Source organism: Peromyscus eremicus, chromosome 9 (genome assembly GCF_949786415.1).
Source record: "Peromyscus eremicus chromosome 9, PerEre_H2_v1, whole genome shotgun sequence".
In the NCBI taxonomy this organism is placed as follows: Eukaryota; Metazoa; Chordata; class Mammalia; order Rodentia; family Cricetidae; genus Peromyscus; species Peromyscus eremicus.
Window position 1 is genome coordinate 58,443,498 of NC_081425.1, and position 71,487 is coordinate 58,514,984.

Here is a 71,487-nt window from a genome sequence, read left to right on the forward strand (position 1 = left end):
AGCTCACAAATAATGACACTGAGACTTCTTATTAATTATAAAAGGCTTGTTCTTAACTAGCTCTGATAACTTACTAACCCATTTATATTAATCTATGTTCTGTCATGTGACATTACCTCTCTTTCATCTTGCGCCTCCTGATTCCGCTCCATGTCTCCTGGCTTTTCCTGCTCACCTAGATTCCTCCTCCTCTTCCTTTTCTTTCCCAGAAATCCCACCTGTACCTCCTGCCTAGCTATTGGCTGTTCAGCTTTTTTTTTTTTGAATTTCATCATATGAAGAGGTATAAATTTCCCAGTCTTTATTAATTTTCAATTTTATTTATAAAGTAGCTAGCTATTTTTTCCTTTTGAAGGCTAGGTGACCCCTATGTCACAGTCCCGACTCCACCTCCCAAGTGCTGGTCTCTTGACACTTTTTCTTCCTATTTATTTTTAAATGACATTTGGGATTAAACTAAGAGTTCACACACCCATGACGAACAAATGCTTTGCCCTAGGGTCACATCTCCAGGCTGTTGTTGTTGTTTACTTTTTAAAGTTGGGATTTATCTCACATTCCATAAAATCCACCCTTTCAGGGATATAATTTATAGCTTCAGTACATCTGAATGGCTATGAAATTGTCACTTCTGTCTAGTTCCAGAACATTCTATCTGCCCTTAAAGGGATCTGCTCTTAAAGGGACTCTGTAGCTAAGAGTCTTTGGGAATTTTCCCCACAGCCAGGCTAAAGGATGCCAGATCTTTCAGGATCAAGAAGAGACTGTTCAGCTTTTTATTACAACAATCACAGCAATACACATAGTGTACAAATATCCCACAACACTGCCACTCTTTTTTTTGAGACAGAATAGCCCTGGCTGGCCTGGACTGTACTCTGTAGACCAGGCTGGCCTCTAACTCACAGAGCTCCACCTTTCTCTGCCTCCCAAGTGCTAGAATTAAAGGTGTGTGCCACCACGCCAGAATTTACACTCTTTGGACCACTTTGCTTGTGGGGGCTCTTTGCAGATGTCACAGCCAGCAGGGTGACAATTTGCGTGAAGCAAGAAGGAAGTCTGGTTCAACATTACTCAGTAGTTGGTGTTGGTTCAAACTTCTGAAGTCTGACACTGGGCAGTTTATCTTAGGCATATTTAAGTATTTAAGTACAGTACAGTTTGGGGAAATGTTTCCTTGTGTAACACAATCCTGTGTGCACAATAAAGCTTAAGGTGTGATTACATTGAAACTCTTCCCAAAGTACATGTCACCTCTTCCAACAAGATGGGTTCTGTAGATAAACTACAAGTGTCATCTTAAGGGCCTATGAGAGGATCTGGTGTGGTCATACAGCTTAGGTCATATAATGTAGAGGTCAACTAGACTATTAACTATCTCCAGTCCTGCTTAGGGGAGCTTGGGGGAGCCAGGTGTGGTCTTGCTCTACAGATAGCACAGAGATCACCTAGGATTAGTCACCTCCATTCCCAGTCTTCTGGGTAGAAAACAGGTTGTACATCTCTCCCACTAAAGAAACAACCCTGCATGTCTAGCCTTCGTGGTCTCCCTAGTGCTTATCCATGACTGCAAGGATGTTTGTGCTCCCAACGTTTTCTGATTCAAGTAAGGGTGATGGCCTGCTTCCTGCTAGCACCGAGGATTGCATCCATGTAGGAATTCAATGGAGAAACAGCGAGAGAGTGGTCTGTGATAGAGGGGAACTTTTAAAGGACTTTTGGCAACTGGTGTTGATGTAGACAGCTGGAGCTTAGTTGCTGAAGGCAGGCTGCAGGAGTGCCTGATTTTTAAAAATAAATTAAAAAGAGCCTCATCAACACACACACACACACACACACACACACACACACACACACACACAGGAATGTGTAGCTTAATGAAGATGAACCCATGTTTGTGTTTCTGTATCCTTGGGTTCTGCCAATGAAGTTGAGAAATATTCAAGGCGGAAAATCCTGTGTCTGAACTGTACATTTAGACATTTTTCTTTGTCATCCCCTATGACAACTGAGTTACGTATTTGAATTCATCTAGACGTGATTTAAATGATGCACAGATTACATAGTAATGTGTTCTACTTTATATATTGGCCATGAACTTCACAGATTTTGGTATCTGTGGGTGTCCTGGAACCAAGACACAACCCCCCCCCCCACAGATGGAAGGAACAGCTGTGCTTACTATGAAAGTCTAAAGCTCTGAGTAGGTCAGAGATGGGTGTACCTGCTTCCTGTGCAGGCCAGCACCCTTGTAGGAGCCAGCACACATGCACTATCTGCCCTAATCTGCACTCATCCTGTGAGGAGGGTGTTCTTATTTATATATGAGCACATTGAGAAGGAGGTGGATTAACTCGTCCCTTGGACCATAAAGCTAGTGAGCACAGAGAAAGGCCTCCAACCCAGTGCCTACCTTTCTGTCATTCATCTATCCTCTATCAATACATCCAATTATTATCTATCTATACATCCGACTATTATCTGTTTGTCTGTCTGTCTATCATCTATCTACCTACCCATCCATCATCTATCTATCTATGCACATGTGCACACAGAATGACATGAGAAGCGAAGGAAGATTATTTGAGAAGAGGAAGGGAGGGAGCAGGAGGCAGGGTGGGGGAGCAGGAGAGAGAAACGGGAAGTGAGGATGGTCGAAATCCATGATGTAGTTGAGCAAACATGCCACTGTACCGGTGGATTCAGGGAGCAGGGCATTGCTTTTGGTTGTGTAACTACTAGTGATCTCACCAGGCCCACTACGGAGTTCTAATCCAAAATGAACTAAATGACCCTGGTTAAGCTAAAAGAGTCAGGAAAGCTAACCCCAAAATCATGGATCTGGGAAATGGACTGGTAGGGATGTAGGGCATTTTGATAGGAATGGGAATGGGAAGGAGACAAGAGAAGGTGCTGAGGATAGAGCAACTGGGAATTATCATACATACATACATACATACACACATACATGAAATTATCAAAAGACAAAATTAATCAATAAAATGTCACTGTACAACAAATATACATGATTACAAAATTAAGGTAAGCAAACGAACAAAACCCTCTGTGTACCTGAGGGCAGGCATTGTCTGGGCAGGACAGTCCTAAGTTGACAGTTGGGGGTGTGTGGGGGGGTGTGAGCACAGGGTGATCCTATCCAGTGGGGAAGGGACAAGAGAAACAGAACAGCCGCTTTGTAGTGAAAACTGTCTCCCTGTGGCTGTCACACCTCTCTCCGTTAGCGCTGGGAGCAGTTGTGGGGGCAGGGAGAGGCTTGAGGGAGGTGCCTTGACCTCTTCCTGATAGATAAGGAGCTGGGCGGACGGTCACCCAGGAGGTAATGTCTCAAGTATGACTGCATCCAAGAGGGAATCACTCCAGGGGAGGAATCCCTGGGAGCCAGCTTGGTGGGAAGAACTGCTTGTTTCGTTTGCCTGGTGGTTCATGCTGCCCAATGACTGAACAGGGCAAACCCATTCAGAAAAAGAGGTTCCCATGGCTATTATGTAACCTTTGAATGGGGTCATCTCTGCTTTTCCATAAGCAGCTTGGAATTTCTGGGAAATATTTATATAGAAATAAACCACCAACTAAAGGACGCTGTGACAAGTCACACATGCCTTGGCCTTCCATCTGCCCAGTTCCCACACCTCCCTAGGTAAACTGTAGTCTTAGTCTTTTAGGTACCTTTCCAGAATTTTAAAAATACACATCTGGACTGGAGAGATGGCTCAGAGTGTGTACGCACCTCCTGCAGAGCCTGATGACGCAAGTTCAATCCCCAGGACCCACACGTTGGGAGGAGAGAACCCCACAAATTGTCCTCTAACCTCCACATGTGTGCCATGGTACACACCCCAGTAAGAAATAAAATATTTTTAAAATAAAATAAAAATGCATACCCAAGCAAGTCAAACCTGAGATTCATATTTCTCCTCTCCCTGTGGGTTTGAACATTTCGTGTCGTCTTGTACCACAGAAGTCACACCACAAACTCATTAACTCGGTGTGGAGGGAAGGTGGCTCTTACTGGGCCGTGTTTTGTTATCTTCACAACATCCTTTCTTTTGAGGAGACAGAGCGTCGGTGTGTGTGTCCGCACGCAAAGGAGCACATGTGGGAATCAGAGACAATGTATAGCAACTGGTTCTCTCCATCCACCATTTGAGTTCCAGGGCTCAAACTCAGGGTATAGCTCTTGACATCAGTCACTTTTACCCATGAACCACCTCCTCAGCCTCCACCTCTCTCTCTCTCTCTCTCTCTCTCTCTCTCTCTCTCTCTCTCTCTCTCTCTCTCTCTCTCTCTCTCTCTTTCTCTGTCTCTCACACACACACAAAGTAAATAAATGAAATTAAATTTAAAAAAGAAGCTAGGAGGCTGGAGTGATGGCCACTGGTTAAGAGCACTCACTGCTTTTGCAGAGGACCAGTTCTCTGTACCCACATGGAAGCTCACAATCATCCACAGCGCCAGTTCCAGGTAATCTGAAGTCCCCTTCTGACCCCCAAGGGCACCAGATATACACATGGTGCACATGCATATATACAGGCAAAACACTTACACACATAAAATTAGGGGCTGGAGAAATGGCTTAGTGGTTAAGAGCACTAGTTGCTCTTCCATGGGACCTGGATTTAATTTCTAGCACCCACACAGTGACTCACAACCATTTGTAATTCCAATTCCAGGGGAATAGATACCCTCTCCTGGTCTTCATGGACACCAGGTGCACAGAGACATGCAAGGGTAGGCAAAACCTTCATACACATAAAAATTAATTAGTTAAATTAAAATTATATATTGTATTTTTAAAATTTTTTAATTAATTAGTTAATTTTTTGCTAGCCCAATCACAGTTTCCCCTCCCTCCTCTCCTCTCCTCCTTGTCTCTCCCCCCATAAAATGGTATGTCTTAAAAGTCCAAACCAAAAAGAGAATTCCTCTTGGTGTATTTGTTTCGAGGCAGACCACGGTTTCCCTTAGTGGCTGGACTGTACTTCAGTCTGGCTGGGAGTCGTTTTTCTTCATTTATACTGTTTTGACTGTTGAAACTGAAGGAACCACTGCTAAATGAGCTGCCAAAGATGTCACCAAACTTGCTACAAACAAATGTTAGAGCTTCCAAGTCCTTGAGGCAGTTCATCCCTCTCCAAGTCTGTCTGTCTGGCCGGAGACAAGATCCCCACCAGGATCACCACCACTAGGCTGATGTGTGCTGCCAGAGCTGGGTTTACAGGACATTGAGCAAGTGCTGGCAGCCAGGACAGGCGTGAGTTCTGGAAGTATAGGTCACTAAGGCACAGAAAGATCTTTCCAGTTTTGTGAACGGCTCCATGAAAGTAGTCCCAGTGACCCTGAGTGGTGTCATCTGGGGGACAGGAGGGGAGCATAAAGAACAACTAAACAGAGTGACAAGTTGGCTTGGATCAGCACACCAGGCACTATTGGCGCACTGTCACCATGGGCAGAGTGGGACCTGTGCCCAAAGTTGAACACAGGTTTGCAGTGCATCAGTGCACACTCCAGGTAGCCACATATCTCTACCGTGAGCTGGGAGATGATCAGCATCACTTTCTCCAGCCTCATCCAGCTGTCTGGCTCATCTCAAGGTTGCCTGGGAACTTGGACTTTGGGTACCAGAGCCAATCTTCCTACTTAACAGTTTGAGGTAGATGTCAAGGATTTGTCCGAACACCTCACTCAGGTGACTTACATGGAGTTTCTGCTGTTTAGTGTGCGTGCGTGCGTGTGTGTGTGTGTGTGTGTGTGTGTGTGTGTGTGTGTGTGTGTGCCTTAGAATCCTTCAGGACATTTGTGTGTCAGGGTGCTAGGTATTAGAGCTCAGGTCCTCAGAGGAACTTGTGGTGTAAGAAACTTCCAACAAAGTGCTGGGTTGCTGGAGAGAGGCAATCAGGTGGACAGCAGACCAAAAGGTCTGCATCCCTCCATCCTTTCAAGGTGGACACCCACTTCTACACACACACACACACACACACACACACACACACACACACACACAAGCTGGAGTCTCCTGGTTTCTTCCCCGAGCCCTTCACTCTGGCTTTTGTAGATTTTTTAATCTCGACAGATTACTTCAGCTGGAGATTTCACACTTGGTCCATGGAGAAAAGCATCAAGATGTGGGTTATTCCAACAAACCGTAAATTCTGACAGTCAAAGATGCCGAGGAAACCAGTAAACCTATCGGCTTTGCCAAACGGACGGAATGGCCATACAAATATATTCCTTGTTTCCCCAGCAGAGGGCACCTTAGGATTGCCTAACTGCGATGGGTGGCAGGTCGGCAGCCTGAAAGCCGTTTGTTGCCAGATTTGTTTCCTCAGACCTTCTCTGCTGTTATTTGAGCAAGAAACATGAGGAGGTGGGAAGCCAGAGTGAAGGGCTCGGGGAAGAAGCCAGGAGACTCCAGCTCATTGCTGGCTCCACACTGGTTGACTGTTAACAGGCCAATAGTATTGGTTCTCAATCCGGTAATGATTATGAGTTATGCCCCAACTGCCACTTTAGAGCCCGCTCTGGTGCTGACAGCATCCATTACCATGATGGCTATGTCCCAGAAAACCGGTGGAATCAATGTAAGGCCGTGGTTTTACATGCTGTAACTCCAAGCCCCAGAGAAACTCACTGTCTTCTAGAAATAAAAGTAGTCATCATCTTTTAAACAGAAACTTCGTTTGCTTAAAAGAAATCCATTTGTGTCCCCTAGATGCCCTGGCACCTTTTTATGGTAGTGGCTTCAGCTTCTTCTCCCGGAGACCAGCAGGTGTGGAGATCAGGGTAGTTGTGATCAGGGAGGCCAGGGAACAGGAAGAGATACTGTGAGTCCCACTGAGCCCCCTGAAGAGCAAGGTGGGAGGAGACGACCTGCTGTGGGCTGGGTTAAAGGGATGGGTAGTGGCTGAGGGCATTTCTGACTGAAGCTGGGGTGTGGCCTCACAGGGACAATGGGAGACAGAGAAGCCCCTCTAATTGGTGGAGCCTGTAGGTCTGGGGGTCTCCTGCTACAGCGGGGTCTGCTATCTACTACCCCTCCCCTTGAGCCACAAACTCAGAAGCTATGATTTCTAGGCCCTGTTCTTAGGATTGACCAGACCGTTGTTTACAGGAGGGAGGGGAGATGAGGAGGTAGGAAAGCCTAGTTCATGGTCTGAGATTTGGGGCCAATTTGCATCGTCAGAAGGCTCCCTCCCCACTGCCTTTTGCGTTTTCTTGCTCCTGTTCTTCGCCCCCCGCTCTCCCCCACATATGTCCCTTCTCACCTCTCCCTATCGTGTGTTTTCTGGGGCTTAGCTCTGAGTAGAAGAGCAGGGACTGTGCCTTTTCCTGGGAGACCAGACAGGCATGCAGGCACCTCCCGCTGTGGCCAAACAGAATGTGCCCGAGCCATCTCCCAGAACAGTGTTGGCTCCTGTACCATCTCCCAGAAGAACACAGTCTTGGCTCCCGCCCCATCAAGCACAGCCAAGGACCACGGCAGGCACAACCCAGCACCATGTCTGCAGACAAAGGTTGGCTGCATGCTTGTTTGATTTTGTGTCTTTCAGCCAAACGGTTTGTGTGCCCTCCCGGATTCAGGTACCAAGTGACGAGCAGCTGTGCTGACGCCATGCACATTTAAATTTTGTGGAAGAAGTTAACACCAGCTGGAGCTGCGATCTTTTCTTCCCACACTCAACCACACTGTCCTGCTGCCTGCCAGGGGCTGACATGGCACATCCTCTCACTAAAGAGTCTTTTGTGGCTGCAGCGGATGGAAGATGCTGGGTCTGATCCCGGGCTGAGGGCCCATCTGTAACTACTTGGATGCTCATGGCTGTGGCTTGGTTACCTATGTACTTCACCAACCCTCTGAGGTCATGTTTGGCCCTAGGTCTTGTTTTGGCCAAATACGTGTGAGAAGTGGACAGCTAAGGGGCCAGGGGTGGGAGCGAGGAAGAAAGGCCAGAGAGGGAAAGCAGACGTACTGTGTTGGGTGATCTGATGTTCTAGTTTCTTTCTGTTGCTCTGATAAAAACACCCCGACCACAAGCAATTCTGAGGAGAAAGGGTTCATCTGGCTTATAATTCCGGACCACAATCTATCATTTTGTGGAAGCCAAGGCAGGAACTCAAGCAACTGACCACATCGTATCACAGTCAAGAGCAGAGAGGAGAATGTGCCCATGCTATCTGCTTTCCATGTTAACTTTTTACTGGCCATGTGGCTAGAGCCAGAATAGTACCTCTCACAATGAGCTGTGTCTTCCTACATCAACATACAGTCAAGACACCCTTCCTATAGACATGGCCATAGACCAACCAGATAAAAACAATGACTCAATCGAGGTGCCCAGCTGAGTCCAGGTTGTGTCAGGTTGAGAGTTACAACTAACCACTACAGCGGTTAGCACAAATACCTCACAGTGGGTGGCTCACACAGTAACTTCTGTTGCCATGATTCCGAAAGCCGGAAGTCCAAGTGTGAGCAGGGCCCTCCCGAGACCTCCCTCCTGTGCTTGTAATGGCCATCTTATCCCCATGTCCTCACATGGCCTCCCTCTGCGTGTCTGTGTCCAAATCACCTTTTTAAAAATAAAGACACCTACACCTATGACTTCATTTTAATCTATTACCCCCATAAAGGCCTCATATCCAGATACATCTATTCTGAGGTCCTCAGTTTCAGCATCTGAACTTGAGAGACTGAAGTCCAGTTTGTGACACCTAGTACAAGCCATTGTTTCCCTGTGGCCACAGCAGGCCCAGGACAGACACAAGGTGGAGTCTAGCAATGGCTCCCAAGGAACTAATGGAATGAATCCAGACCCAGCTACCCAGTAGGAGACCCCCAAGCCAATGAGCTTCATCAGGCAGAAAGGCCTGCTTATCACCTGTTGTCCTGGTGAGGCCACACCCAAGTGAAGGGAGCTCTGGGAATCACTTCTGCTGGCAATCTTCCCTGACTCCCCTGCCCAGCTCTTCTTATGGTTCCAGAAGCTCCCAGTTTCCCCCTCCCCTCCCCTTTCCCTTCCTAGAAGTCTCGGAGTAGCTTCCATTTTCCCAACCAAGGGCTTGATCCCATCTAGGTAGGCAGGTGGAGAAGTATGTATCCCACCACGATGTAACCTTTCCCAGCAAGGCTTGGGAGTGTAGGCCTGACGAGGTGGTGACTTCATGAGACACTCTCGGGCTTAGCTGGGGTCCAGCTGGAGAGAGCAGGGGCCTGGCTTGGCAGTTCCCCTCATTTTCTCTGGATGTTCGTCACCTTCCTTGGTGAGTGTCCCTTCCCGAGTACCTCTCCATCCCTGTAAGGAGAAGTGGATGTGAAGCAGGCAGCATGGGACCTTCTGTCTAACACATGGCTTCTCGAGAGGCCGAGACCCTGGAGTCTTGCTGCTATCCTGATAGAAACCACTTGTGGGCAAGTGGGATGACTACTTCCGGTGCCTTTATACTCCTTGGAGGCTTCCCTTCCTCTGGGAAATCCGTGTAGGCTGGGCTCTGTGGTTGTTTGCCTTGTGCTTAGGAACAGGCTATTTAAATAATAGCCATATCTGTAGCCCTCTAACTGAGCAGCTCCCATCAGATAGGGTCTGGGGACCAGGTCTGTCTGCACGGCCGTTCTCCTCAGGGTCGTGCAGCTCAGCCTTTCCTCCCAGCCAGCACCACCACAGACAACAGGGTTCTGAGGTGGAGAAAGGACAAAAGCAGAATCCTCTGTATTCACCGAGAAGCAGGAGAGGCTGTAGAGTCAATCCACATTCCCCAGTATCCAGATGGCCAGTGAGACTCAGGGTCTGGGGTGTGGAGGCTGCAGGCTGGGCTGGCCACAAAGCCCCCAGACAGAGCACACGCAGGCAGTTGGCTCAGCATAATGCAGCCACCACTGGGCTTCTGAACAAAGGGCTACATCACTTCTGGGAGATCACATTCATGTCCCTTATTCTGGTTAGTACCTGCAAGCATCTCTCTTCCTCCACTGCCCTGTGTAGTTCAGCTGGCTTGATCTCCAAAATCCACATGAGGGATTATGCCCAACCTCCCACATGTGACCTTCCACAGGACGGCTCTGTCCAGGTTGCCATCTCCTCATCGCTCTTTTGAGCTTCATTTCTGTGCCGCATCCCTTCTACTTTCTTGTGTGTGCATGCACATGTATGCAGGTGTGCATGCGTGTATGCATGTCCAGGGTGGGGGCTTCTGCATAGTTCCCAAGGTGCCACCCACCTTGCTTTTTGAGACTGGGACCTAGACCTTGCCCATTAGTCTAGGCTGGCTGGCCAGTGAGCCCCAGGGCTGGACCTGTCTCTGCCTCCCCAGTGCTGGAGTGATAGGCACATACTACCATGCTTGCCTTTTTTTGTTGGGTCCTGGGGGGTCAGACTCAGGTTCTCACTCTTGCAAAGAAGGCACTTGGCCGACTAAGCCATTCCCACCCCTTGACTCTACTTTCTACCAGTTAAGTACCTTCTAAGACTTTGCTAAGGCTTACTTCGGATCATCTGTCACTCAAAAACCTCGAAACACTTCCTATACAACCCAAACCTGGACTCCTGAGGCCCAAGAGGCTGGTGAGAGCTGCCCCAGCTCCTGTAGCCCACTAGGCATTCTAGCCTCACTATCCCATATCTCTCTGAGAACACATCCTTCCTTCAGTCTGTGACCTTGCCTCTCTGTCTCCAGCCTTTTGCCCTGCTCTGTTCATGGCCATTACGCCATTGTAATACCAACTGCTCTGGGAATCATACACGTGGAGATTTTACCAGTTAGAGCTATCTCTCTACACAGGACACATGGCCTGGGGTGTGTGTGTGTGTGTGTGTGTGTGTGTGTGTGTGTGTGTGTGTGTCTTGCACATGGACTTACATGTACATGTGAAGGCTAAAGGTCAACAGCTGGTGTCTTCCACCTTTTTTATTTATTTATTGAAGCAGGGTCCCTCACTGAACCTGGAGTTTACCAATTCAGTAGACTAGCCAACAAACCCCCAAGATCCTCGTGGCTCTACCTCTCCACCTCACCTGGCTTTTTTTTTTTTTTTTTGAGACAGTATTTCTCTGTGTAGCTTTCATGACTGTCCTGGATCTCACTCTGTAGGCCAGGCTGGCCTTGAACTCACAGAGATCTGCCTGCCTCTGCCTCCTGAGTGCTGGAATTAAAGGTGTGCACCACCACCACCCGGCTCACCCGGCTTCTTATATGGGTGCTGGGATCTAAACTCAGGTCCTAAGCTTACACAACAAGCACCTTATCAGCAACAAGCAGTCTCCCTGTCCCCACCTTCTGTCTCCTCTGTGGCCCTCACAGCCACCCACATCAGACTTCTTTGGACTATGGACTTAACACCAGCAGATCTCCAAGGAGCTTCCAGGCTTTCTGAGTTTGATTGGGACTGCAGAGGCAACCAGCTATGAGACTTGAGTAGCTACCAGGTTCCAACATGAAGGTGATTGTTGGACCACCCACTGCCTATCACCTTCTGCCCTTATATTTACTGTAGTCATTTAAAGCCCATGTCAGCTTTCCTTTGTGTTGAAGAAGTGGACATGCATCCTGGGCATTGAGTGAAAGAGTCTATGGCCTCTCTGTGTCCTTTGAGTCACATGGCCATTATGGTGGTAGGTTTTTCTTTTTTCTTTCTTTCTTTTTTTTATTTGAGGCAGGGTCTCACTCTGAAGCACTAGCTGCTCTGGAATTCACTAAATAGACCCGACTGGCCTCAAACTTATGGAGATACACCTGACTCTGCTCTGGGATTAAATGCATGTACCAACATGCCCAATTTTAGGGATAGATGTCTGAGTGCTGCCCTGTACTCCCTCATAGCCACAGGTTATATTATCTGTTCTCAACCTTTGGGGGTGGGGGCAAATGATCCTTTCACAAGGGTTGCCCAAGACCATCAGAAAACACAGGTATTTACGTTATGATTCATAACAGTAGCAAAATTACAATTATGAAGTAGCAACAAAAATAATTTTATAGTTGGGGGTCACCACAACATGAAGAACTGTATTAAAGGGTCGGAGCATTAGGAAGGTTGAGAACCACTGGGCTGCATGCTATATGTGCTTTTTGAGAGAGCCTAGTCACACCTGCTCAATCTTCTGGAGTTGCCAATAGGTGTTTCACATAATGGAATTCCTGACCCACCTTGACCTCTGATATGGCCTTCCTAAGGTTACGAAGTCAGGACTATTTCAAGACCCTGCCTGCTCTGGTACTCTTGACCCTCCAGGGATTGTGGAAGAGCAGATCTGAGGAACTGCACAGCCAGAATCTACGTCTCCAGGGTGTGCTTTCAGGGACATCTCTGTAGCTCTCCTGTATACTGACTTCAGGTTTAAGAGTGAGGGGCTGAAACGTTCTGAAGCTCAAGCCTTCCCCAAAGCACAGAGATAATATCACCTAGTAGAATCACCTTGGACAGACTACCACAGGAAGGAAAGGATTGCTTCTCCTATGGCTTTGGTCAAATGCAGGCATGATGGCTACATGAAGTGTGCTCACATGGCCTATAGGATGAAGTCCATGGTGACCCTCCAAGTGGACCTTCTTGGAGGAACGTCCTAGAGAATCTTTTCCTCCCTCCTTCATCTTCATCTAATTGTTTAAATAATTCATCCATCCATCCATCCATCCATGCACCCATCCATCCAATTATGGCCCTGGTCTTGTGTATGTTGTAACTGTGACAAACAAAAAGGAAATCAATGTCTCTAATTGGATATCTTCTTTTGAAATATTTTTATTTCACTTTTTTCTAACAGTAATATAGAAACAAATAATCATAAAAATAAAACTGTAAATTGTCCATTGATTATGTAATAGCACTTGGTATTGCTACAGGGGTAGATCTTGGATGAGGCCAGGTTATGGCCAGGCCTGCCCAGGCCCTCTAGGCTCTGTGATTGCTACTGAGCCCACAGAGGCATTGGACATGACCTTGTGGCAGCACAGTGGATATTTCGTGTCTCATGGGGGGGGGGCAGGGGAGAGACTCTGGGGGACATGGAGATGGTTAACGATGAAACAGCACACAGGACCGTGTACCTACGGTCAGCCAGGAAAGTGGCTGTGTAAGGCTGCTAATGTCACCACTGACCTACAGACATCTCTGCAAGGATCCTACAAGCAGAATGAGCAGTTCACGGTCTGTGCTCGCCATGAGAGACAGGGAGCTAACAGATACTAGCTGCACATAAGAAAACAAAATGGCTCCCCTCTACTTTTGTGACTCCCCTCCCCCCACCTTCCCTCTTCATCCCCGAATGGGATGAACTTGGGATGAACTTGAGATGAACAACTTAAGCGGAGGCATCTAACCTATTCAGATCCATGCCTGGGGCGCAGTTTCCTCAGAGAACAGAAGTAGGAAGAAGATGGTGGGGTTAGCTGAACACAAACCGCTCCGTCACATATTTAGTTACTGTCCACATCCAATTCGATCCCTCTGCTTTGCTTTAAGCTAAGGGTGTCAGGTTCTGTAATGACTGGTGGTGTCTTTTCCCTTTTTATGTTTTTGAGACATGGTCTCATGGAGCCTAGGCTGGCCTGGAGAACTTACTGTGTATCATAGGCTAGTCTTGAACTTCTGATCCTCCTCCTCCAACTCCTGAGTGCTGGGATTAAAGACATGCACTCCCATGACTGGCTAATGATTAATTTCTTACAACCAGTTTGACATTTTTAGGACATGGGATGGGCCTTCTTTCCTGTGTTTTCTGTGACGTGGTGTGTGAGTGTCAGCCAGCGGGTGACTGGAGGCAGGAGGTGATGAGAGGTGATGAGGCCTCTTGGGACTTGGCAGTGTTTTGTGTAGTCTCTAAGGGAGTGACTGGGGTCAAGGCCTCTGGACTTCAGGGCTTTTAAGAAATATTGGCTACCTTGTTCTACCTTTTCAAAAAGAAACACAAACTGCCTGGCTCTTTGAAATCACTAGGAAGAGACCATTCGGTCATACACGACCATTCAGTTATATGCTCCCATTCCAGCCTCTCCCTGGGTGTGTTGTGGCATGTGTGGACATAACCCATGGGGATTACCAGGAGGAAGAAACATTATATACAGAGAACAGTCAGTATAGACTACGGGACTATGACAGATGGTAAGTGCCAAGGGTCCACCATCTGGGCATCATGCTCCTCCCTCCCAATACTTTGGATTGCAGAGTGGGGAGAATAGGTGGAGCCTGAAAGGGAAGGAGAGAGAAGCTGGCAACTTATGGGTTTGGCAGAACATCAGGCCATCTTGTGGAGTTCAAGTTCATTGACAGGAGATCCGTCTAGGCCTGACTCACAATAATTTCTCACCTTAATATTCTATAGCCACTAAACAGCCAGGTGACTTGAGGGAAGCCATTCCCTTTCCTGGCTTCATTTAGCCCTCTCTGCTAATGAGCAGGCCTCACTAGACACACCCAATGTCTGAGAAACTTGTGTTAACAGGATTACACGTGGCCTAATATGCTGTACCAGGTCTTTCCTGAACGGATCAGCTTAACATTCTGCTGATCTCAAGCCTGCTGCTAAGGGAAAAACCTCTCAAAACTGAACCCCAAATTCTTCTTGGCTTACTCAACTGGTTCTCCACATGGACAAGAATCAGACGGGTATTAACGAGTTAGCAACGCATTAGGTAACAGTCACGGTCAATTAAAATTCATTGTTTAGGTCAGGCACGGTCTTGAGAGAGGCTCAGTATGGGCTTCTGGACTCCCTGTGGTCTTTGGTGCTGAGGATAAGGTGATGTGGTGACACCATCAGGTCCCACCAGGAAGGCCTCTGTCTTGCCTCCTGCAGTAGGATTCACTTGGGGGAAATCTGTTTCCTATCTGCCTGGTTTAGTCACCAGTGGCCTGTTGGTGCTCTCCTGGGGTTGTGAGTGGCAGCAAAATAACTGAAGTGGTTGTAACTGGAGCTGGGGGGTGGGGGACAGCAGGGCGTCTGGGTTCCTCTACCAAAGCTATACAAGGTACATGTGTCATGGGGCAAGCTGGAAATAGCATGGCCTTGTAGCATCAAGGCTGAAGGTCCAAGTAGCAGGGCAGAGCTCCTTCCCAGGGATGCTGGTGGCCATCGAAGAGAAGCCTGCGTTCCTATGTGCCACCGTGTTATTCCTTTAGGTTCTCCTGTCCTAGCACATCCCTGCCCAGGTTGCTGAATCACCTCCTTTGGGGCAATTAGAGCTAGGACTGAGAGGGTGTTGACACTAGGTGAGAGATGAGTGTGCCCTACACATCTAATCTTCCCCGCTTCCCTAGAGGAGAGCTTTCTGTAAGAACAAGCTTTGTGGGTGGGGAAGTCCCCTTTGGGATCCAACATCATAGCACCAGTGAGTCTAGGACACAGGAAAGGAGGCCACTGAGGGGGACAGGCCACAGGGATCCTGCTGAGACCCTGTTTTCCATAGCGCCTGCAGACTCTTTGGGTATTGAACATGAAGACCCAAGTATGCAAAGCTGAAGCCCCTGCCACACTACCGCCCGGTCCTGGGACCTTCCATTTCCCAGCATGGCCTCAGGGAGACCCACTTTGGGTAACTTGGTCTGAGCTGCCTCTCTCTCACCCTTAGCTCTGGTCCCCGCCCCCCCCTCTATCCCAAGGCTTCTCAGCAGAGAGAGAACCTTCTGGAGTTGATGTTCATCTTGGTGACGCCGATGAGCTTGAGTGGTGTGGAGAGGCTGAACGAGGATGCCAGAGGGGAGTCACAGAAGAGGTCGGACAGTTCATCTCGCTCCTCCAGCTCAAAGGCAGCATCATTGAGCATCCTCCTGTGCAGGCGGCAGGTCTGCTCAATCTTCAGCTTGTTGATATCTCCACGGAGGCGCATGAGCTGCCTGGCCAGCTGCTGGTCCTGGAGCCGCATCTCTGCCTGGAGAGGAAAGGCCAGATACGTCGTGTCAGCAAGGGGTGTGGAGGCTGCAGTTCTGTGAGCTCTGCCGAGGAGACTCATTAGTAGGACTCCTAACTGATGTCATGGATCACTGACAGGTCCTTCTGGCAGCAGGCTTACTTCCTGGGTCAGAGAGGCAAAAGGACACACTACGGTGTCACGGGAAGGTGTCATTGCCCGTTTTGTGCCAGGCTAACAGCCATGCCTAAATCCTTCTCTGTGCCAGTCCTAGCTTAAATTCACCCCCAGTTCATTCCCGTTGTTTGGTGTAAAGTGGATGTTCAGGCGGAATGAGACTACAAAGAGCAATAGGCACCGAATTTGGCGGCACAGCTCCTGGGTGGGGAGAAGGGCTGTGATGGGCGGGACAATGAGGGCTCTCCACTGGGACAGTCCCGATTAGGTCACGTGTGTGGGGGCTGGCATAACGTGCTTTGTTATTTGTCAATTCATACATTTTACAGTGTATTTTCATCACATCCACCTACTACTACCATCCCCTAATTTTCCCAAGTGCCCTCCCATTCTAACTTTCAAATTCATGTCCTCCTTTAAAAAAAAAGTGTAATTAATAACTCTGAGTCCACTTAGTGCTACCCATATGCACATGGGTGTGGGTCATCTTTGGGGCCGTAGGGCCCTACCAGTGGTCATGTGACCGCCCCCCTCACTCTGCAGCCTATTTTTTCTTTCATCAGACATCTTGCAATGACTTATTGATATAAATCTTAATAAAGGGTCCTAGGAGCCGATCATAAAAAAGCGAGCTGACATTTACTATGAACCAGAGTTAATCCTCATGATAGCCTGCAGAGTGAGATTCTTACTATGCCACAAGTCACAGATGGGGAAGTTGAAGTCAGCTGTCAAAAGGCCCTTGGTGGTAGAGCTGGGGTAGGGGCTCAGACTGCGGGTAACCAGGAGACTGACAACTCAGTCAGTTCTGCCTCTTAGGTCGAGTGGAGCCTAAGGCATAGAGCTGACCAAAGCTGGGAGACCCTCTAGAGGGGTTCTGATGTGGTTTTTGCACCTCTGTTTCCTGTTAGGGAAGCGATGTACTGAGAATTCTGAGCAGCACTTTTCAAAACCCATCTACACCTCAAACCCTGCGGCACCTCCCAGGCTCCCCAAGGGACCCGCACTGAAGGTCCACATTTCGTTTGAGCATCCTGGAACTCCAAGGCTTTAAGGTGTCCCTTAGCATCACCGTTGTGACTTGGCAGAGATGGAATGCAGCTGTGATCTCACTAGGCTTGGTGGGCAGTGGTGTCCCATTAGCAAAGCTTTGTCACTAAGACAGGCCACCACCAGCTGTTCCTACTTGACCCGAGACCCAATTCCTTCCTGCCATTTACTCTGCCTACGCCTCCAAGTGTTTCAGTATGTTTTCAGTCCTCAGACTGAGTTCAGTGGCCTACCAGGTGCTTGGAGCCAAATGAGCCCTGAGATCCAGGAAGGACCCGCCCTATGGCTATGCAAATGAATGCAAAGTACTCACTTTCTCCATTGGGTTCAGAATACCTACCCACTGCCAGGAAGAAAATTAGTGACTTCACTAGTGAGCACTCAGTGTTCTCTCTCTCTCCCTCTTACACACACACACACACACACACACACACACACACACACACACACACACAAAATACATAAATAAACAATAAATCTTTTTTCTTAAATGTGAAGGGCAAAGACTCCGAAATTTGGAAAAAAAAATGTAGAATCTATATAACATAAAATGTATCCTCTTGGTCATTTTGAAGTGCACAGTCCAGTAGTGTCAAAGACAAGCATTGCTGAACAGACATGGCCACCACCCAATGCCAGAATTTTCCCATATTTCTCAACTAAAAGAGGTGCTTATTAAAAAAAAAAAAAAATCCCCATCCCCTTCCTCCAGCCCCTGACAACCCCATTCCACTGCCCTTCATCTCTATGAACTAGATGGCTCTAGAAACACCCCCCAGGCCCCCCAGCCCCACCCCGTGAGGAGGATCCTACAGTGTTTGTGCTTATGTAGCTGGCTTATTTCATTTCTCATCATGCTCTCCAGGTTCACATGGCTGAGAGGCTTTTAAAATTAAATTTCCTTAGCAATGTCTAAAGGTCACAGGTCACTGTGGGTAACATGAATGACAAGATCTGTAACCCCCACCCCTGGCTCCCTGGCTCTTCCTCACTCCAGGCCAGAGGCATCACATTTATCTATCTTACAGACAAGGAAACTAACTCAGGCCCAGCCCTCCTGGGAATGGTGGCACTCAGATCCCTCTGGGTCAAGCAGTGGCTTTTCCAGGGCCTGGAGGCGATGATGGACTTTAGGGGGAGACCCTATTGCAGCCCCCCCCCCCGCCCGCTAGCTGAACCAGTCACTAATGCCGAACTCCCACCTCCACTTCGCCAAGAAGGGGCTGAGGAGGGCTCCAGACCAGACAAGAAGCTGTGCATGGTAACCCTAGGGCAGTAACTAACAGTGGCCAAGTACTACCCTTCCAGCCAGGAAGGGATCCACAGGAACACCTGGGCTGGTGGTGCACTGGTCCTACGACTCAGCCTAGGGGACTCAACGTCGGTCAAATACTGTCCTCCAAAGCTCAGTGTAGAATGTCCTTATTTCCCACCCCCACATCCCCAGGGTGGCCTGCCCTCCTCTGGGGAGGCAGGCACAGGCTGGAGTCAGAGCTGTGGTTCCTTGTTCCAGAAATCCCACAATCAGGGCACAGGCCCTGGTGAAAGAGGGTTGGGAGGGGGGATGCCATTGGTGAGGGGGTTCGGGGGATGGTAGGGAGAGGGTCTCCGGAGACCTGAGGGAGTGGAGGCAGCCTTTCTGAGAGAGCCGTCGCTGTCCTTCAGATTCCTCTGCTGCCTGTGGACACTGGTGGTTCTGAGGCAAATGAGAAGCCTCTTAGGAGAATCTTAGGCCTGTTTCTTCAGGTAGAAGGTGAACTCCCAAGGGCAGGATTAGCTACCTAAACAGTAATTACAGGGCTGGGCAAGAGAAGAGATTTCCTGACTTCCCAGCTCACTGTGGGGTGAAGAGAGGCGATGGAGACAAGGAGAGAAGAAAGGCTGGGAGGAGAGTCGGCTGAGAGACTCCAGAACAGAATGTCTCAAGTGAATGTGTCCCTGCTTACTGGGGAGAGATCACCACACCAAGTACTTTCGTGAGGAGAAAAGAGAAGCTCAGGCCTGCTCTGGGCTGGGGGCAATGAAAATGAAGGCGGTGGACATCCCCGGGATGTCCTGAATAAGTTCAGTGGGTACCATATATATGACCAGGAGTTTCACCCCAAACAGCTGGAGGCAAGGACTCCCACAGAGACCTGTGCCCCAAGTTCACAGTGGTACCCCTCAACTGCAAAATAGATGAGTACAGCCAATCCACGCTCTGGATGCTATCCAGTCTTAGCAAGGAGGAGATTCAGACACATGTCACAGCCTGGATTTGGGGGACATTATGCTAAGTGACATTAGGGTTTGCCAGGGTGTGGGGATTGGAAATCAGTGTTTAACAGTTAGCATGCACAGAAAGAGAATACTACGGTGAAGGACACGTGTCTAGTCCCTAATCCTGGACTCCTGTGGACACGATCTCAGCCTGAGAGCCTCCATTTGTCTCTGATAGAAAGGAGTGGTGTGAGGGCCGGGAACTATCTCAGCACGTGTGAAGGAAGGGGCAGAGTGCGTTCCATTTCCACATGGTTGGACAACAGAGACCTAATTCTTGAGGTTTACAAACACTCTTTGTATTCTGCTCTGGTGTTTGTCTAGCTTTACCCAAAGGTCAGCCATTGTTATAATCAGACATGTATAATGTCAGGCATTGTTACAATCAGTATTGTGTTGGAGTCCGCCTAGAACCAGGACAATGCAGGACACTTTAACCTTAGTTTGACCCCTGTGAATGCCGTACTGATGAGGGTGGAAGGACCAGGTGGTACGGGTAAGGTGTCTTGCTCAATGGAAACTTGAGTTTCTGGGAACCTGTAGAAGGAAAAACTCAAAGGTTCCCAGAAGCCAGCTCTACATTGTGAATGGGTTTCCAGGGGGAGTTATGGACTCAGGTAGAAGTGGAAGTATGCTTCATGGAGAAGTTGTTTCTAAGAGAGGAGGCGGCTGGGCCACATAGGTGGGACTGACCTCTCCTGACAGTGGGGAGGCCTTTTGATCTGTAGCCCTGGCCTGGGCTGTGGGTAGAGAGCTGGCACCCTGGCTCCAGTCCCCTGGGCCGGTTCAGTAGGAAGGAGGGAGCTGGTTATATTGCTTGCTCTGTCTGGGTCTAGTCTATTTCCTCTGAGTTGTGCCTGTATTGATTGGGAAGGCCAGATTAGAGTCCAGGGCTAAGAAGAGAGCTTGGGGCCCTTCAAGGCCTCCTGGGGAATTCCTGGCTCTACACAAGTGTGAAGCTCTAAAGATATGATAAGGTTTTCAACTTTTCATATTTGGAAAGTCCCCAAATTGTTACCTTCTCTATGAGAGGCTGGACTTGCAGAGCTCCCCAAACAGCCCTTTCTAGGTGAACATTCCTGGGCAGGTGTGAACCTCTGGAAGAAAAAGGAAAAGGATGGCTGCCCCCCACCCACACACCCCCATCCCTGCTGCATCAGACAGTACTGGGGTGTGAAGGAGGGAGGTGTGCCTGGAAGGGGCACACAACAGAGAGAAGCTGGAGAGGTGAGTTGAGGAGTTGAGGACTGGTGGGGACCTGAGTTGACACTTCTCAAAAGAAAACAATTCGGTAGCAGGCAAATTTAGGCAAAGGTGTCCAACATCTTGAATCACTGGGGAAATGCAAATCAGAAGGACAACAAAGCTGGGTGTGAGGGCGTACCCCTGTGATTCTAGCTCTTGGGAGGCTGACACGGGCAGATCATGAGTTCAAGGCTGACCTGGGCTATGTTATAAGTTCTAGGCTAGCTTGAGATGCAGAGTGAGACCCTGTTTCAAACAATAAACGAACAAACAAACACCCACAGCAAGATACCACCTCACCTCAGTTATGGCTACTATCAAAGAGACAGGAAATAGAAATGCTGGTAAAGACATGACAGACACACACACACACACACACACACACACACACACACGCGCGCGTCACTGTAAACAGAACTACCTACTTTGACTACCTGAGAAGTTTTAACATACTCCCATGTTTATTGAAGGACAGTCCACCACAGTCATTATGTTAAGTGAAATAAGTCACACACAGAAAGACAAATACCACATGTTCTCACTCATTTGTGAAAGATGAAGGAAAGTTGAACTCTAGAGGTTGCTGGAGGCTGGGATGGTGATGGGGAAATACAAGAGGACTGGGTAGTGGGAAATCCATTCCAATATTCTTTTGGTAGTACTGGGGATTGAATCTAGGGCTTCATGAACAGGAGGCAAGCACTCTAACACTGCACTACGGCCTAACTCAGTTCTACTAGTCTGATCATACCCAGATAAATAGTCTACAACAATTTAGTATGTATTTCAGAATAACTCAAGGATAGTACTTGAAAAAGTGGAAATGCTTATTTTGATTTGACCACCACACACAGTATCTAATTATTCTACCATACCCCACAATAGACCCACACATGTTGATTTAAATATGTGTGTGTGTGTGTGTGTGTGTGTGTGTGTCTATATACATGTGTGTGTGTCAGAAAGGGATTATCCAGCCTACAGGCTTGCTTCAGACTGAACCAACCCCTTTGATACTTGAGACCACCATGGCTGGCCTCTGTGTTAGCATAAGACACCTCCTCATACAGAGTGGAAGAATTAAATTCTTGGAAAGAGGGCAAAATGGAGTTAGCTTTGGAGAATAACACAGCAATGTGCCAGGAGTTTAGAGGCTGTGTTGAGGAAGCAGAAGGCCCCTTCATGCTCACTGACTGAAGGAGCCGTGGTATAGTGTAGCCATTTGGAGCATGGGCTCTGAGGCTGGGCAGATCTGATTTCACCCACCCCCCCATGCTGATAATCAGTTCCCTCATCTGTAAAGGGGGGGGGTGCTAATACTATCAGAGGCCCCCACCTAGGAAGGTGGCTGAGCATCAAGTGTTGTGATGGGAGTAAACACACACAGTACTGATCCTGGCCTTTGGTTCCTCCTCTCTATGTTCCTTTACCAACACCCTGACAGGCAGGTATTTGTCACCTCCATTTTACAGTGATAAACATTGGGAAGGATTAGGTCAACTGCAAGTGGGATATAGTAGAACTGGAAGTTTAATCTAATTGCAGATGGGTGCTTTTCCCACCCCCACCCATGACCAGTGACTGGGCCAGCTGCTTTACAGTTGTCTGTGGGTACTCAATAACTTCCCAAACCACTCCAGATTTGCAGCATGGACTTCCACAGAGACCAGGAGGGATCTGTCCTAAACAAACACACTGGGGGCCCTCCCCTCTCCAAAGCAGGACTCCACCTGCAGGTCCCTGGGTGATATCTGCCTTCTCTTGAGAGAGAGAGACTCTCTAGAACACAAGACCCCAACCCACCTACCTCAGCTCCACACCCCAGCCACCCAAGGACTTCTCATCTTACTACAGAGGATGTAGTGGGATGAGAAAATCCCCCTTTGCCTTCTGTGGCTCTTGGGTGCCCTGAACTGCTTCTCTGCTGAGCTCCTTTGTTCCCTTCTCAACACTGCAGAGAAGAAGGGGGACTGTGGGTGGGGCCTTGGGAGAGGGTCAGCTTCGGCCTACTGGCCACAGGCCCTATAGCTCTTAGGTCCCAGAGGCGTGTCTGGGGATGGAAGGCCTGAGTTCTCTCCTTCTAGGAGACTCTTTTCTGCAGGGCGAGGCACGAGTTCCAATTACAGTGGCAAGACAGAAGAACCCAACACTTTTCTCTCTCTGACCTTTTATTTTTAATAACCCCTTTCTCCTTGATTATATAGGGTGTTTCTATTTTAGAAATTTCTGGAAACTACAGAAAAGTAGAAATAACGGCATTACTAAGAAGAAATGAATATCGCCACCGCTCTGACGTCTTTCATCTCCTGAACCTTTGTCTATACGTTCTCATATTTATTTATTTATTTTGAGACGTGGTCTTGCTCTGCAACCCTGGCTGGCCTGGCACTCTCTATGTAGCTCAAGTTGGATTTAATAGAAAAATTGTCATAACCCCTACAAAGTCAGTATCTTCTCAGATGAATAGAATTGTGTGTTCACGAGTAGAAGAGACGAGCCTCGGGCAGACAGATGCCTGGGCTTCTTGTGTGTCAAGGCCCACGCCCCCAGTCTCCTGCTGGCTGCCTCTGAGCACTTCATCATCTTCCCTGAGACACAATGGTCCCAGTGATATGTTCTGGGGCATGGTATACAACCCTGTGGGGCTTTCTAGGAGCATCCTTCTGAAACTATCAGGGTTTGAACGTGGGCCTTTGAGAGCATGTGGCCCATGACATGAACATGTGACAGGTCTCTGAAAGAGGAAAGAGTCCTGGACCCCGAGTCAGATGGGTGCCATCCTAACAGGCTTAGCCACAGCCTCAGCTGCATCACTCAACCCCTCTGTCCTAAGACTTCTGGTCTTTCTGAGTCTCTGTCTTCTCCTTAGTAAAATGGGGAGAGCCAACAGCCTCAAGCTTCCGGGAGCATCTCACGGAAGTGCTCTGGGGCCTTAGAGTCCTCTCCTGCCATCATCAAGCATCTCCATGCCACACGGGGACTGTGACCTGTCATCTGGCTGGGCATCCAGCAGATAAGGATAATGGGAGCTGGTGCCACACCATGCCAGAGCCGTGTGCTTGCCTAGATGTGCCACTGAGAACCTGGGCTGGCGATCAAACTGAGGCCACAGGCACCGCCAGAAGCTGGGTCTCCAGCTCTGACACACAGGTCCTGCCCAGTTATATCCACCAGGTTTCCGATTCTGTTTCTAACAGCTATAAACACCTTCTGCCTGCAGGGATCAAACACCTGCAGGAAACTAACAGACAGTGTAGGTGCTATGGAGTCTCAGGTTCTCACCACAGAGTGCATCAGGGACCAGGGAGGCTTTTCCTTTTGTCTGCCACTGACAGTGCAGATGTTCTGACAGCGCAGATGTTCTGGCTCCTGTTTCTTATCTCCTTATCTGTCAAGGTCACTTCCGAGCAAGACCACAGAAACAAGACAGACTGCTGGTGACTCAGCTTCAGGCCCAGGCCTGAAGCTGCTTCCCTGACCAAAGGCAACTGGAATTCCACACTCAGCTGGAAGAAGCTGACAGACTCCTGCCGCCCAGGGCCATGGCTTTCCCATGTCATCCTTGCAGGACCGCCACCACCTCATCCCAGACCGTCACCACCTCATCCCAGACTGCCACCACCTCATCCCAGACCGCCTCCACCTCATCCCAGACCGCCCATTAGGCTGTCTTCACTGCAGGCACACAGCTGGGGGCTGTGACCTGGTAACCAGAGCAGTCTAGAATCAGCAAAGGAACGTGATGGTTATTTTTGAGGACCCTGAGACCAGCGAGGTCGGATCTTAGCTTGGGGATGTCAGGTGGCCCCAAATCACCAAGTGCAGAAGCTGCCCTGCCTGCCACAGTTGGGTGGTGACGTGGTCTCTTGATCTAGTTGGAGCAGAGATGCCAGGCCTTAGTTGGGTGTCATACGATATTTACGGTTTGAGAATCAATGAATGAATGGAGACCAGGAGAGGACCAAGGGAGCAAGAAGGGACATCAGATGGGAAATGAGGGAGGTCCCTAAGCTTAAGTTGCCGGCCCTGTTTCTGCCATAACTGCCTCCATGTGGCCCAAGGCTCAGTCTGCAAAGGGGTCAGAGTGCTGGAGCTCAGGCCAGCAGTCCAGGAACCACACTTCTTAGAAATGGCCTCATGACCCTTGAGGGTTGCCTTCCCAGTATCCCTGGTACTTTAGCCGAAGGGAAAGCCACTCTACTTTAGGTTGACAGGGATGTTGGCAGAAACACCCCATATCTTGGGGTGAAAGCCAGGAAGAAATGTCAGGAGGGGTCCCCCAGCCCCTTCTTTGCTTTGGAAACCTGTCCAGATCCTGAAACTCCTCTCTGCTAGCCCCAGAGGAGGCAGCGAAGGGTAGACAGCGCTTCCTGTTCCTGCATAGCCTGCCTTTGAATGAAGGCACATTGACAACTGTCTCCCTGGCTGTTTTAACAGCTCCCAGGAGGACCACCAGACAGACAGGAGGCACACTACGGGTTGCCCTCTGCTAGGACCAAAACTTCCATTAAAACCAGGGTCTGGTGGCAGAGGTCTAAAATTGCATCTACTTCTGAAGCTGAGGCAGGGGGATTTGCAAGTTCAAGACCTGTCTGGGCTATAGAGTGAGTTCAAGGCCAGCCTGTGAAACTGAGAAAGACCTTACTTTAAAAAGCATATTAGAAGGAGGGTTGGAATTACATGGAAGGGCACTTGCCTAGCATGGGAAGGAAGGTCTTTAAATTCAATCCCCAGGACTATAGACAAACTTTTGTTGAGTTAGGTGTTCAGCAGTATGGAGGGGGAAAGCCTACATACTGACTGGAATTAGAGTCTCGGTCTGTTCCTCAGACACGTGGGAGGAAGGATAAATTTGCACATGAGTCTAACAAATACACAGGGAGGGCAGGGGGTGCCCAGGAGCAGAGAAAGTTGGATTCTGAAGTTAAATAAATACAGCATAATAAAGGTTATGCAAACTACTTTCACTGGGGCCTTAAAAATGAGCGGATTTTAAAGGCACCTTGAGGGTGAACATACGATACATTAGAAAAGTAGCACGAAGTTTTGTTTTAACTGAGACAGAGAGAAGAAAACATTCTAACCCAGCCACTTCCAGCTAAGTGTTTGACAAGCCGCCTTTGCTGGTGTCTGATTTCTGGCAGGGCAGAATTGGGCATGGGGTTGCTGAGATCAGCACTGGAGCTGCTGCTAGCCCCTGGGGGCCATCTCTAAGCAGGCGGGGTTCCTGCCTCATTAGGTGGATGGGGATGCTTAAGTGAGGAGTCCTTCACTAAGATCCCTTTGCTGTCTGAACTTGGCGTTGTGGGACAGTTGAGGCAGGGGGCAGGATGTGGAGCTCAAACTTGAGGACTCCTGGATCTGCCCTCTGAAGTCTTTTCACGGTCCCTTGGTCCTCTTTTCATCCTTGGCACTCTAGGTGTGGTATGGCATTTAGTGTCCCTTGGAACATATTGGAAATTCCAAATCACAGAGCCCCATCTCAGACCCACAGAACAGAATATTCATCCTTACAAGAGACTGGGGGGGGGGGGGGCTCTGAATGCACACTGGAGGTCGGAGGCCAAATGGTTTTTCAGCATGTTCAGCTGGGCCTTCCCGGGTCAGGCCAGCTCACCAGACTCCCTCCTGCATTTCCCAAAAGTGAAGGGTGAGCCCTGGCTTTGGCACTTCCTAGCTAGGTTCCCTGACTCCCAGGAGCTTCAGAGAGTTTGTCCACATGATGAGAACAAAGACAACAAGTACCCAGGACCTTTGTAGGATGGAATGGCATGCAGGGATTATTCTCACTCAACCTTGTTTTTCTCTCTGCCTCCAACCCACACAAAATTCTGTTGACTGCTGACATCCGTGTGAACTCAGTTTTAGGAAAACTGCCCGCGGCCGATGGAGGATGCTGTATTCTGTGGCAGCAGCTAGAACTAGCATTAGCACAGTGACCTGATGGCCCAGGGTTCAAATGCCAGCTTTTTTATTCCCAGCTGCATTCCTCTCTGAGTCTTTTTGGTTTTCTTGAAAAGGGGAGTTTGGAAAGGCAAGGTCACGTGACAACAAAAAGTGAGTAACACAAGTGACGTACCTGGCACACACTGAGCACTGTGACACATCTGCCATCACCGTCACCATCACTACCCACCCCTGGTCACCCAGGAGAACGGAAGATGTTGTGCAGATAAAAGGCACGTTACTAATGCACATATTTCTTGTGCCCACATCAGACAGCCCTTGGCAGCCAAATTAGTCCTGACTATGACTGTCCTGCCCTGGGATCCTACAGTCTGAGTTACCCTAAATATGGCTGGTCTGCTCCTCTTAGCTAGCACACTCTGGGTGGGGCACCTTGCCATGGTTGTTTTTGATGTCCTGGTAATGAGACTAAGCATGCCCCGTAGATCTCAGACAATGTTCTCAGCTAGGCTGGGTGCTGCTTGAACCAACCTTCCAAGTCTCTAGATGTTCAGCATCATGCCCTAGGTGTTCCTTTCAACGGTCTGAGGTGTGGCTGAGGCTTTGGGGTCTTTCCAGAGCTCCCCATGGTACTTTTCCATCTCAGGGATGATGGGGGTGTCTAGGAAGTTGAAAGGAAGCCCCTACTGTTTTCCATTCACTCAGAGGAAACACCGAGTTTCTCTACTCCCCCACTCCAAAGGGAAGCCCACAAGGAATGTGAACTTATTTAGACAGTAAACAACTCTGCTCCTAGAAGCAATACACTCTCAAATGAACCCAAAACCAACAAATTGCATCCTTGGCTAATGGGAGTATTTTTTGTTCCTCTGTGAAAAATAGATCAAAGCAGGTTGGCCTCAGGAAGTCAGGGTGCAGCTTTCAGGGTCTGTCTCTGGCCCTGCATGCCCACCTCTCCACCTCCTATGCTCCTGTGAGCATGCTGTGGTCACAAAGCAAGATTCCACAGGTACCCTGTCTTCAGCGAAAGCCAATAGCAAGCATACCCATGCTCGACACTAACAGCATACACAATGGGGTAGTGTGTTCTGAGTAGACTCAATGTCAACTAAAGAGGTTCCTAATTAATTAGATGCTCAACCTCCCGAGCTGCTACCACCCTGAATCCCAATGCTCCATTTCAGCCCATGAGAAATTCCAGGCTCCAGTAGAGAGATGTCTTGCAGGACTCAACAAAACAAACCCAGTCGGCCTCTGCTTTCCTATTACCACAGGTTCTTGGAAGGCAGCTGGCCTTGACTGCTGGCTCCCTGGAGTCAGATGGCCCTTCAGGTGATTCAGGGAAGCAGCTAAAGCTTAAGGGGAGGCTTTGTTTCAGGTCTAGGTCTGCTAAGAAGCTGCTGTTATGGAGGGACCTAGTGGTTTTTCCTGGGGCAGGATGGGAAAATGCTCCACCTCCTTTCCCAGAATTTTCATGGTGGTGAGAGGTTCCTGATGGGAACCCCTGTGGGCAGTAATAGGATCCAGGTGGGTGCCGTACTCAATCTTCTGTCTTTGCTCACTCATTCCCATCTGGAAAGCCTGACCCACCCTGACTTCTGGGCAGACTCTTACTCAACATCCTTTGCCAAAGCCTTCACTCAAAGCATGATCAGTCATGTGCCCCCTTCTGGCAGCTCTTGAATTATTAAACAGCACTTCCCATGCTGAGCCCCAGTACTTACAACTATGACCCCCAGACTGAGAGTCCTTCCCAAAGTCTCTCACCCAGGGAGACGCACCACCTAGCTAGTGTCAACTCCCAGCTCAGGGAAAGAGGGCACTTGCTCGCTGAGTGAGTGGTGGTCCCCAACCTGTAGACAACTGTGGTGAGTGGAGAGAGGGTTTCTTAGAGAAGTCAGTACAGGCAAACTCTGAGAATCCTCTAGCCTTCCAGGAATAAGAATAGGTGGGAAAAGGGTAGGGACACCCTAATGTGGGCTCAGGTCCTTGCGGGTAACACTTGCTTCCTCCATATCTTTGATTAGGGGCTGACTGACTCAGGCCCCATGTATCCACTGAGAAATGAGATCTACCCTTTGCCTAGTCGGAAGACAGATGTGCAAATAGGAAACAGGCAGAGATGGAAGGACAAACATCATGCAGGAGCACAGACAAGGTCAGACAGAAAGATGGAGATAGGGAACCAGCACAGCAGACTTTCTGTACGGGGCGGCCACTCACCAGTTCCTTTCTGAGCCACATTATAGCTTCATCGATACTCCGGAAGCCTTCCAGCTTGCCCGTGGTCAGAGGCCTGTCGCCCTGGCTGGCACTCCTGGCAGGTGGAAGAAGCTCTCTGGACTCCCTTAGAGGTATCGAAGGCTCTCCACCTCCACATGCTCCCTGCTCCAAGGGGGCCTCTTGCTGGGCAGCTGACCTTGGGAAAGGCCACGTCTGCTCCTCTAGCCTGGCCTGCCATTCCAGGTAGGAGGGTCTTCGGGTCTCTAGCCTCAGTTTCTCGGTGAGGGCCTTCAGGCTGAGGAGGTGGTCATCGGGAGGTGCGGCGGCCCCTACTGGCCTGTCTTTCTCACCCACTTCTTCCACTTGGATCCGGGGCACAGACATTCTCTAGTCTGCCCTGGTAGCCAGACATGGGAGGTGGTGGAGGCCACTCGGGAGACTTGCTGGGTAGCAAGGTCAAGTCCTGCTCTGCAAAGACCTCATAGAGCAGTGGCTCTGGCTCCTGAAGGCATTGTTGGGATGGTAGCGCGTCTCAAGGCTTGGCAGCACCGGGAGCCAAGCGAGGCTGTAAAGTGTGCCTCTCTGAGCAGGTGTGGCTCAGGGTCTATGATTTGTCCCATAATCCTGTGGGGGCCATGCTTCACAGAAGGCAAGATCAGACAAGCATCAGCAGGAATCTCTGAGGCAGCCTCCTCCGAGATCTATCTATGCTGGCTGGAGGTGTGCAGGTCGGAGATGATAGGAATGTCCTCTTTTATGGGGGAAGTGAGCCTACAGGGAGGAAAAGAACCATATCAGCCCTGGTCTCACTCCCCAACAGAGGTCCAGGGACAGGGTTTCTACTTGCCAGTTCTTAGCAAGAAGGGAGGCAATTTCACAGATTCCATGCAGAGCAATTGATAAAACCAGAGCTTTCCTGTCTGTAAAATCATTCTACCTCTCTGAGACCACAGAAGTCCTTGCAGCAAGTTTAAAGGCTTGAACCTGAGTCTCCAAGAGGCCAAGCGGCTCACCAAGATAGATCCCTCAGCAAGAAATCGGGGGACAAAGCCAGCTGGTCTGAACCTCAGGGCATAGGTCTCTCCTCTGGGCAGGTCCTCAAAGCCAGCTGACTGGCCAAGTGGGATTCTGCACAGACTCAGGACAGGTGTCTCCTGCCCCTTAGCTACCCTCACCCACCACAGCCCCACCTTCCATCCACACTCAGCTTCCGGCTCCAACAATAACACCTGACCTCACCTCTTCAACACTTGACCTCACCTCTAGCCGGCAGCCTGGGCAGGAGAGAAGCTGGCGGCTGGAGCTAGGCTGGGAAACTGAAGGAGACTCATGACTCACTCTTTTGGAAAGATGTTTCTCACGTTTACCTGGAGTGCCCATAGGGCAGCACTACCTTGCGACGGATCCAGCTGTGCTCTGAGCTGACCACCTTGGCTCTAGTGAAGGGTGTAAACCAAGACTCTTAGCCCCATCCCACCAAAGCATAGGTAGAGGAGTAGCTAAGTGAGAAACAGACCCGAGCCTCCCAGCCTTAGCATCTCATGTCCAAGGAGATCTGGGCAAGGGCAGATCAGAGTAGGAGGCACATGACTTGAACTTGGATTTGAAACATATCTCTGCTGAGCTCTAAACATGAACTGAGATGGAACCATATCCAAGATAAGGCTCAGATGAAAAGCTATAGGCTCAGCCTCTTGGAGCACACGCTGCCCTTGTGTGGAAAAGGAGGGAAACAAAGAGATGCTTATTGACTTTGCATCTTTGAAAATCCCTGACTCCACGGTGACACAAATTGGTCACGCTGCCTTTGCACAGGCAGTATGCCCACCACCCTGGTCCCTGATGATGATCTGCTTTCTATTTCCACACATTTGCTTCCTGAGAATGCTCCATCATTACACCGTATAGGCTCAGCCTTTTTGCGGTTAGTGTAGTACACTTGAGATGTGGCTGTGTTTATCAGTATTTCATTCTGCTTTCTTAGTGAATGGATAGAATACAATTTGTCTCTCCACCTGTTGAAATGTATGAAACTGTTTCTGCATTTTAGTGATTATGAATAAAATCAGTATAAGAAATAAAATATAATATATGTGTATATATATATATCTGCTCAAAGAAAACTTAATTCAGGTGATGTCTTATTGCAATGGCAGGAAATGGGTAGACAAAGATGAAGATTTAAGATGAGGACGGTGGGGAGCAAACTGGCAGGCTGGGCCATTGAGGGAGGAGGGTCCTCCTGACAAGCCTAGGCTGCAGGGAGAGCTGACCAGAGCACTAGGGGCTGCCCTCCCCAGGCTCTGAGCGGACCCTCCCCAGGGCATCACTAGGGAATGAGAATATTGCACCCCACAGATAGCAGAGAAACCTAGTCTCATTTCTTGCCTTCTCTGGGCAGGGAATGGTACCTTGAGGGTCCTTCACACACACACACACACACACACACACACACACACACACACACACACACACCAGCAATTCTAAGCCCACTATGTGGGCCCTGGGACTCCCTCAAGCCACTAAGCTTCCCAGAAGCTCCAAGCATGTAGCTGGAAACCCTGCAGAGATGCTGACCCTAGCTCCAGGCTGTCAGGCTAGCTGAACCTCAGTTTGGCTTTCTGTAAAGAGGGTTGGCTGATACTACTCACCTCCTCATATATGCTCCCTGACTGTTAGCATGCTGGGAAGACACAGCAACTCTTGATATTCTGCCTTTCCAGTTCCTCATGATCGCCTTCTCCAGACCTCTCAAAGTGGAAACTTGGGAGTGGCTTCCTGGGGCCTCTCCCAGGCGCCTGTTGTCTGCTTTCTGTGCTGAAGAGCCAGACTTCGTTCTGAGTACACCTGGGGGCAGCTAAACTCTAGAAAGCTTCCTTCCCCAGACCTGGGAGCTCTCATTACACCCAGCAGGGCTTTTTGGAGAAAGTCCAATTTAGACAGGCTGAGGAGCAGCACCCTACTCAGCAAGCCCTGGGAGGGACAACACAGGGGTTGTGTTGGGAAGTACTTCCTACTCCTACGTGCTTCTCTGCGGTGGGTGGCACTCCGCAGGGTCTCCTCTCGAGTCCCACTGTGTGGCTTTGTTTTAATTACTGTTTCTGGATAGACTCAGAGGAGGCCTGAACAAGACAGCTCAGTGAGATGACTCAGCCTAGGGAAGCCTTTCATCCACTACCTTCACGGTGCCTGTGAAGCACTGGGTATACTCTGGCCTCCTCCAGCCTCAGCGTCATCCAAAAACAAAACAAGAGAACAGGAACTACAAAGTGGGGAGCACAGTGATGGGAAAGGTGAGGTGCTTTCATGAGCTGGTTATAGGCAGCTGCCAGCTGGGACCTGGGCACCCAGTTTCTTTCTACCCAGCTCAGAGCTGGAAGGTGGCTGTGAGATCTGTGCTCTGGGTCTGTAGCTTCAAGACCACCCCGAGCCTCTCCATCCTCTTCTGAGAAGTTGGTACAGCCAGAACTTGCATAATCTGCAGACTGGGCTCAGTGCAAAAAGCAAAAAGTTCCTAAGAATCTCAGAATGCTGGCTGCAGAGTATTAATAAAGTGAAGGTCTGTTGTGTTAAATGTACCGGTCACTGAGGGGATCTGAGGCTAAACAAGGTAAAAGCCATTAGCACTGTACCTAGCATGTAGGAGGCCTAGCTAAGACTACATTTTAAAAGGTGGCAAAGTGGATGGAGCATATTGATAATTCCAGTCCCATTACCCACCACCGCACTGGGCTGTCAGCGGCGGGTCCTTGACCTCTTGGTGACCTGAATCATCTCTGCTCTTTCCCACCTCTCCTTGGAAACCAAATGACCCCAGCATCTGAAGAGGCCCAGAGGGTTTCTTCCTTCCTCTATAACTGGGTGTAGGAGTTGGCCTGGAATGTCACCCACACAGGCCTGGGGAAGTGCCAGGAGAAAGAGTCACCATCGACTGCCCGCTTAGTAGGCACTAAGGTAACTTTGTCCTGAGCTGGTGGCAAGGTGCTGAATGGGTGTTTGCAACAGGTGCCATAACCCTGGGGCATCTTCTCGGGTGGACAGATGCAGGCAGCTGGGCCCTTCTGTCTTTCTTCATATACTAGGGTGTTCTGGAGCCTGGGCTCAGGAAGAGCCCTTTGACATGCTGGGCCACAGGCTTTTCACCTAACCTAGATTCTCCTGGAGGGGTAAGCACAGAGCACAGCAGAAAGTAGAAAGACGTCCTCAGACCTGGGGCCCAGGGCATCAGGAGAAAGAAGACAATCCCAGAGTCCCACCAGGCTCAGGGATGCCCCACATGGCAGACACCCCATTAACAGCCAGGGCAAGCCTTGCAGGTGTGCCAGCCTTCCTGAAGAAATGATGTGTGGGCCTAGGGACCCACTCTGCATACATAGCTGCTGTTCAAACACGCTCCCTGGCTTCCAGGATAGCACAGGATGCTTCGCCAGCTGTGAGCTAATTCCTAGGCTGCTGGAGGAGGTGGGCGGGTACAGTTCCATCCATCAGCCAACACCTTGTCTCATTATGAGCTAATTTGTTCATCTGGAAAGCCTTCAAGCCCACTTCCCCAAAGGGCTCCTGGGTAGAGGAAGGCTAGGGGTCTGTTAACTAATGTCCTCCCCACTCCTTCCACTGGAACCCATCATTTCCTCTTCAGGAGATACAATCTAACACACACACACACACACACACACACACACACACACACACACACACACACTCCACACGCCCCACCGCCTCTCCTGCCCCCTTAAATCCCATGGCTTTGTACAGCTGTTTCTTCCTCCTCCCTTCTCTACCTCAGTTCTCAAGGAGTTGAGGCCTTTCTCCTTGCGGAAGATTCCTTTAATCTTTGCTGGCTGCGTGGCGTGTTCTGGTGAGGACAGTACACAGGAAAACAATGATGTCACCACACGATGAGCTAACACTTACTAAGAGTAACCATAGCTGGAGTCATTCTAACAACCGAGCCTGTCCTGACCCAGGAATGCACCTATTAATGTCCCCAGTGTACAGATGGGGAGACTGAAGGCCCAGATAGGTGCGGTCACTTGCCTAAGGTCACAGAGCTAGTCAGCAGTGAATTTGGCACTCCAGCCCTCTGTGTCTGCGTCTAGGCATCACATTTATACCAGGCGCTCCTTTTTGTAAGACTTATTTGTATTTTGTGAGTATGGACGCTTTGTCTGCATGTAGGTCTGGGCACCGCATGTGTGCAGCGCTGAGGAAGCCAGAAGAGGTGGTTGTGTCTCCAGGAAGTGGAGCTACAGACGGTCATTAGCAACCATGCAGGTGCTGGGAGTTGAACTTGGATCCTCTGGAAGAGCAGCCAGTGTTCTTAACTGCTGAGCCATCTCTCCACCCCCTACCAGGGCCTTGTGACAGTCTCCTCTACCACACTGTGATGTTTACAATGTGAACCAGTACTTTGGTCCCGGATCCAGAACTTAGTACAGCGCTGCTCTCTGTAATCAACTCGGAATGAATGGGCACAGAGAAGCAGACCCCTGTCTCTGTGGCCTGTGCTTGCTCACATACATGTGTGCCAGTTGAATGGGCTCAGAGGAGCAGAGGCGCAGCTCCTGGGCTTAATATGGACATCTATCTGTCCTCAGGAGACGCCACACCTACCCCTGCCCTGCCCTGACTGGCAAGTGCCCGAACAAAAGTATGTCTGTACACCTGGGCGCCTGGACGCAGGTGGACAGCCTTCCCCACCCTTCCCCAGGCAATCAGGAACAGACTCAGCTGGCACCATGTCCTGAGACTTTGAACTGAAGCAGAGAGGACCACCTTGGTGCTCAGCATTGTATGGGGTCATTTCCACTTGGTACCTCCTGTCTTCTGTCCTACAGAAAGACCATTCCACTTTGCTTTCAGGAAGCTGACCCCTCAGTTCCTAGGGCATTGACATTCCCTCTCACTTCAGATATGGTCACATGACTTGAACTGAGCTAATGAGAGCACTACTTACCCAAAGCTGGCTTTATTCCCAGCTGGGGTTACTAGGGGCCTCTTACTGTCATAGGGGAAGCATTTACTAGGGTATAACCCCAAGAACACACAACAGTTTAAGGCCCCCAATTAGACCCTGTTGTGGAACACAATTCTTAGGGCATGACAGGAAGACTCTTGTCCTCTTGAACTCTCAGCAGCTAATATTACCCACAGAAGACCCATACAAAACTGGAGTTATTAAAATTCCATCATGGGAGGAAGGAGTTCATGAGGCCCCACCTTTCCTGAGGCAATATAAGCAGTTAACAGTTGCTAGAGGGAAGTGGACATTTTCTTCAGTGGTGTCGAAGGAGCCCATGTTCCTACAGGTAACTCCAATTGTTACCTAACCCCATTGGTTCACTCTGCTAGACTTGGGTACACCATCTCTTTGGTCTGTCCTTGGTTCCTCACCTGAAGTGAACAGACATTTGTTCAGTTACCCAGGACCTATAACCTAGGCTTTGATGATACAGCCTTCAGATTCTCCTCTGGGACCTAAGCTATTTCCGGCTAGATTCCCGACAGTTCTAACTGGCTAAGTGTTAGGGAAAGGAAGTAAAAGAACATGGCAAATGCTTGCTGGTATTCGGCTTTTGTTTGCTTCTATGCCACAACTGACCCCCTCCTTTGCTGTCTGCAGGGAGCTCCCATGTTGCATGGAACCAGAAGCAGGCCACACACCCTTTGTGTTCATTCTCTGGGATCACAGGACCAGCCCCAAAGCCCCTTCTTCTGTCAAAGCCCTGACTACTAGATTTGACCACATGACTTGAGTTTGACCAATCAGAGGCTCAGGCCTGGGCTCTGAATTTGGAGTGTCTGAGGCCCAGATGAAGAGCCAAGGAGAATTCACATGTGGCCACCTAGGTGCCAGCCAGTCCCAAGACAGTTGTGAAATGCAGAGGTCTCTTAGCGGACGGTCTCTACTAAATAACCAGGGGGCTGGCTCTGACTTCTGGTTCGGCCCTGCAGCTGCCTGCCCCCTTCCTTGGCCTTCCGCTCCTCTCGCTTCCTACGGTTGCCCAATATCCCTGCAACCAGGTCGCTCTCTGTGGCCTACACTCAGGAGCCCTGGCTAGAGTGAGGGCTGCAGAGCTCATTTGCATGGGCCACAACTACAACTGAGAGCCAAGCCATGGCAGGAAATGTGGTGACACCTAAGACTCTCTTCTCCCACATTTCCATGAGTCGCTTAGAGAGACGCGCGGTTGAGAACTAACAGGATGCGTTACCACCTTCTTAGTAATTTTTACTGAGGTGGTCTCACTCACAGTTGTTTCCTAATTTACAGTCAACTGCAAACAGCACTTGGTGAGGGCAGGGTGACTGTTGGCCACATGTGGCTTTTGACACTTCTTCTGCACCCTCTAGCAGAAATGCCACCCAGGGGTCATTGTGAGGAAGAGGACATGCTCTGGGTTTTTCCTAATGGACAGCAGCGGGGTGCCCAAATGGAGCAAACATCTGCATGTCTGCTCAGCCTGACAGCAGTTTGGAGATGTGCCTCTCTAGGCCACCTCAGCAAGGTGACAAGCCCCATAGCAAGACTTGCCCAGGAGTGGCCCTGCTGTTATAGTTCACTTCCTGTAGCTGGTAGACATGGATCTGAGCTTCCTGCAGCCCCACACTAGTAGGGTAATTCTCAATATTGACTCCTGATGTCACCTGGAGACCTTTTCTGCTACCTGAAAGAGGTACAATATCCCTAGTGCTTTGGGTTGATTTTATAGGTTGGAAAGAACAACGATAAAAACCTGTGCCACATAAAAACCTGTGTCACAAAACCCCAGCCCAGGAACACTGGCAAGGGGCTGTGATGTCACCCAGGAAAAGAGGCACATTATTTAGCACATAGGAACAGATAGGTGCCCCAGGCTCAGCACAAGCAGGACAACAAAGATCATAGTTCCCAGAGGGCTTTAACACATTTGAGCCTCAATTGTTCTGAGTCTACAAGGTCCCCCAAGGCTGAAACAGCTGGTTCTTGGGAGCAGGGTCCTGCTGGGGAAAGCTGGGAGGTCTCTATCTTCTCTCAACTTCCCACTGATGCCTACCATACCCCGACACTCCTCACCCACTGGTGGCTACCATACCCCAACACTCCTCACCCACTGATGGCTACCATACCCTGACACTCCTCACCCACTGGTGGCTACCATACCCCAACACTCCTCATCCACTGATGGCTACCATACCCCGACACTCCTCACCCACTGACGGCTACCATACCCCGACACTCCTCACCCACTGATGTCTACCATACCCCGACACTACTCACCCACTGACGGCTACCATACCCTGACACTCCTCACCCACTGGTGCCTACCATACCCCGACACTCCTCACCCACTGGTGCCTACCATACCCCGACACTCCTCACCCACTGGTGCCTACCATACCCCGACACTCCTCACCCACTGGTGCCTACCATACCCCGACACTCCTCACCCACCGATGCCTACCATACCCCAACACTCCTCACCCACCGATGCCTACCATACCCTGACACTCCTCACCCACTGGTGCCTACCATACCCCGACACTCCTCACCCACCGATGCCTACCATACCCTGACACTCCTCACCCACTGGTGCCTACCATACCCTGACACTCCTCACCCACTGATGTCTACCATACCCTGACACTCCTCACCCACTGGTGCCTACCATACCCCAACACTCCTCACCCACTGACGGCTACCATACCCTGACACTCTTCACCCACTGGTGCCTACCATACCCCGACACTCCTCACCCACTGATGTCTACCATACCCCGACACTCCTCACCCACTGACGGCTACCATACCCTGACACTCCTCATCCACTGATGGCTACCATACCCTGACACTCCTCATCCACTGATGGCTACCATACTCCAACACTCCTCAACTTAGGCCTAAGACCAGGTGTACAGATGCTGTCTCTTCTCAGTGGCCCCTTCCTTTGTGCCCTTGGATGTGTCTCTGGGACTCCACTAGTTGTGAGCCTTTATCTTCTACAGTACATCTTGGATTCTGCCCTAGCAACCTTATCTCTAGGTACTATTTATTAACACGGCCAGGCCTCCAGGCACTCTGCAGAAAGAGCATTTTGCGAGCCTGAGGAGCCATGACTGCATGGTGTGATCATCCCACTCTAGGAGTAAACTGAGCCACAGAGATCAGAAAGAACTAGCAGGGCATGGGTTGGTACCGGGTAGGTGTGGAGAGGACAATGCCAGCAGGGTAACAAGGCTGAGCTTGGAGCTAAGGGCTGGGCTCTCTCCCTTGTTATAGCTCAATAGGACAGGGCTCACATATCCACTGGCAGACGACTGTCCTGGTGATAGCTGGCCCTGTCCCAGCTCTGTGCCATCCAGTGATGCTGTCCCCACCTGGAGCACCACCTTGACTGGGACTACAGGCCACCCATATACAACAAGGAAGGTCAGTCAGGTCCTCCAGAGTACACACACAGCTGGGCAAAGTGAGTTGGGGACTGAGTGACCCATTTAAGGCATAGGCTACCTTGGTGACAGCCCATAGCCTGGGGCTGCTGTGCTGTGTTCTAAAACATACTATCTGGACAGGGCTGGCTCTTTCCTGAGTCCCACCCATACAGAGAACTTTCCCTCAGCAGGTGTTACTTAGTTATTTTTAGAGAAGCTTCTGGAACGAAGAACTGGCCACCACCATGGATCAAGCTCCCCTGGGATCTGACTTCTCTTAGCAAGGCAGGCATAAGGTATGTTTTCAGCGAGTCTGGCTTTCACACCCCAACATCATCTGGCTGCCCAGTACTCTACTGCTGCTGCCAGGCCAAGCGTGGTCAGTGGGCAGAGGCTCACATGGTATACAAGGAAGTCAGTGTTCCTCTGCTGAGTGTGCCTGCATGTCACAGTGGCAAACTCCATCAGAAAGTTGTGACCTAAGGACAGCGTCTTTGTCCGCCTAATCAACCTGCTAGGGCAGCCCGCCCTCCCAGCTGCCCCTGCTTCCACCCATAGTCTGTGCTCTGAGGGGGCCTCCAAGGCTGAAGAGTGGAGGACAAAACGTGCTCAGTTGATGGCCTGCACGCACCTTCTTGTCTCTTAGTCAGGTCTGGGCTCCTTCTCTGGAGACAAAGCTGCCACAGAGCCACGGGGTGGATGAGAGGAGGAAGGAAAAGGCACTCAATGGGCTCTACAGTTTTCTCAGGTGGCGGAAGAGTCGTAGGTCTGGGCAGGCAGGCTTATCTGTGCAGGTTTAATCATAAACCTGATGCTTATCTTACATGGGGGTGGGGCGCTGCTACCCAAACTCACCCAGCCTGGAAAGTGTGGTCTGTAATGTGGCCACTGATGCTTGGTAGATGTGCCTCAGCCCTGCCGAGCAGGGGATGAGAGGAGGGGACACAGTCCCCCTCCCACAACGCCCCCCCCCCACCCCCAGCTGACGACACAAGCTGGGCACTGCCCAGAGCCCTTTTCCTCCTCCTCTGAGTTGCCATGGTGACCGAAGCAGGAGGGACACCCGCTGATCTGGCCCTCTGCCAGTCATCTTTCCCCTTCCCAGGCCCATTTTTAATTCCAGCTCCTAGTCAGTGTTGTTGGGAGCACCTGAAATGGGGTGTCCCTGGCTACAGGGGCAGGGAGGGAGCTAATTGTGCTGGGATGTGTGTGTGTGTGTGTGTGTGTGTGTGTGTGTGTGTGTGAATATCTCGATGGATGCATATGTATGATAGTGGTGAAATGGTTGTCTTGTTCTCTTTCTTCTCTCTCTCTCTCTCTCCCTCTCTCTCTCTCTCCTCTTTCTCTCTCTCTCCTTCTCTCTCTCTCTCTTTGTGTGTGTATGTGTGTGTGAATGGTGTTGTCATGTTGTCTTATGATCTTTCTCTTTATACATATGTCTGTGTGTGTGTGTGTGTGTGTGTGTGTGTGTGTGTGTGTGTGGTGTTGTCTTCGGTCTCTCTCTCTCTCTTTCTCTCTCGTGTGTGTGTGTGTGTGTGTGTGTGTGTGTGTGTTATGGTGGTTGATAGTTGTCTTGCTGGATGTGTGTGCATGGGAGTGAACAAGCTGTTCACCAGTGTTCACCAGGGTAACGCTGAAGCCATCTGGGTACTGCCTGGATAGTTCCTTCCTGCAACAAAGCACCATGATAATCCACCCCTTCCTTCCAAAGAGGCTGGAGTGTGTCTCGAGTCTCGGGTCCTCCTCTGCAAACAGGCCTTGCTGTGGGGATACTTAAGCTTAAGGATGATTCTGCCACACCCGCATGCCACCCCTGGACAAGCCACGTGACTCTTGGAACTTGTGTGGTGTAGGAACTGACTTCTGCCTATGTGTAGGGGACTGACCAAAAGGCAGTCCTGATGTTAGGCCTGAGTCCTCCAGTGTGGGAGGACAAGAAGATGGCTCCATGTCCAACATAAGTCATGGGGGAGGTGGGGCCCCAGTGGCAGCATAGGTGTATTCTTCCCTTGGGGTCCCACCATTTCTGAGGGAGATGGAAATAAGAACTCTTTGGGGCAGGCTCAGCCTGGGGATGTGGGGAAAGGCATTAGCTCCAAGCCCATATACCTGGAGAGACATGGCCCAAGAGCTGCTACTGAGCTGTCAGTGAACACAGTGACATTGGCTTCTGCTTCCTTCCGGGACTGCTTCTCAAGTTAGAGCAGCCAGCGGGCTGGCAACCACATTTTGGAGCCTCAGGCAACAGAACCTACTTACCTGTATTCTCTCAAGGACCTTCAGGCAGAAAGGCTTCGTTTGCCGCGTCCTGTGCTAATGATTTCTTCTCCACTCAGGATTCAATGCTTCTATCTGCGTACCTGAAATGAGATCGTCCATAAACATTTTCAAACCACACTGCCATTTATAAACTTTTTCTGTGGCCTGGGCTGGAGAAACCTTCCCAAAGTGTTAGACCCCACAGAAACCTCAAACCGCAGATGTCATGAGACTGGCCCAGGGTCACATGGTTCCATTAGTGGGGCTGACTCGACCTGGACTTGAACCTTTGGACTCTAAACAGAGTCCTGCTTCCATTGTCTCAGAAAGGGGAAGCCTTGTTTTGTCAAACTGAGACACTATGAGGGAAGAATCTATAAAAATACTTATAAAGATCTTTGCAAATGCAAAGTGCTAGGTCAGTGCTGAATAATTAATAGGCCTGGCTCCACAGGCCTCCTGCGAGACACCTGGGAGTTGGCTTTCATTGGCCCGATGAAAAAAGTTGCAGAGAAAACTGCCAAGAAAGATGCGTGCTTCCCTATGGGTCTGGGAGGGGCCCTGGCTCCCAGGAGCCATACAGCTAATTTACATCATTCCTGAATGGAGGGCAGAAAGCATGGGGCTGCTGCAAGGAGGAGGCGGGTCTATGAGGAGACCCAGACTCCTCATTATGTCCCCTCTGTCACCCTGGGTTAGGGCTTCTCTGGCAAGTGTGGAGGAAGATTCCTGAGAGGTAGAATAGTGGGGTGGAATGGAGCCTTGAGAAATGAAGGGAAGGAAGGGGGCCCTCCTTCCAAGGTGGACCGTTGATAAGTCAGTCTGTCACTGTCCCAGCCACCTGCCCCACGTGACCACAGAACTCTCTCCAAAGACCACAGTGGCTCCAAGGAATCAGACAGTAACCTCTAGAACAGTTTGTGGCTATAAAAGCACAAGGCAGTTGGGGTGTATATTCTAGCTACAGGAGCAGCACACGCTTCCCAGGAAACTCAGTTCACAGTTAAGTGAAACCACTTCACAGTTAAGGACATAGTGGCCCACTGGAAAGCGTCCCAAGGGGCATTTGTCCCAGCCCCCAAACAAGGCAGTTAGGCCTATTCAAATCCATGATGATAGGCTCCAACTTCAAATAAGCAAAATCAACAACGTCTGGTTCAAGTGGGAATGTATTCGATTTGTTTTTTGTTTCATTCTGCAAGTTCCCAAGGCCCAACCATTTTGCAAGGATTTCTTAAGAGGATTCCTGGTACACAGTTGTGTCTTCTTGAGTACCACACCCTATCTGGCTATGCTGTCTGCTCAGTGGTAGGAGGGTCTTAGGTTATTTTTTTTTGTTTTGGAATTTAGATGGAACACAGTGAAGGGTACAGTGGGGTTACAGCTGCTCTAAGTCAAGCTGGGACTGTCCAGGGTGGCCTGCAGCTGCCTGCAGGAACATGCTGTGCCCACACTGGGGTATAGAGAGAATCTTTGTTCTGAGTGACTGAAGGCAGAAGAGAAAGTGGGTTGTGTGACCTTGTTCTCTATTGTATCAGCAGAAGATGGGCCACATCAGGAGAGAATCTGTTGCCTCAGAGAGATTCAAGACAGTGAAGGATGGGGCAGAAGAGATGGGGGATCCCAGCCACCAACTACCTCTGTTATGATGGATGATCAATCTAACACCTCAGGCTTTAGGGTCATAAGATGGGATTATAGGAGAACCAAACTGATCAAATGAGATAAAGTGTGTGTTACTAGACATCTCAAACTGGACTGCCACCCCCTGCCCTTGACGGGGCCTGGCCGGTGTGCTCCTTGGCCTGTCCCCTGGGAAAGCAACTTCCCAATTTCCACTACCACTCAGCGAAGCGTCTGTATATTCTAAGCTGGGCAGAGCACCAACTTAACGTTGCCCTTTGCGTTGTGCAAATTGCATTTACTCCTCCGCAGCCTTGACCAGATTCTTTGCTCCTTGAGGGTAAGGCCACCTTTGCAAGAATCCTCCACATGATCCTAAAAGGCTTTGAAGATAAAGAGAGGTTAGGTGTTCTGGGTGGTTTCACCAGGCTAGCTGGCCCCAAGTGCATTCAAATGGAGACTCCCTCCTTTCTCGAGCAGCTCGCTGAGTGGGAAATCCCCACCCCTTCCAGAGGCAGCAGCACAGGTGTGCTGTTGTCTTCTGCGGCAGTGCTAGCATCCAGCAATCAGCACAGCAAACATGTTCTTTTGCTCATCTCTTTTGAAGACAGAGGTATTCCAGAGGGGTGGGCTGATGGATGAATCTGAGGGACAGATGGACTTGCAAGGTGAAAGCATCTAGAGAGTACTCCAAGGAGGGCTGGTTATGGGTGCCAAGGGGCAGATGGCTGGGATGTCAGAAAGCCTCCAGGAAAGGCTCCCAGGATCTGCGGGAGTGCTTCGGAGGTAAACACATCAAAAGAAGCCTCTATGTGGGCAGAACTCGCTGTCAGGCTTGCTTTTACTCAAACCGGCTAACAGGCTTGCAGGCACCTTCGGCCATGTTTCCAGCAGCTGCTACCCAGCCAATCAAGAAGACAGATGAGGTAGCGTAGCAGCACAGCCATCCCTGAGCCTGGAGCAGCTGCCTCTCTGACTGCTTGGTTTGGTCAGGCTCAGGACTGTCTTGTGTCCCCAGGGTTCTGCACCTGTGCATGTGCAGAGGCTAGGCATTTGATGTCACTTCTGACTTGGTAGGAGATAAGGGAAAGCCAGGCTCCCAGGTGGTGTCCTGGTCATACAGGCCCTCATCAAAACTTTCTCAAGGTTTCTATGGCCACCTTCCCACCCCAGGTCCTTCCAGCTGCCACTGGTCCGTCCCCATGCACTGCCCGGAGGCTCTGCTGACTTCTTGGAATGAGGAAATACAGGCCAGGCTTTAAGAACAGGGACAGTGGCCACTGCATAGGCCACAGCCTGGACTCATGCAAGTCTTGCCCTTCAACCTGGAAAATGAGATTTGACCCAGGTTTGCCCTACAGGTCCCACATAACACACTCAGGAAGGGAGCTCTGGGGATTCGCCACCAACCCACTCCCACATTTGGATCAGGGTATCCTGAAAAGAATTTGTAGCCCCAGTGAGGAAGGAAGGCTCAGTCTACCACTCTGAGGTGAGAAATAGAAGTACTGCCCGTTGGATGGTACTCTGGAAATGCCTCCATGAACGGAGTTACCATAGGCCAGGGGCCTCCTGGAGAGGCTGAGGTGTGAAGAGGGCTACCTTAGAGAACAGGGCCCTTCCCCTGATGCCCATAGGACTCGGGGCTACTATCCACAGAGCTGCCCCCCCCCCCGAGCTTATCTGGCACGGTGGCATGGTAGAGGGAGACAGGCTGGGGACAGGATAGGAAGGGAGGTGATGTCGTAGTACAACCTCGGACCCCTGGTGTCCTCTCTCTCCTTTCCTTTGCTTTCTGCTCAAGAGAGAAGTGGTAGCAGTTACTTGGGAGAGAAATGGTCCTGAAGAGGCAGGATCCCTGACCCAGGTCCCCAGATCCTGTCAACTCAGCCTTTATGGGTGCTCAGAGGCTACCAGGGAAGAATTAGCAAGGCTCACCTGCCACTTCCTGTTAAACTCTAGCTCATTTGCCTATCCTTCTTGTTTCCTAGGAGCTCAGCCAGTCTCATCCTTCTAGGTCTCCTTCATAATGGGTCTGTCTTCCTTCCTCCTCACTGACCCTGACCCAAAGTGCACTTGAATATGATATTCCAGTTGCTTCTTTTTCTTCTCTCCCTGCTCCCCCCCCCCTTTTTTTTGAGATATGGTCTCGTGTAGCCCAAGCTGGCCTTAAACTTGCTAGGTAGCCAGGATGATCTTGAACTTCCGATCCTCTTGCCTCAAACTCCCAGGTGCCAGGATTAAAGAAAGGCATGGGGTACTAAGCCCAGTTTATGCAGTGCTCGGTAACAAGTCAGGTCTTTTATGTATGCTGGGGACTTTCTCAGGCCACGAGACAAGCCCCTCGTGACTGATTTCATGTGGGTGTGAACAGTTTCTTCCTGTCTCTGGGCCATGGTGGATTCCCTAGCCTCCTGAGGCAATCTTCCTCTATGAGCATTTCCGGAGGGCAGGGAGTTAGGCACGTGGATGTCTCTGCACCTTCCAAAACCACACAAACTGCTCCAAGTTTCTTAGCCTCTCGGACTCCAAACCCTCCACACGGAGACTCACACTGTCTCCTCAAAGGGTAATTGTAAGGTTCAAATGACCAAGACTGTGATGGGTTCTCAGCAGTGAGATCGGTAGCGACGCTGGGGAAGAGACACTGCCACTTTTTATTGCTTGAAGTACAGCATGTGGCTTTGCCAAGCTCTTGAAAACCACTCTGGCAGGATCCCCCATCCGAGGATGAGGACAGACTAACAGGTACCTTAGTTACCTTGGCTTTGCCAGGACTTTGACCAGTGAGTCCCAAGCCTGGTAGAATAGGAGAGAGAGAGAAAGAGAGAGAGAGAGAGAGAGAGAGAGAGAGAGAGAGAGAGAGAGAGAGAGAGAGAGAGAGAGAGAGAGAGAGAGAGAGAGAGAGAGAGAGAGAGAGGAGAGAGAGAGAGAGAGAGAGAGAGAGAGAGAGAGAGAGAGAGAGAGAGAGAGAGAGAGGAAAGAGAAGGGTAGGAGAGAAAAAAAGAGGAGAGAGGAGAGGGCTGGAAGAAGGCAGGAGAGGACTCTGGGGTAGGGAAGGGAAGCTACTTCGGAGCCACATCTACTGAGCACTCCGCACAAGGACCGGTTCTCACCCAGGATTCTCCAGGAATGATAGTCTGGTGGTGGTAGGGATGGTGGTGGTAGACAGAACCTGCTGTGAGTGTCAGACAGAAACTGGGGACGCCAGCCCAGAGCCAATCCATTTTTCAGATGTTCCCAGGAGGGCTTACCCACAACAGAACTGATGCATACAGAAACCACGTCTGAGAGGACGCTGTCCCCCCTCCCCCGCCCATCGTGGCCCCTTGTTCTTTCTGGCCATCCAGGTATCCAGCTTCATGGCTGACCTGCTCATTCCCAGAGCAACATTTGGGTATGCAGTCCCCTCGGGTCTCCCTGGCTTCACTCTTGGGGTACCTGGGTCACTTCAGAGTAGTTGGGGATTGAACCCTTGAGGCCAGAACTCTCATTTCCCTTAGATGTGTAGGTGTGGGGTCACCAGCCAAGATGAGTAGACCTGGACCAGAGTCCCAAAGGGTTCCTCCCTCTCAGATTATAGACTCTCAAATCCCCATTGGTAATCATAGCCCTGGAAGGGTCAACAGAGAGCTAGGGCCCGAGGCACGGAGTCCACACTTGGCTCCTCCACGCCTTCCAAAGAGGCCTGAGACCCCCGGAGCAAATGGGAAGGGACCACGCTGTCTTATGGCGCTGTCTCCACTCCAGGGTTGTGGGATCCAGAGCCCCCACACTGCCTGCCCTGAAGACCTGGGCGCCTGAGCGCCTGGCTAACCCGCACCGCCGCGAACCCACCTCTTGCGCCCCAGCCGCGTCGCCGGAGCTGTTGCGGTCCTTGCAGCCAGCCCGCGCCTGCTCTAGGCGCTCTCGGCTCCCGCCTCCCGAGCTCCGGAACACTGCGAATTCTCCGCACGGTTCTTTTTTGAAGGGACGTTCTTTTGCATTGCGTCAGGGCGGTTGCCTGGCGACCACAGAGCTATTCTGCCGCCAGCCTCTCGGCGCCACCGCCCGCCTCCCATTCAAGCCACGGCAGGTTGGCCTCCCGGCACCGCTGGCCCCAGCGTGCCGGGTCCTAAAGACCCCCTATTCTCTCTCCCCGTGTAGGGCCCAGCCCAGCCAGGCGCTCTCAGAAAGCCTCAGACGAAATCAAACCCAAACATTCATTTTTTTTTTTCCATCAAGACCAAAGCCAAGAGAGTTGTGTCCCGTCCTGTCTACACCCTCACCCCCAGCCCCCAAGCATGGCAACGTGGCTTTGCCGCTGTCAGCAGTTTGCTGCGGGAGTGGGCAGGGAAAGCCGGCTGCACTCCACCCAGGAAAGGCTTGGGTTCTTGATCCCAGGAGCAGCCACCAAGCCAGACCAACTGCCACCAGCCCGCGCATGTCACACCATCACAGGATTCTAGCTGGGTGGGCATTTGTGGGCATCTCTGGCTTAGCTCGCAAATGGGGAAACCGAGACTCTGGGATGTTAAAGAGGAAAGAATTGGTGGGTAGTGCCGGTGGGTCTGACCGGAGCCTGTTGCCTCATTGACCACCTGTGCCTCATTCTGTCTCTTGAGTCGTTGGTGTGGTTTTAAGAGGATGAACCTTGCCCTTTCCTACTGGCTACAGAAGCACTTGAGGTGCCCTTCAATACCCGACACCCCCTCCCCATTCACCACTGTGTCTGAGCGGACAGGATTATGAGTGTGCTGGGTTCCACAGCTGCCATTGGAGTGTTCCTTGTATGTCAGCTAATGTGATGGTGGAGAGGAGAGGCGTTAGGGGATTTGCTTGAGCTCAGGGCCGGCTGAGAACCTCATGGAAAGAAGTGTGTCCTCAGTGGTCTGTAGCATATTCCAGAGAGTGAGCATGCACTCGAGCGTGTGTGCGTGTGTGTGTGTGTGTGTGTGTGTGTGTGTGTGTGTAGAAGACAAAGGATGCTGTACACAGAGACCAGGGAGATAAAAGTCACCTCCCCGGGGGATAAACCTGGGACTAGAAGCCAGTCTTGACTGACCCATCACAAATCACTTGTGTCATTCAGGAATGTCACTAGAGGCCCTCTGCTCACCTGTCAGAAGCCTCTGTGACTTGTACATGACCCTGGGGTGGAAGTAGGCCCCTCCTACAACAAACAAGCAGGCCCTGGAAGGTTGAAGATAGGAGCCTTAACTCCCCCAAGGCTGCCTTTGAGGATCATCCTTTCATACCAGTCATTTGCCTCTATGGTGAGGTAATAGGAGAAACCCCACCCTTTATTTCTGAGGTTTTAAAATTCAAATACAAAATGCCCCGCCTTGCATCGTTTTCCTGGATTGGCTTTCCACACCTCCAATAAAGACATATTAATATCCTATAAATACCAGAGCTTGCCTTTGGCTCATGAGGACCACCTTAAATAAAAGACCTTGACCTTGCCAGGCTACTGAGGTGGATGGTGACACCCCTCTCCTCTCCAGAGAGCAATTAGGATGCCAAGTCCTGGGCCAGAGTCTGTCAGCTTCTGTCAGCTGCTCCTGGAAGAGACTTTTCCCACCAATGATACTGTGGCTTTCAAGAGGGAGCCAGGAGGTGGTTGTCATTGGTGCATTCCTCCTTCTCTCTCAGAGAGATCAATTCAGCAACAAGACAGGCTCCCATCCTGTAGGGAACCCATCAGGTCCACTTAGGGCCAGTAATCCTAGGCATGGTGCACACAACTTGTTACTAGGGAGATAACTGACCAAACATTCACTTGGTTGCTGGGGTCAGGAAAGGGGCAGATGCGTTCCAAGCCCAGGTAAAGAGGTAAAGAGGTGGGTGGGTGTGGGCTAAGAGAGACTTTGGAGAGTGCTGGGGGAGGAAAGAACTGGAGAGAAAGAGAAGGACCTAATTACACAGCGAAGTCCAAGTTGACTGAGGTCAGGGCATAGGTGTCAGGGCTGAGCTGTGGCACAGTCCCCAGGACAGTGGGACTAAGGAAAGGAGGTCACAGTTTACCTGTTTTAGGAAAGCTGGCTGAGGAGGCCATGAATCAGGTGATTTTCTCTTTGAAGGAGGAAGGAAGCAAAGGACATGCATGGTTCTGATGGGGGTGAAGAGAGAATCAGCTTTGTATTTCGTTGGTTGAGGATACCAAGGGAGGTAGCAGAGAGGAGGGACTCAACAGGGATTCAGGAGTTAGGAGGACCTGGGTCAAGTCTTGGCCCTGCTGGTGTTTGACGTGTGGGAGGCGGTCACTGAGCTCCTTTGACATGCAGTGACTTTGGGGGTGAATGAAAATGATTCCTTGATGTTGATGTGTGGGTAAAAGGACTCCCAGGATACATGTGGTAGCTCTCCCTTGAGCCTGTTCCAGATCAAGTGGCTGCAGGCTCATGAGGTGTCTCACAGTTCCCACCTCCCTTTGGCTCTAACTCTCTGGGTAGCAGGGCCCAGGAAGTTCCTGGGGAAATAGCTGTGTTTGGTTGGGGCTGGGGAGATGGCTCAGTCTGTAATGCGCTTGCCTTGTAAGAAGGAGCTCCTGGGTTCATTCTCCAAAACCTTTAAAATACCAAAAAAACATGTGTAGTCATGTGTGCGCACACACGCACGCACGCATGCACACATGCATGCACTTATGTGTGCAAACACACATGAAATAGTCTTGTTTGGCTATTCCCCTTTGTGGCCTCTTCTTTGGTCTATAAAGACTCAGACGGAGGCTGGACAGCCAAATTGGGGAGTCCTTTGCTCAGTTAAGTCCCCAGGGTAGGGAAAGAGAAAAGAGAGAGTTTGCTTCATTTCCTCTGCCCCTCTGAATTCCATAGTCCATGACTGAACCGACCCTACAAGATGTGAAATCAGAGCCTGGCCTTTCTGTCAAGGCAGAAAGGGTAGAACAAACCTCATTTCGAAGTTTATTAGTTTGATTTATAATGTTCAAATATTTAGACACATGGCGCGTGGGCCTCCTTCATTGCTTTTGCTTTGGGCCTCTCAAATGTCAGAGATGGGCACGATTCCAGCCTGGGTTGCCGGTTTGTTTAAGGAACAGATGACAGGGCACCCTGTGCATAAGCCGGGGCTGTCACTGTCCTCCCTTCATGTCCACAGTGGCCTCTGGGAGCTTTTCCTCTCTCCTGTGAACACATGTAAGAAACGGAAATGGAGAAAGTGTTTCCAGGTCTGGTACCAGCAACTGCACGGAGATCTCCCCCAGCACGCGTAGCATGAGAAAGGGTTCAGTAGTCACCGCTACTACTGGTGGTGTCCAGATTCCAGCCTCAACACTGTCACTAATCAGATTAGCCCTTTTGCATCTGGAACAATTGATTTCTGCTCTGGCCTCCTCTGATCCTGGTTCTGTGATACTCGGCACCCACTGCCTAGGATCCATTGCCTTGGCAGTGGCAGGAGGTGGATGCTGAAAACCCACACAGCAGGATGCTTTTGGTGGACAGTGCAAATCTGGACCAACAAGAGGCCAAGGAGGTCTGAGGAGAGGAACAGTACGGTGAGGCCCACATGAGCATTTGATCTGAGACACTACTGAGCAAGGCGGCAGGTAGGAGTGGGGAAAGTCTGCTTATGGTAGTTACTATCTTCACCTTGGTGACTGAATCCCAACAGAACATCAGGGAGGAAGGATTTATCTGGACTCGTGGTTCAGAGAATTACAGTCCATCATGATGGAAAGGCATAGCACCCAGAGTGCACCAGTCAGCTTGTGGTAGCAAAAGCTTACAGCAGTGACTTCTCTAGTGATGGGGAGAAGGAAGTCAAGAGCTTCGACCTGAAATGGAGCTGGGTTATTGTTGGGGGGCCATGCAAGGGGACCAACAGGCAGCATTGGAACTCATAGGACATGGCTGGGTGGTTGGCAAAGCCACACCTGAGAGAACCTTGGAGAGGCAAAGCCCCAAGGACTACATGTCCTGAGGACCTCATGCTGTTACTGAGCATACTCTGATGGCCTTCACGGTCACCACATCCCCCATAATCTATGGGTTGTATGAAAACTCTCAGGGGGGTTCTAACCCCTCACTGGGCAATTAGTGGTACTTACAATAATAATGATTGACTTTTTCCAAGCATTGCTGCAGAAGCAGATTAATGATTCAACCATCATCCTTAGAAAGAATTTAGACAGGTAGGCTGTTAGTAAAGATAGATTAAGATGTTTTTGTTAATGACTTTGAGGTAGAAAATCTTGGGGAACAAATTAAAGTTTAGAAAGGCACATAGTTGAGTGAAGGACTCATTGAGATCAAGAAACAGGGACAATGATAGCCTGGCTATTGCTGGCTGATGTACCTTTCTTGCTGGGATGGGTTGGTGATCAAGGGTGATGGCTAATTCCTTGTACCCATTTCTGCCCTCAGCTTCCTGATATAAAAGACTGTTGATGAGTGGGTATGCACCCTGAGAATTTAAAGTAGAGCTGACTGATTGTTTTTCATATGTAAAAGTTTAGATTTGTGATTCTTTTAAGACTTCTTATAAGATTACCTTTTGAGATAAATAATAATGTGATTGATGAAGCTGAAGTTTTCCCCAGTCTTACCCAGCCCCACGGACCCCACTGCCGCTTATAAAATATTCACTCAGAAGCTTATATTAATTAAAACTGCTTGGCCATTAGCTCAGACTTTCCACTGACTAGCTCTTACATTTAAAATCAGCCCATTTCTGTTAATCTATATGTTGCCACGTTTTCTGTGGCTTTACCTGTGTAGCGCCTTCTTCTTCCCAGAATTCTCCTTGTCTGTTTATCCTGCCTATACTTCCTGCCTGGCTATTGGCCAATCAGCATTTTATTTATCAACTAATCAGAGCAACAGATTCACAGCATACAGAGCAACATCATCCACTTTGTAACTGCAAAATGCAGCCTGCCAGTAAAAGAACTGGCTGAGAAAAATACCTTGCTTGCTTCCATTCTGTTAATCTATAACAAGCCGCTTGGGTATGAATGTATGTGGGTTCTTGGGACAGCTTGCTTTTCACCTGTAATATACAAAATGTTTAATCAGGTAAGGGATACGGAAAAGATGCTGTTTTTTTTTTTTTACTTGTATTCATTGTAATCGTTCACTTAAAAAAATAGAACGCAACCACATTGTAATTTTTATACTGCTTGAAAGATTCTACTGGGGTATGTAAGCTGTAAGAGGAAAAACAAAAGAAATGAGAGAAGGAAAACACCGGGAAGACGGAAAAGGAGAGTTAGAAGGAAGACATTAAGATTGGAAACAGCAGGGTAGAAGAACAGAACAGAAAAAGAACAGAGTAGAACAAGCAACAGAAAGAATAAAAAAATGAAGAACTAAGCTTTGGCTCTCAGAAAACTCTTTGTGTGTCTGTTTGTCTGTCCAGTGGTTAGCCAGCTCTGTGTCTCCTTTTCACTTTCTCTGACCTGCTGAAGGTTTGCTATTCATCAGCACCTTAGGTGAGATCCTGACATGTTGGAGATGTGTGTGTGTGCGTGCGTGCATACATGGTGTTTCACTTTTTTTGTCGGACCTAGAAAGTTAAGTTTTGCCCCCTCATCAGCCCCAGAGAATTAAGTTTTACTCCCTCAGATAGAAAAGTCGAGTGGAGTGATTAGTTCCCCGACTCTGAGGATCCCCCTCAATCGCTGAGCTGCTGGAGGCTGGTCCTTACAGCAGCAATAGGTTATTATTCTCAAAGGCTGTCCATAGTGGCCTAGCTCCAAAAGCCATCCAAATATCCAGCCTCCCCAAACAGCACCACCATCTGGAGACGAGGACTTTAAACACATGGTCCCATGCTGGACAATTCACATTCAAACCCAAATATTGCTTGCCCAGTGCCACACTAAACTCACAATCGGATGACCCTACACAAGCAAGAAGAAATCTAGAGCCTACGGTACAACACTGTCTCTATGCAAGCCAGGCCAGGGAGGCCCAGTGACGTCTCAGCTCCACCGCCTTCCTCACACAGAGCCAGCAGCTGATCAGTGCTGACATACACAGGCCTGATGAGCCGATTCCATCACTTAACCCCAATAATAGATTTGAGGTGGATGAGGGGAGAAATTGTTGCCTAATATGATGGATCAACCTAGTCATTCTGTCAGCAAGAAAATCTAGACATACATCAGCAGGGGATTCAGAGCTGGGGGGAGACCAGATGGTAAGAGATGTGGAGTATTTGCCCATATAGTCTAGCGAGCAGGAGGGAGCTGGGGGAAGGGTTCTGGGCATCTTCATCTTCACCTGAGTTTTTTGGGGGAGGGTGTCCTGGTGATTCTGGTCCTGCCTGTGGAGATAGCTACCCTGCTCTGCCTCTGCCTCTGCCTCTTGCAAATGGGCTGCTTTGGGCAAACGCGTCAACCTTTAAGCCTCAGTTTCCATGTCTAAACACCGAGGCTGCCTGTCTCCCATTAATCATGGGGTGTGAGGGTTAGAATCACTGGTTATAAATGCCTAGTGTATTGGTTGGCTGGACACAGGCACACACTAATAGTGTTCCTTATCTTGTCTGCCATGGAGGCCACCTGAGAAGGGGTGTGGCTTTTTCCCAGTCTAGGTTAATGTCTAACAAGCAAATACTCCCTTAGCTGACAGAGTGGAGAATGTCTTAGCTGCCTTCTTTGTCCAGGCCTGAGGTTGGCCTGTTTGGAATCTGACACCAGAAAGACGGAACAGTATAGAATGGGGTGTCAGCAGACATGTTGGAGTGTTAGCGTGCAAGAGCATGGAGCTCTTCCTGACTAAGAATGCAGCAGACCACCTAGCAAGGGTCAGCAGCCATTTCACTGACTCACAGTAAGGAACTTGCCTTTGTTTCTGCTTCACAGAGAACTGAAGTCATAAAAGCAGGATCAAGGGAGCCAGACCCACAGGGATGGGCTTGCTTATCGTACTGGAGACTATAGAGACACCGAGGAGCACAGAGAGAAGGCACCTTGGTAGGGGCCTTCAAGAGATGCCTCCAGCTAGTGTTCCAGTTCAGCACACAGTCAGCCTTCCTTCCAGATGGCCCTTCTGGAAGGGTTCGGAGGAAGTGAGGAAGAGGAGGAAAGAAAGGGGGAAGGGTTGGGGAAGACCCCCTTCTACAGCGTCTGTCCTGTAAGATCTCACTGTTCTCCCCGATCCTGACCTCAGTTTCTCTAGCCACTTCTGTGGACATCTCTGCACCCTTTAAACATATGCTCATGGTATGGAAGGGGTTGGATTGTCTTTGAAGCTTTCTAAGAGTGAAAAAGCAACATGTTGGCGGCGCCTCTGTGTGATGGTAAACACTCCGCTCAGCCCCTACTCTCCCACAAACTGGAGCCCAATCATGTCAAGTACTCAGGTCTATGAGAGCTCAGAGTGTAAAAAATTAGACTAGGCCAAATGACTAACACAAAAACAAGAAACAGGCAGAGGCTGAGATTAAAATACATGTTCTGAGCTGGAGAGGTGGCTGAGCCGCTAAGAGTGTGTACTGCTCTTACAGAGGACCTGTCTTGAGTTCTCACCATTGATGGAGGGAGACTTACGACCTCTGGGGACTCTGATGCCGTCTTATGGCCTCCGTAGGTATCTGACTCTTGTGCACAACACCCCCACCACCACACGTATACACATACATACAACAAAATAACAAAAGTAAAATTCTTCAAAAATCTTGTTTTGAACCTCCTTCTCCAAAAGGCTTCTGGTCCTTATTTGTACATCCCACTCACAACCAAACATGCTCACATAAATGTATCCATAACCAGCTGTGTGACTGGACTTTACAAATCTGGTCAGATATTCCTATTTGCAGATACTAGAATGCATGCTTTCTCTATTCTACACACATACATGTACACATACACACACACACACACACACACACACACACACACACACACACACACTGCTGCCCCTGGAGGACTTGTTTTCCTATCACCCAGGACAAGCTGATAATGTGTCATACCCCTATGGTCATTCTTCTCTCCTCTGCCTTCTCTGGATAATTCAAGTTCTGTGAGTTTTGGGATGATTGTGCATCCATTTGTGTTCTGGAATGTTCCTGGGGCCCAGCACAGGGTTGGAATGTAAAAGATGCTGTGTAGGTGAACTGGTGCATGAATAGTATGCGTCCCTTTTTTTGTTTGTTTGGGTTTTTTGTTTGTTTGTTTTTCAAGACAGGTTTTCTCTGTGTAGCTTTGGAACCTGTCCTGGATCTCACTCTGTAGACCAGGCTGGCCTCAAACTCACAGAGATCCACCTGGCTCTGCCTCCCAAGTACTGGGATTAACGGAGCGTGCCATCACTGCCCGACAAATAGTATGCATTCTTTTCATCTGTGTCTATTTTCTTCCATTAAAGAAGGCATGGCGGACTCTCTGCTCTTCTCTATTCCAGAAACATCCACATCTTTTCATGAAGTACCAGCCTCATGCCTGACACATGATGGTGAAGGTCAGGATGCACAGATTCGGCTGTATTGGGCACCTGGTTACCGGGGCTTCCTTCAACTCTGGAAAAGTGGATATTGTCATCACTTAGCCCTTCACTGACCTCAATTACATAGTCTACATGTTCCAGTGTGACTCCACCCATGGCAAGTTCAACAGCACAGTCAAGGCTGAGAATGCGAAGCTTGTCATCAGTGGGAAGGCATTCTCATCTTCCAGGAGTGAGATCCCACCAACATCGAATGGGCTGATGCTGGTGCCAAGTATGTTGTGGAGTCTGGTATCTTCACCACTATGGATAAGGCTGGGGCCCACTTGAAGGGTAGGACCAAAAGGGTCAACACCTCTGCCCCTTCTGCTAATGCCCCCATGTTTGTGATGGGTGTGAACCACAAGAAGTATGACATTTCACTTAAGACTGTCAGCAATGTTCCCTGTACCACCAATTGCTTAGTGTCCATGGTCAAGGTCATCCACGACAACTTTAGGATTGTAGAGGGACTCATGTCCACAGTCCATGCTATCACTGCCACCCAGAAGACTGTGGATAGCCCCTCCAGGAAGTTGTGGCATAATGGCCATGAGGCTGCCCAGAACATCATCCCTGCATCCACCACCAGCATCCCTGGTGCTGCCAAGGTTGTGGTCAAGGTCATCCCAGAGCTGAACTGGAAGCTCACTGGTGTGGCCTTTCCTGTTCCTACCCCCAGTGTGTCCGTCGTGGATCTACCATGCTGCCTGGAAAAATCTGCCAAGTATGACGACATCAAGAGAGTGGTGAAGCAGGCACTGAGGACCCTCTCAAGGGCATCCTGGGCTACACTGAGGACCAGGTTGTTTCTTGCAATTTTAAATATGACGCCCATTCTTCCACCTTTGATGCTGGAGCTGGCATTCATTGCTCTCAATGACAACTTTGTAAAGCTCATTTCCTGGTATGACTGAAAATGGCTATAGCAACAGGATGGTGGACCTCACGGCCTCTATGGCCTCCACAAAGTAAGAAGTCTTGGACCACCCACCCCAGCATGGACATGAGAGCAAGAAAGAGGCCCTCAGCTGCTGAGGAGTTTGCCTTAGTTAGGGTTTTTATTGCTGTGAAGAGACACCATGATCACAGCAACTCTTATAAAGAAAACATTTAATTGGGGAAGCTCACTTACAGTTCCAGAGGTTCAGTCCATTATTATCAGGACCGGGAGCATGGCGGCATGCAGGCAGACATAGTGCTTGAGTTGAGAGTGCTACACCTTGCAGGCAACAGGAAGTTGACTGACTGTCACACTGAAGGAAGCTTGAGCAAAAGAGACCTCAAAGCCCACCCCCACAGTGGCACACTTCCTCCAACAAGGCCACACCTCCTAATAATGCCACTCCCTTTGGGGCCATTTTCTTTCAAACCACCAGAGTCTCTGTCCCAACTCAGCCCCCAACACTAAGCATCCCCCCTCATAGACTTCCAGAAGAAGGGGAGGGGCTTAGGGAGCCCTACTCTCTTGACCATCATCAATAAAGTTCACTGCTCCCCACCCCCCAAATAAAAGGCATGGAGGGAGATGGGCTGACCCACTGATGCAAGAATGTTCTGGAAGAGCATTTACTAATAAGGTGGGTAGAGGGTAAACTGGGCTTTTTGTCTTCTATACTAGGAATGAAATGCTTCTATACTAGGAGTGAAATGGGGTGAGAAGAGGGGCCAGGGAAGCAGTGAGAAGCTTCCTGGGCTATCTTATTCATCTCTCCTGTGGAATGGAAGCTGGATGCTCCCGCCCCTGAACTGACTTATAGCCAGCCAGAGACAAATGTCTCCCCTCTCCTTCATGGGCCGTTATGACCTCTCCTCTTTTCTAAGGCCGGAAAGGAAGCTGTGGATTATATTGCCTCCATTTTCAGGAGATCAGGAAGGGGTAAACTGTGACGCAGCCATGGAAGGAGCTTAGGCTAGAGAATTGCCTCCTCACCAGTACTGTTGGCCTCAGCCTGGCCTGGAAGCCACCCATGCACCTCACTGTGCCCCCCAGCTCCCAGCGTGCAGCAGCCTGGGTCCCTGCCCGGGTTGACTTGTCCCTCTCCTGTATTCTTCCCTGGCTTTACGCTCACTCAGACTCAGGCAAGAGGCTAAGGAGCGTTTCTGCTCTGTGGTTACAACTTGGAAAAATACCTCTTGCTCCCTGTTCCTCCCGGTTTAGGCTGAGGAGCTCTTCACACCCAGCTCTGGAACCCTGTGAGGTAAACCAGGCTGAGGAAGGAAACACAGGGCCAGTGAATGGATTTCCTGGACCTGACATCATTGCTCATGGGCCAGTGCTTTTTGCCTGAGGGAAGGAGACTTGAGGTACTCTCTGGCTCAGGAACCCCAGTTAGGCCTGAGTCACACTCTCCATGAGCTTGTGTGGGAAACTTCAGCTTTGGGCTGAAGTGTGAGGTAAGGCCAGGGTTCATAGAAAAGATACAGGGGTATGGGAAGGGAGGGACCTCTGAAGACAAAGGGGGTTCCCAGATCCACGGAAAGCTGAGTTTAGAGCAACCAAGGGCCCAAAGCCAGACAGCCTAACTTGGACATAAGAAAACTCCACAACATGCAAACTCTAGGCCCAGTCTGTGTCTCCACAGAGCCTGTTTCCCAAGGCAGGCAAGGGACAAAAGGTGCCTGCCCAGGGAACTGAAAGGGCTGGGCTGGCGGTCCTTCCATCTGGGTGAGCAGGCAGCAGAGTGTCTGTGGCTGAGGAGAAGAATTAGTCACAGGTAGGAAGAATGGCTTGGGATGAGGCTCCCTTCTTCCCTGTGGTCCCTCTCTGAAGGGGACATCCTCAGCCATTCCTCTGTCTGACATCATGCCTGGAACCCCTAAAGTCTTTTGCCCCTCACCCTTGCTTTGCTAGACCCTTCCAGAACATTCTTTTTTTTTTAAAGAAAAGGATCCTTTACCTTACTAGGTCTAACTCGGGGACTTCAGAGTGTAGGTAGGTCCCACACACCCATCCCCTAGCAACTGTGCCTGTGATTGGCACACGACAACTACCCATGCTTGGTTTGTGTCGCTCTGCTGGTTTCAAGCATTTGATTTTGAACTTGGAACACGTGATTTTCATTTTGATTTTTTTTTTTTCTGTTTGATGTGGGAAATTTTAAAACATGAAACCAGGTGTCCCTGCTCCAGATGTAACAATCATTCACATTCCCTACCATCCATAGTGAACTGTCATTTGTGTTTTGGTACTTTTTTTTTCCCTAATGAACACTGTTTTTAAAAGCATGCTATGGGCTGGAGAGATGGTTACATGTTTAAGAGCACATATTGTTTTTTTCCAAGAGACCTGAGTTCGATTCTTGGTACTTACATTGGTCAGCTCACAACTGTCTGTAACTTCAGCTCCAGGAGAGTCTAATGCCTCTGGCCTCTCTGTGGGCACCTGCACTCACATGCACACACTCCACCTCCTCCCCTTACATGCACATAATTCAAAATTAGAATAAAGTCTTTGAAAGCTTGGTATAGACTGGAGAAATAATTCAACAGTTAAGTGGGTAGGCTGCTTTTCCAGAGGACCAGAGTTTGGTTCTGTGTGACTCATAACCACCCATATTCATTTGTAACTATAGCTCCAAGGAATTTGAATCCCTCTTCTGGCCTACATGGGCATCTTCATTCATGTGTACACAGACACACAGACACACAGACACACACACACACACACACACACACACACACACACACACAGAATTTTCTTAGCAACCCTGAGGGGTGTGACTTGAGAGCCACTTGGAAGGCACATTGTGGTAATGCTGACACAACTGAGATTCTTCTTTTGGAAACCTGTATCCATTCTTTCCCTGAGCACTTTTGTATTTTTTAAATAAATTCCCAAGTTGCTTCCCACTGGCTCTTCCAGAAAGTCTTTTCTGCATTAAAGCCAAAGAGCCAGCTTGACCCCAGTCCAGGTGCCTAAAACAGGAAGACAACTCCTCTGTGGATGACAATGTGGCGCTTGGTACCTAAATCCCGGCTGCTCTTGACCACACACAGATGTTATTCCACAGCGTGTCTTTCCCTGACATGGGAACTTGCCGCTGCTTTGTGCAGATCTGACCTTCCCTTCCTGATGGGCATTCTAGGTGTTTCAGCTTCTCTACATTGTGGTCTCATCCAGCCTCCCTGCACTTCTCCAATGCAACTTCCTTCCCTGCAGGGGTGAACTAACCACACATCCTACTGTAGGACCAAGTCGTCCTGACTGTCTGTCTAGAAAGAGATGAGGGAACGAACCCCAATGATACTTTCGTTTCTCTGGTTACCACAGAGGCTCAATGTAGTTGGCTGTTTTTTTACTCTTTTGACTCTTGTCTTTTTGCTCTTTGGGGACCCACCACCCAGCTCCCAGATAAATCACACACAGAGGCTTATTCTTATGTATGAATGCCTGGCCTTATTTCTAGCCAGCTTTTCTGAACTAATTATTGGTCTATCTTTTGCCTCTGGGATTTTACCTTTCTTTACTCTTACTCCATGGCTTGCTGTATAGCTGGGTGGCTGGCCCCTGGTCTTCCTATCTTTCTCCTTTTCTTGCTCCTCCTTGATCTCTTCTTCCCAAATTTCTCCTCCTATTTATTCTCTCTGCCTGCTGGCTCCACCTTTTTCTCTCTCCTGCCTTGCTATTGGCTGTTCAGCTCTTTATTAGACCAATCAGGTATTTTAAGTAGGCAAAGTAGCACAGCTTCACAGAATTAAACAAATGCAACATAAAAGAATGCAACACATCTTTGCATCAGTAAAACAAGTATTCCACAGCATAAACAAATGTAACACATCTTAAAATTATATTCCACAACAGCTCAACATAAAAATATCTAAGTCCCAGCAGAGAAAAACAATGAAAGCATGATATTTGTAGGCAAATGGATGGAACTAGAAAAAATCATCCTGAGTGAGGTAACCCAAACCCAGAAAGACAAACATGGTATGTACTCACTCATAAGTGGATTCTAGATATAAAATAAAGAACAATCAGACTACAACCCACAGAACCATGGAGGCTATGTATATAGCATGGAGGTCCCTAGGACGACTGTGGCTTATAATAAATTTCGGTTTTACTCAATTACTGAGCAAGCCTCAATGAAACATCTCACTATTAAGATAAGAATACATACTGAATTAAGCTGATAATAGAAAAATAAATAAATTAATTTTAAACAATAAAAAATAAATAAAAAGAAAAGAAAAATTTGAAATATTAAACAAACAAACATTTTACTAAAGTAAAAAAAGGGAGAACTAGGGACTCATCATCCCTCTCCACAATCTATTCTTTCCCTTGTTTTATGTATTTTAAATTTTATATCGGTGGATTCTGCTGGAGTTTATCGGTGGATTCTGCTGGAGTATCAGATGCAGATAAGCACTGGAGGGCTCCTGTTGCAAATCACCCTCTGGAGCGATGGAAGGATCTTTCTAACTAGCACGTGGAGGAGACCCAATCTAGCATTGGCGTGGCCCCGGGGTTCTGTTTATGTCTTTCCTCAGGACAATGAGGTTCCTCTTTGGATTCCTGAGCACGGAACGTGCCCTGTGGCTGCTGCTGAAGCCCAACATGACAGAGACCTAATGGGTCTTCATGAAAAAAATCTACCCTTCTGATGCCAATGGAGATTGAGAGCCCAATATCGCCAGCTTTGGCAAGCATTAATGTAAGCAAGCATTAATGTAGCCATGAGATTGGATTCTCCAGAAGAGCTGCCAGCTAAAGTCGTGCTGGGATCAAGAAAAATGGGCCTTGGCGGTTCATGTTACTGGAGTTGTATCCATGCCAGTGGATGTCCACACACTCCAGAAGAGAATTTGACATCGCTGCTGCCACTGTTGCTGTTATAGCAATGGCGGCCACCGCTGCTACTGTTTCTGGGATTACCATTTCATAAATGCTTACTACAGCTAGCACAGTGGAGACCCTGGCAACAAAAGTAGCTACCACAGTTAGTTAATCTTCCATTCTATTGGGCAAGATAAATTTAATTCAGTAGTTATATACATCTCATAAATTTATAAACTCAAAAAAATATATATCTAAGTCCCTCAACATCCTTTTCAGAGTCATTTTTCCTTTTTCCACTAATTCAAAATGCCAACATTTTGTTTTTTGGGTTTTTGTTTTGTTTGTTTTTTGGTTTTTCGAGACAGGGTTTCTCTGTGTAGCTTTGGAGCCTTTCCTGGAACTCATTCTTTAGCCCAGGCTGGCCTCAGACTCACAGAGATCCATCTGCCTCTGCCTCCTGAGTGCTGGGATTAAAGGCATGCGCCACCACCACCTGGCTTCAAAATGTCAACATTTTAACTTATTTTAGTATAAGTGTGGATCATTCTACTCAGCTCTATCAGTCTGGCTATCTCTAAGTTAATCGGTGCCACATTATTTTAACTATACCTTCATAACCTATCAACAGCCACACGTTTGGCCAAGCATGGTGGCCATTTTGTTTGCTTTCTGTGGATAGGAAAACTGAATCCCAGGGTCAAAATGATTTGCCCACAGCCTGCCTCGCCAAGTTTCCAAAGCAGAAAGGGTCTTTACACAGAGCCACACCTTCTCTTGTCTGCTCTTATCTCCTCCACATGCCCCCAGTCCCTGATACCCCACATCATGCAGTTATTATGTGCTAGGAAATGACCAAGGAATCTTGTGCCTCAGCCTTGCCACCAGGATTGGAGAGGCTGTGTCCCCAGCGTCTCCAGCAAGGAACACCCTCTGGGCACTTGGAAACACTGGGTGGATGATCTTGTTGTCTCAGCCCTAGGAGAACTAGGTCTCTGAAGGTGCCGATCTGATTTTGTCTTCCAGACGCTTATTTCTCTTATTTCTCAGCCCCTGTACTCTCTGCTCTGGGCTCTAAAAGATCCAGAGCCGGGGGTGGGGGTGGGGGTCCCCTGGGCAAGCAGAGAAGTTTTCCAGGAGGCTGTGGCTTGCTGCCCTTCTCTTCCACACTTCTTAATCTTTTCACTCTTATTTCCCCTTTTGACTTGTTCCCTCAACTGCATCTTTTTTAGAATCGCGTTCTTTGGTGGTTTTGCAGGGAAGTTTGTTACGGAACAAAGCAACCATGAGACACGCGAATGAGAAGCGAAGGTGAAGCATTCCGACAGATCTGAAAGGATCTAGAGCCCAAGCAGGTATCAGTGGGTACCAGTTGCTGCCGGAGCATCCTGGAGTCCTGCCTTTAATGAAGAAGTGGCCTCTTCTTCCCTAGAGAGAACCACCAGTGCCAACTCTTGAAGCCACTGTGCTTGCCCAGCCCAGTCCCTGATCCAGCCTGCTCCTTTACGTGCTTGGTGTCCTGTGCAGTGAGCCTGACTCGCTACCAGCATCTACTGATGCTGTGGGAAGATTTCCTGGGCACTGAGGCCTGTGAGAGCTGGCAGTGACCACATCCTGCCGGGGTAGACCCTGCAGCCAGAGTGTCCCCTGGGGTCTCAGGGGGGCTTGCAGTGGCTGAACTGTGAAGGCCTCTGACCTTTGAGTTACTAAGAACGCTTAGTTTGTGGCAGGCTGCTCAGCCTTCAGGATTGGAAGCTCCCCTGCACCACTGCTCTGAAAACCGTCATTAGTGGGACTGCGGAACGGAGGTCTGGGAAGGGTTTTCCAAGAAGCACAGGCTGGAGAGAAAAGAGGAATGGACTGCAGACGGGGAAGTCTGGAATTTGGTCTCTTGCAACTACTCCCTGGCTTTTAATGTGAAGAAAAGCAGAGTCCCTTTCTGAACCCTGTAAAATGGGATGAAGAGACCCGGATATAATGACTCCTTCAGTCACTCAACAACCGTGACTGTTGGGGGCGACTACAGGTATGGTGGCAGGAAAGACAGCACCATCCCCTCTCATGGGTCTTCCAGTATGTGAAGACAGGCAGCAGCAACGGAACAAGCCAACGAGCAAAGGCTCTTTGCAAGTCCCTCTAGGGACTGACAAGTACCACCGAGAAAACAAAACGGTGGTCACGTGAGAGGAAGAGAGCATGAGAACCGGTCAGAGGTGACTGTCTACACCACCAGTGCCCTGACCTGCGGGGCTAGCCATGGAGATGGGCAGAAGAGGGCCTACAAATATCCTGCTGGAGAGGGACCCATGGGATCTGATGCCTAGGGGAAGGGGTGGAGAGAACTCACACTGTTCAGAGGCTATGGCTGTCCTTCAGGGTATAGGCTGGTTCGCCCAAGTGAGGTTGGTGATGGAGCCTGAAGTCTGGAGTATTATATACCCAGGAAAATTCCCTGGGAAGGCTTGATGTAAGGTGGGAGGACCAAACATGGATTGTAGGACCTTTACTACTCAGAGTTTCACCTCTGTCCCAGAGCTGGGATTCTGTGTGAGTACAGACAGTTGTCCTGGCCAGGAAGAGCCTCAGCTTGGTGACAGTCGGCAGCTGGAAGTGAGCAGACTGTCAGGCCTCTGCAAGAGCCACAGACACATGGGACCCAGATGAGAGTCACCTCTGATGTACATTGAGGGGACACCATGATAGGGACATTTTAAGGCAAGGAAATGTGCTTCAAGCAGGCTAGGCAGCTCCGAGCTTTGAGCCACCAAGAAACCCTAAGGTCTTGTGTGCAAGGACTTGTGATATTAAAAGAATAATTAATACACATTTTCTGGGTACATTTGAGGACCAGCTACTTAATAGACCTGTTGTCACGAGAACCCCAAGAGCTGGGGTTTGTTGTCTTAATTCTAAAGATGAGGAGTTTGAGGTTCAGACAGTTGGAGGGCCCAGTGGGACTCTCACAGCTGGCCAGTTCATAAACTGAGACCTCAGCTTTACCCTGTATGTTCCTGAGGCTTGCTGCCTCCCCTGTTGGAGTCAGCTGCCTCCTGTGTTTAGAAACTCCTTTACAGAAATTCCACACAGGCATCGAGTTTTTGCTCCATGGTGCCTGAGGCTTGAGAAGTACTGAAAACCAACTTCATTTAGGAAATGAAATAGAGGTGGGATGATGTCAGCAAGATGGCGGTCTGGGAGTCCCCACCCTTTGTTTATCAACAAAAACAATGATTTCGCAACAGCCACAGAGGAGAATAGGTCCCAGAGAGCTCTGCAGTACAGTTAGGAAGCTGCAGTCCCCGGCGGAGCACGTGACTTGAGACTGGCTACAAGCAGAGCACAGAGATCATTTGGGATGCATTGTCCCAACCTCAGGCCAGTGCAGCAGCTCAGTGCCAAGAGCTTTCTTCTTGGCCATGACTTTCTTCCGTGGTTGAAAAAGGAGGTCCTGGGATCCACTGAGGATCCCTAGCACCTTTGCTAAAGTTGAGGTTACTCACAGCTTTTGCCACTGAAGGCCAATGTTAACCCCCAGCTGATCAGGCTACCCAGAACCTACCCCACTTCTGGGACAGAAGGCTATCACATGCAAGGAAACCCCATGATGCTATAAGCATATTTCTTAGTAAAAACTTAGCAGCCTAGAAGACTGAAAAGACACAAAGGACCAAGCAAGACCATTAAATACTTCAAACTGAAGGATTATTTATAAGCTTGAATGAAGGAATAGAAATGGAAAAAAAATATTCCAGGCAAGAGGTAACCAAGAGAAAGCAGTAGCTTTCTAGGTTTCCAGTTTTCACTCATAGCCTCCCAGTTTAGTTTTGGTAATTCACAGCTCCAGAAATCCTCTTTATTATTTATTATTTTTTATAATACTGGGGTGTCAAACCCAGGATGTGTGCATGCTCGGAGAATTCTTTAACCACTGAACTATATCCCCAGCCTACTTATTTTTTGTTTATTATTTACTTATTGTCATTTCCATTTCTCTGTTGAGAGCACCTATTTTCTGACTCTTCTCAACATGAGATGTGACCGTTTACGTCTATGAGGCTATCTCCTTTAATCCCCTGAACATGTCTATAGGAACTGCTGTGGAGTCTCCTTAGGCCTTCTTGATGGCTTTACCTTCTTTTTTGGTCACTTTGTTTGTTGGTTTGGTTTGGTTTTTCTCATGTCTGGTAACTTTTGTTGAAAACTGCTCACTGCATCATGATGATGCTGGTTTTGTTGGCATCTCCTGCAGTTATGATGTTTGGTGGTAGGAACTTATCTGGACTTGGTTTACAAATTAAGCTCCCAACATGGTGCACTGCCCCTAACCATCTCTGCACACTGTAGTGTCAGCATTTACTTCAATTTTCCATGATTAATTTTGATTGTTTTCAATTATTTGTATGTGTGTCTATGTGTATGTGTACATGTGTGCAGGTGCCCATGGAGGCCAGAAGTCTTGGATCCCCCTGGAGCTATTCTTAGAGGCAGTTGTGAGCCGCCGGACATGGGTGCTGGGAACCGAACTCAGGTCCTCTGCAGGAGCAGCAAGTACACTCAGCCACTGAGCCATCTCTCCAGCCCTTTTACTTTACTTTTTAGTCTAGATCCCCCAAGGGTCTGGTCATATTCTGCGTTGCAAGATAATCATTTGAACAGAGAGCATATTCAGACATCTTGAACAAGAAGCCCTCCACACTCCGCTGCCCAAGCTGGGTGCGGTTGGAGAAACAGCTGTACAGAAAGCCCTCCTGTGTCCCTTTGATCTCACTTCCAGCTGTACTCTCTTGGGTCTCCCCCCACCCATCACCTCACTCAAGCTTGTGTTAGCAATTCACTGGGTGTATATAGAGATTTTATTATCTTGACTTCTTCATAGCCACCTTGTCTGAAGTATCTTCCAATTCTGGCTGAGTTTCTTTCCACCCTTGACCAAAGCTATAACCTTAATCCAAGAAAGTTGTAGTTTTCCCCACTTCTTGTAATTGTGTATTACAACTGAATAAATAATCTTTAACCCATAAACTGCAGATTTTCTTTTCCACCCCTCCCCCCCAGACCAAACCTGCTCCCACTACCTGCTACAGCTGCTGGTTCCCATTAGCCTTTGGACCAAGCCCACCACAGGTACCAGCAAATCTCTGATTTTCCTCACCCAAGATAGCACACTGCAGGGTGGGCAGCACAACAAGGCCACAGACTAGTGGCCATCCTGGTACGACACAAGTTCTTAATGATGGGTCATTTTCCAGTGATCTGGATGTTTGTTCTTTGTACTTGCTTTGTTGACAATTATATCTCATATTATACTTGTTGCCATTAAAAGGGGACTATCTAATGTCTCATGCCCCCACCTTGGAGGTGAATCTTAGGTTAGATTACCGTAACATTTTTCCACTTGACTATTCTATTGCTCACATCTTTGGGTTTTAATTAGAGATGAGCTGCTGCTACCAGGAGGTTGGTGTAGAGTCATGGAAAGAGAGCCCTGAGTTTTGCATAAGTCACCTCAAATGCACAAAAATAAATGGGGGAAAGTGATGGAGGGAGGCAGTCAGGCTGAACACAGAGCTGGGTGAGTCAGAGCTGGGTCTGGTCTCAGTCCTGCCCTGAAAAGACCTCTCTGAGGCTCCCTGACTTCCTACAGTGTCTGACAAAGGATACCCCGTCTAACCTGACATTCTCTATCATCTCTCCCATGGATCCTCTCCCCACCAGGTTTCTTAGGGGCCCTGTGGCTTTGAGAGCATGAAAATGGCTGAAGTCAGTTTTCACTTCTGCTCAGACATCTGAAGCCAGCAGCAACATCATTCCCTGGTTCTTTTCTGAGTGGCTGCTGGAGTGTGTGTGTGAGTGTGTGTGTGTGTGTGTGTGTGTGTGTGTGTGTGTGTGTGTGTGGTCTCCGACCTTTATTTGTGGCAAACAGAAGGATAGCTTTTTCTCAGGCTAAACCGAAGCAAAGGCCATAATCTACAGCTAGCAAATGGGAATCTCTTCTAAGCAAGCTCTCCCATCTCTCTCACTCTATCTATGGGTAGATGTGCCAATGTCAGAGGAAGCTGGATCCCTGACTTCCCTTTGTATTGTCCTAGCCTCAGGTTCAAGTACATAAAAGCTGTCCAAACATTCTCTGTTCAAGGGAGATAGTTCATTTGGTAAAATGCTTTCTTTGCAGGCAGAAGAAGCCAAGTCCGGGCCTCAGAACCCACTTTCAAACAAAAACTGGTGTGTGCTTATGATCCCAGCCAGGGAGAAAGCGGAGACAGGAGGATTCCTGAGGCTCAGTGGCCAGCCATCTTATCCTGTTTGTCAAGTTTAAAGCCAATGAGAAAAAATGCCTTAGGAAAAAAAAAATGGCACCTGAGGAATAATTTCTGGTTTCCACACACAAGTGCCTGTTTGTTGTAGCTAAACACTCCAGCTGCTTACTCTGTCCTAACTACTGTGATAGGAACATTTAGACCTGAATCCAGCTTTTCCCCCCATTCAAACCTTTGGGGACAGCAACAGCACTTAGAACCCAGAGCTCTGAGCCCTGCTGCAAAGGACTTGTGATAGCTCTTTCCTACAACTGCAGTGAACACTGTCTTAGCCCTAAACTCCCAGGAAGGAAGCGCCATACGGGAACAGACTATGGGCTGTAGTGTAGAAACTGGCAGATGGATGACACACTCCATCAAGGCTCCCAGACCATAAAGAGAAGGGCAGATGCCCACTGGCTCTCTTAGATGCCTGGATGAGCAGGTGATCAGCGGGCCATGGTGTCTGCTGGGCCAGCAGGTCCTCTTAACAGTTTTCTTGATCCCGTTTGCCCCTTGACTAATGTGGGGAAGGATATGGCTAACCATGGTGTTACAGTCCTTCCCCTGTAACCTCACTCTCCCTTCTGAGTGTTCATTGCCAAGCAGAGTGGTTGGTTATAGAACCTCTGAGGTCAGAATCATGCAGTGGCTGCAGTACTATCCAATATGGGGGATTTGTACTTACTGAGCATCAGTTCCACATACCCTAGTCACACCCATTCTGCCACTGAATGGTCACAGCATCCTGTGACCTCACTAATATTAGCATCGTTTAAAAGCAAAGCAAAGCCAACGGACTGAGAAGACACTGCCCTACTTCCCACAGGTGGCCCAGACAGAGCCCACTGAAAAAATACTTCCTAGAGTTAGTTGGAGGTGTGTTAACCCTGCTGAACCAGCTGAGAGAAAACACCAGCCACCGGGTGAAACCAAAACCAGTGAGAAAACGTTGGGGTGACCCAGGGACATCGTGACCAGCATGGCTGAAGGCTGGGTGCCCATGGAGCTTCCTCAGGAGCACCTCTGGGGCTGAGGAGCCAGAAGTCCCCAGAAGACTTAGCTGGAGGGTGGAGCTTACATTGAGCTGCTCCTTAGGGCAGTTGATGGAGGTCTGATCACAGCAGCAGGCACACACACACACACACACACACACACACACACACACACACACACACACCACACCCTTCTGTGTGCTGCTGGCAGGAAGCCACGAGCAACCAAAGCTGACTGAGATGAGAAGACTCCCTCTGGGGATGGGATTGATTTTTCTTAACTGGGTCCAGAGCTCCTGGTTACTGCTAGAAGATTCTTCAATCACATGCAGCCTGGAATCTGAAGAGCTATGGTGAGAAGCTGTTGAAGCCCTGAGAGGTAGGTCTGTCAGCTGGGTTCTGGGCAGTTTGTCTCTCTACAGGACGTGAACAGTGTGCTCTGAGGCCTCTGGGGTGGGTGAGTGGGCAGGGACATTGCCTTGGGTGTTACATGTGGAGCTCATGTGCTCTGTGCTGTGGCTATGGATAAGACACCCCACTGTTTGCTCCCTGAGGAGTCTTTGGATTTATGAAAGTTCATCCATCCGGGGTAGATTGATGTCTGAGGCTCCAAGATGGGAAGAATAGTGAAGGTCCCACAGAGGGCCTGGGCTGTGGGAGAAAATGGATGGGGACGTGCTGCCCAGCTGTGGGGCTAGAGGCAAGTTCCCCAGCCTTCTAGAAAGAAAGGCAGCTGGAGCCACTCTGCAGAGCCCAGTGAAGTTGGCAGTTACATGTGCACCATCCGGCTTAAGGTCAATGTCTGGTTGTTGCTTTCTCTTACTTTGTTTTTGAGTGGAATCGTCTGGCTTTTCAGGTATTCAGGGGATGATGAAAAGACAGAACTGGTTTCATAAGGATCTTTTTGGCCAAGATATGTTTTATTAGTAAACGCAAACTGAGGAAAAAGATAAATAGTTGATAGATAACATGTTTTGAAAGGATTTTTCTTTGTTTTTGTTTGATTTTTGGTTTTTCAAGTAGGGTGTCTCTATGTAGCCCTGGCTGTCCTGGAACTCACTTTGTAGACTGTGCTGGCTTTGAGCTCAGGGATCTGCCTACCTCTGCCTCCTGAGTGCTGGGATTAAAAGTCTGTGCCACCACATCAGGCTTTCTTGAAAGAATTTTTTTTAAGTGTCTTGGACTTGGGCTAGGGAGCTAGCTCAATCAGTAAAGAGCTTGCTCTGGAAGTGTAAAGACAACCTGATTCCCTAGCATACATGGGAAAACTGGGCATGGTGGCACACACTTGTAATCTCAGTCCTGGGAAGGTGGAGACAGAGGGATCCCTGAGGCTCATTGGTCAGACAGTCTCTCCCACTCTACAATCTTTACTCCAGTGAGAGATTCTAGCTGAACAAACAAACAAACAAACAAACCAAAAAACCTGCAAGGTGGATAGCCCCTGAGGAACAACACCCATACATGTGCACACACATACACACAATTTAAAAAACTTTCAAAGCGTCTCTATTCGCTTTGTGGTTCGTCATTTTAGTCATCCTCATTGGCCCACACCAACAAACAGCCAGTGTTACCACGAGCTGGAACTGTGGGAGGATTCTCTTGACATGCCTGCAGGTGGGAGGGCTAGTTCCCTTGACCTTCAGGGGGACTGGGTCTAGAAGTATGAGAGACAGAAACAGCAGCTGGATAGGGTAACTTTACCCTTAACCAAGTTACTAAGATCGACCACACCAGGGATAAGACATGTTGTTGCTGTGAGCTTCTGCCACCATGCACTTCTTTCCCCCAAGCTGCCAAGACCACAGAGGTCCAAACTGAGGGGTTTTCTCCAATGTATTAACCTTCAAGACCGACAAGGTCCCCAAATCAAGCGGAGGTGGTGAAGTTACAGATCAGTGTCCCTGGTACCACTCTACCAGTGTTATTATCTTAGTTCTGGTGACTGCCGTTTTTCCACAATCCTTGAAATTTTCCAAAATAAAAAGTTCAAAAAAAAATTAAAAATTCATACTCATCTCGCCTCAGAGCAGAAGTGGTCACATGATGAGTACTCCTTGTCTTTGAACCTTCTGGAACCCAGGAGGCCTTTGCCACTCTCTCCGATCCTCCATCGACTTCAGGACCACATTGCATTTCCTGCTCCTCACTGGATTTTTCTTCGGTTTTTTGTTGGATTTACATTTGGGGGCTCTCCCTCGTGTCAGGGGCTGTGGGCTGACATCAGCCTGCCCTGCTCTGCAGCGCTCACTGTCTGCTGTGGACTCAGCCTCCCAAGCTCAACTGTTCTTCAAGAAGAAGGCGAGGGGGTACCCAGACCAGCATAGGGTGCTTCTCAACCAAATGGGGCCAGCCATCCTTTGGGTTCCACTTGTCCCTCAGGAGTCCACGGCTGGCCTAGCAACTTCGGTCTGTGTTTGAAAATGCTTCCCTCTGAGTGAAGTACGGTAGGTGGGATGGAGGACAGGGACCAGAGGCTGACACCGGCACTCAGTGGCCTGCTGTAAGGTTCAGGTCTGTGGAAAGGAGCTGTAGGACAGGGCCACCAGCGTTTCCTCAGCAGGCCTGCCAGAGCAGATGCACTTTCCTCAAAAGTGATGCCTCTGCCAGACTAGCGACGCCTCGGAACCTAGAGAGGAAGAAGAAGACTGATAACGTTTCAGGAAGATGATGCTTAGATGTGAATCACAGCCCTGAGATGAAAATCAAAACAGAGAACAGTGGTTATGACCTAGACTCAGGACGTTTCCCACCAATGTGGTTTATGTCGTGCTGTGCTGTGCTGTGCTGTGTTATGTTATCCTGGAGTCCCCTCCTATCTTCTAGTGAAGAACCTCTTCTCTTCCCTTGCCTTCCCTTCCCTCCCCTTGCCTTCCCTTCCCTTCCCTTCCCTTCCCTTCCCTTCTCTTCTCTTCTCTTCTCTTCTCTTCTCTTCTCCTCTCTTCTCTTCTCCCCTCTTCTCTTTTCTCCCTAACTTGGGATTGAACCTAAGGTCTCAAGCTTGCTAGAAAAGTGTTGTGCCACAGAGATAACCCAGCCCCCCTTTTTTCCTTTCATTCTTTTATTCTGAGACAGAGTCTCACTGCATGTCCAGGCTGTCCTATACCTCGCTCTGTAGCCCAGACAGGCATGGAACTTCAGTCTTCCATCCTCCGTCTCCCGAGTGGCTGGGGTCCAAGGCCTGAACTACCAGGCTTGAGGACCATTTTTGGGTGAAAGAAGTAACAATGAAACAGAGTGCGAGAGAAGGTTAGGATATGAGGAGGGAAGCTGGGGGAGCAAGGGCTGAGCTCCGATTGTCACAGTTAACCATGGTGAACTCCAGGATGGTCTCCATGGCCTGTGCTGTGGGCTCTGAAGCGGCACATTCAGGGGAAGAGGCATCCCTAAATTCTGGGGCATTCTACTTCCCTCAAGGTGTCCCTCAGAGGTCTGAAGGGGACATGGCTCTGGAACCTGCCAGCTGAGGGAAAGTGAGCCAGTGGCCTGATTGCTCTGTGTTCTGCTTCCTTGCCATGTCAATCAATCCACAGCCTCTCCAAGCAGAGATCCAGGAGCTAAACAGAGCCACAAGATGGAATACAAGTTCTACTGTAGAGCAACATCTCCCCCAAGGTGACAGTGGGGCTCCCAGCCCTCCCTCACCAAAAGGATGCTAATTCCCTAACCCTACAGCAAGGAGTTCTTGGGAGACCTTGTCATCTCCACCCTGTTGGCCTCTGTACACCTAACACCTGGGATGTTGCCCCAGGACCAATAGCAGAAAAACATGACACATCTGGTCTGCACAACAAATGTAGGGGATGCTTATGTCCACAAATCCACTGTGGTATCCACAAGGGCTTTAGATGTCCTGACTTCCCGGGTCAAATCACTTCTGACCTTCAAGACCAGGGCTCCTGAAGTGTTTACTGGAGCCACTGAGTGCTCTGAGCCTGTGGCTGTTGACTAGAGGCTGCTAAGAAATGG

At 49.4% G+C, this 71,487-nt stretch overlaps 1 protein-coding gene and 1 pseudogene across 2 annotated transcripts; one reads left to right on the plus strand and one right to left on the minus strand.

The window, feature by feature from the left end:
* Positions 1-14,641: 14,641 nt before the first annotated feature.
* Fam167a (family with sequence similarity 167 member A) lies at positions 14,642-47,226 on the minus strand. 2 transcript variants are annotated; one of them, XM_059273498.1, is made up of 4 exons: positions 47,107-47,226; positions 40,386-40,486; positions 28,717-29,487; positions 14,642-15,876 (listed from the first exon to the last, which is right to left on the minus strand). In XM_059273498.1, the coding sequence occupies exons 3-4, from the start codon at positions 29,098-29,100 to the stop codon at positions 15,613-15,615; spliced, it is 648 nt and encodes a 215-aa protein (XP_059129481.1). In that variant the 5' UTR covers positions 29,101-29,487; positions 40,386-40,486; positions 47,107-47,226; the 3' UTR covers positions 14,642-15,612. The 2 variants fall into 2 exon arrangements, with proteins under 2 accessions (XP_059129481.1, XP_059129480.1); XM_059273497.1 differs by lacking the exon at positions 47,107-47,226 and adding an exon at positions 45,846-45,967.
* Positions 46,001-55,631, plus strand: LOC131919328 (glyceraldehyde-3-phosphate dehydrogenase-like; annotated as a pseudogene).
* The last annotated feature ends 15,856 nt before the right edge of the window (positions 55,632-71,487 follow it).

Bases quoted from the DNA above. Each gene is read 5' to 3' on its own strand.
- Fam167a (XM_059273498.1), bottom strand. From the start codon at position 29,100: ATGTCTGTGCCCCGGATCCAAGTGGAAGAAGTGGGTGAGAAAGACAGG. The intron at 15,877-28,716 runs GTGAGTGGCCGC...TTTCCTCTCCAG, and splicing joins TGTGGCTCAGAAAGGAACTG to GCAGAGATGCGGCTCCAGGA.